This window comes from Paramormyrops kingsleyae, chromosome 1, assembly GCF_048594095.1.
Source record: "Paramormyrops kingsleyae isolate MSU_618 chromosome 1, PKINGS_0.4, whole genome shotgun sequence".
NCBI classification, from domain to species: Eukaryota; Metazoa; Chordata; class Actinopteri; order Osteoglossiformes; family Mormyridae; genus Paramormyrops; species Paramormyrops kingsleyae.
In genome coordinates, this window is record NC_132797.1 from 21,243,992 (window position 1) to 21,316,080 (window position 72,089).

Below are 72,089 nucleotides of genomic sequence, written 5' to 3' on the forward strand. Positions count from 1 at the left end.
AGATGCAGCTGAATTCTCAGATCTGATTGGTCAAAATGGTGTTGATTAATCTTCCATAACAACACGTCAGGCAGGTGAATCACAGTAGTAAATCAACAAACGACTATAATAATAATGACTGATACTTTATTGATGTCCATGGGGAAATTCTCTTTGCATCTTCCCCATCTTGTTCTCTGTAGGTGAGAGCAAGCTGGCCACAAAGGGCAGCCACCCATTGCAGGGACCAGGGAGCTGGTGGTTAAGGGCCTTGCTCGAGGAGCCACAGACATGCCGAGGCTGGACTTAAACCAGCGGCCTTCTGATCACAGGCACAGAGGCTTAGCCCACTGAGCTACACACTGCCCCCTAGCTAACGTTACGTAGAATTCCAATTATTATCTGCACCAGCCTTTCCTGAAAATATACACATCCACGATAGATTAACTTTATTCTCCCTCTCTCTCTCTCATACACACACACATTTTATTTCTCTCATCTGCCAAGCATCCAAGTCCAACAAAATACACAGCTAACTGAGAATTTCCCAGTAATTTCTTTAGCAGTAGCTTAGTACTCCACCGGGATGTGGTAATGTCTAGGTATAAAATCTGATTGGTGTATCAGGGCCAACAAAAATGCAATACAATGACAAGTGAACAGCTGACCTTGAGATTTTAGGTTACTTTAATTAAACCTTTTCCCATGAGTGTCCCACTGTCAGACAGTGCCTGGAGCAACTGGTGGTTAAGGGCCTTGCTCAAGGGCCTAACGGTGACCTCACTCAGCTGACCCTGTGATTCCTTGGCACAGATAGGCCACACATCGCCTCCAGTTGTCCATGTGTCTATATTCAATTTACACACAGGACATTTACACTCAGGTGCATCTATGCATTTATCTCTCAGGAAACCATCTTATTGGAATGGACACTTTGTGACATCTGGTGGATTTAAAATTAGAGTTTTGCTTACAGTGGTGGATCCCAGCAACTGAAATATGGGCAATGGGCCAGGGTGGCATCTTCTGATGGGGGGGGGGGGGGTTGATTTGGCCAAACTGCCACAAAGTCAAATTAAAGCAGAATGAACCTATTCATCCGTTCGTACTGTTTTATTTTAGCATTCCAGGTGTCTGTGAGCTGCCTGGTTTTCCAGTCATTCATCTTCCAACCACTTATCCAGTACAGGGTCATAAGCCTATTTCGGGGGAGTATAGGGAACAGGAGACCCTGGATAGGATGCCAGTCACTGCATGATGCTCATCCTAACTACAGGCAATCTGTGGCTGCCAGGTAGTGACAGGAGACTTGCTGAAACACAGAACATGCAGACTCCTCACGCATAGAGCCAGGGGTGGGATGTGAAAGGAAGTGTGAGGTTACTGTGTAGCCAGGGGTGGGATGTGAAAGGAAGTGTGAGGTTACTGTGTAGCCAGGGGTGGGATGTGAAAGGAAGTGTGAGGTTACTGTGTAGCCAGGGGTGGGATGTGAAGGGAAGTGTGAGGTTACTGTGTAGCCAGGGGTGGGATGTGAAAGGAAGTGTGAGGTTACTGTGTAGCCAGGGGTGGGATGTGAAAGGAAGTGTGAGGTTACTGTGTAGCCAGGGGTGGGATGTGAAAGGAAGTGTGAGGTTACTGTGTAGCCAGGGGTGGGATGTGAAAGGAAGTGTGAGGTTACTGTGTAGCCAGGGGTGGGATGTGAAAGGAAGTGTGAGGTTACTGTGTCACCTGCTACTTGATTTTGTTTTATGCAAATCAGCTACGTGAAGTACGCTGAAGTTCAGCTGGGGCTGGAATTTATCCTGTTTATCACATTCAAGTATTTATTCTTTGCTTTTTAAAATGAAAATTTTCCTTTCCACAAATACGGTTCAGGGTTCTCTCAGAAACCTATGCACTCGTCACCGCAACAGCTATATAAAATTTAATCGCTGTGTTTTTTTTCCCTCGATGCAAGTCCGTCTACTGTTGTAATTGACATGGGAAAAACTAAAAAAAAAAGTTGAGGAAAATTCATTGAAAGCACAAATAAGTTTTAATCCTGACACGTGTTTAACAATCAGCAATGAATCTTTCGCAATTATGCTTTATTTAATAACTGTCACTAAGCATAGTCCTGCTCTGCTTATAAACTTATTCCGACAGAGCTACAGACACACCTTGAGGAGATCTACTGAACTATAGCTTGACAGACCATGCAATGTCGAGGTCAGGGAGAGGTTAGAAACCGAAGGAAAAAATCCAGGCTCTGAATAGGATACAGACTGAAATGCTGAAGACATTTTAACAGATAATGCCAGTAAATACAGTAGTTAAAATTGTATTTTTAATAGTTTCACAGAGACCTGTATTTGGTGTTTATTATTTACTGTAAAAAGACCCCAACTTCCAAACTGATAAACCTGCACAAAAATATTTTGAAGCCTTTTTAGCCTTGGAAAAAAAAAGGATGTGATCAATCAAGTTATTTCCATGGTAACCTTTCCCGCATCCAATTAGTTTATCCCAGTAGTCATGTATTGCCTCCCAGTGATATATGTCCTACTTTTTTCCAGGTTTCAGGCACCTGAGTAGAAAGCTTAATCGGATTTCTCAATAGTGGACTGTAACCAGCAAATGGACACCTTGATGTTCTGAATTTCTCTCTGTGGTTTATATTATGCCTTTTAGCCAAATTAATCTTAGCTTTGGAACATAAATTGGTGTACTGATTCTTTTGCATTATAGTAGATGTGGTCTTAAATCAGGGGAGACCACAAAGGGCCGGTGTGTATGCAGGTTTTTGGGATAACCTGTAGGTCAGCGGTTCAAACCCAGGTGTGAGGACTCTTCATCCAATCAGTCCTCTAATTAGTAATCTAATTAGGGAGTTGCAGCGAAAACCCGCATACACACCGGCCCTTTGCAGATAAGATTGGCCACCCCTGCCTTAAATGGTCAAGTTTTCAGCCCAGAAGCACTAAATATGAGATTACAGAGCTGTAAACATAGGGAGTTAGTTTCACTGGTCCATTGCAATTTACAGCAAATATTAATGAAGGAAATTCCAAATGAATTATAAACCAAACTATTAAAACCATTAGAGCTGATGGAACGAGTAAAATCCTTTTCAGTACTCTGGAATGTAATATTTATAATACTTAATGCCACAGTGAGAAGATGATGACCTTTAGCCCAGTTACACAATAAGCAGCCTTTAACTGGGATTTCAGGGAGTAGTTATACAGACGCAGGCGTAGGCTGGCCCTCCGGGACTCCAGCAGGAAGACCTTACACGGACCCCTGGGTACCTTATCGGATTCTGGTCTGAATATTTCATCCTCTATAATTTGGCCATCCAAAGATGTAGTGATGTACATTGTAACTCTGCATTTACACTCTTCGACCTCTTCATGTTGCAGTCCCAAAGGGAAACTTGACTTCCCTTTGTCCTTTGTTTATACAAATATAAAATAATCATACTGTTCAGTAGTAATACACGACAAATATATAAATGTGCATGCACATACAGTAAACAACATTTTCAAATGACGTTTGAATAATCCTGTCTGCTAAACTCTGCTTACAAATAATTCTCATTTAATTTCTTAAAATATTGATTTAAAATAAAATGTATCCAGATTAAATCATAACAAAACTGAAGTGGCACTGGATCTGGGGCGAAAGGTCAATACGTGGACACTTCTTTCAGCGACACACACCAGCCTGGTCACAGAGTCCGACTTCAAATGAAATTGGTATTGTGATTCTTTTATTTCAAAATTCTTAAATGGTAATCTACTGTTTATCTACAGTTTTACGTGAACTGACACATAAAACAAATCAGCAATTACAGTCAAAAAGCAGGGACACATACTGGAAAGTAAAAACATGAGGACACTGATAGACTTTTCTGGCATACAGTCACTGTCATTTGCACTGCTCTACCGGAGCAACGTTTGTTGAATTTTCAATCAAGAGTTTTAAAGACACCAATCTTAATGCAAAGCATGGCCCACAAAGTAATACTGCCATCTTGTTTTGAAATGATTCACTGTATCCATTCGCTCTCACAGAGTGCAAGTCTTATTTTTCGTTGTACACCACCGCAAGTCTGAAATGAAGGTAGCAGAATGTGTATCCAGTCTAAACTTCAGTGGTTTGGTTCAGCGCCCCGGGTTTCACTACCACAAGCGATGTGCTTTCGGGTTTTGTCCGCCTGCTGACAGCTACGTCTCCTGCTTATTTCCTTTGGGGGAGAAGGTTGCATTGTATGGTCGTCTCCTTCTCATTCGCTGCTCCGGCTCATTGTCTTCTCTGATATACCCTGAAGAATAAAAAGGGATCCATCATTCTAGAGTGTCAAACACGTAATGTATAAGGGGGCGTGTGGCTCTGTGTGTCAGGACTCTGTGCTCATTAACGGAAGGTTGTCGGTTCAAATCCTGTAGGTCAGGGGTGTCAAACTGCAGTCCTGGAGGGCCGGAGCCCTGTGTAGCTTAGTTCTTTCCCTGTTCCACCACAAATGATTCAGCTCAAGAGCTGTGTGGTAATCAGCACAAGGAGTTGAATCAGGTGTGTTAAATGAGAGGAAACCCAAAAATGTGCAGGGCTCCGGCCCCCCAGGACTGCAGTCTGACACCCCTGCTGTAGGCGGTGAAGTGATGTCACTGAGGAAGGCTTTAAACGGACTTGCTTCAGGGGTCCTGCATGCTGGCTGAGCCTGCACTGTGATCCCAAAACTTGCTCTCACCAGTTATATACAGTACTGGGCAAAAGTCAGCAAAGACTACGACTTTATGTTTGTTAGCTTAGCAATTTGAAAACCATCCAATACACCCAGCAGCACACCCACTCCAGCATTAGCATACGTTGTTTGGCTAATCAATACCTCATGTTATTTAGCTATTTAAATTAATTAGGGGTAAAATTGAACAAATGCATGGAATGACTGAGGTGTCTCTGAGGAGAGGTTCAGGAACTGAAGCAGTGTTCCATCAAGCCATCCAACTGGATATCAGTAACTTTTTTGGAGAAAAGAAGAAATTCTTGTTAGTTTTTATTATGTTACTGGTAATTTGCATATTTTCTAATGTTGAAGTGTTTTTTTTCCCTGAGAAATTATACACTTACTTCCCAGATTATTCTGGTGAAGCATTCCTTAACTGCCTAAGACTTTTGCACAGTACTGCGTCTCATGGAGAGCCAGATGAGATGTGAAAACTACCCGGTTTCCCCATAGCGGTGAATACAGTATCATACAGTGAATACAGTATCACTACTCTAAAAACCTGGCTCCTAACTAATGAAGATGTTCTTTCTGTGACACACATTTAGCTATTTCTCCTTTTACTGATGTATCACACAGGGTTTATTGCTTTTCAAACTCAGTCTTTAAACTCATTGTCATTGTTCTTACCATTTGGAATTCACTCAGTGGATAAGACGGTAGTTCCTCTCAGAAAACAACCAAATATCCATTGAGCATTTCTAGTTTACTTAGAGATGGGTTACAAATTTGTCCTACCCATGTATTTTAAAAATTGCAATTAAAATGGACTCCGACAGAGAAAGATGCTGAATGAGTATGTTGGTCAAATACCTCGCTCAACGCAGGTTTGTGTCGAAGGGAAGCCCACCTCCCAGAAATTCTCTGGTGTAGAGGGGGGGATGTACCGGAAACGGTGCCGGGAGCAGGCCGACAGCTTCTTCTGCCTCTCCTCCTCCGGCAGGTCTGCATAATACTGTGGCAATGGTAACGCGTTACTGCACTTTCTGAGCACGTCCATTCATGAATTCAAGATGGAGATCACGACTCATCTGACAGGTAACCCCATCACTGCATTCCAGGAGGGAACCTGAAGTTCTCAGCATCATTCAGGATTTGTTATGGACAGATAAAAGGATTTAGGTAACTGACTGGGGAACGGCTTCTTTATGCAATGAACGCTGGGATTGTTAAGGTTTTAAGATAAAACTGCAAAAACTACAGTTTTATTCAAGTCGTTCTTTTTGCCAACAAGAATAAATACTGATGCACTGTAAAATGTACCAGTGTGGCAGTTTGCTAAAGTGGTGTTCTCACACTGTGTTTAGTGGTTCACTACTCCCCGTCCACATTTAAACGCACAGGGCAATCAACAATCGATTCACCATTTGGCACTCTTTGCACACATCTTGACTTCCTCCTCTCTTCCTTCTTTCTCATATTCACCATTTCATACTCTTTGCACGTGTCACAGTTGTTTGCGCCTCTCTTCCTTGTCACGCTCGTCACTTTTTTTTTTTTACACTTTTTGTATGTATGCTGCATTTTGGCTTCCTCCTCTCTTCCATCTTTTTCCTTACTCACTATTTCACTCTTTGCACATGTGCCCCTTCTGCCGCTCATCCTTCTTTCTCATACTCACTCATGCCCCTTTTCCTTACAGTCCTTCTTTCTCACACTGTCACACTCTTTTTGCACGTGTGCCTCTTCTGCTTTCTCCTCTCATACTCACTATTTCACATTCTTTGCATGTGTCCTCTCGTCCTTTTTCATACTATTTCACATTCTTTGCATGTGTCCTCTTGTCCTTTTTCATACTATGTATTTCACATTCTTTGCATGTGTCCTCTTGTCCTTTTTCATAGTATTTCACATTCTTTGCATGTGTCCTCTTGTCCTTTTTCATAGTATTTCACATTCTTTGCATGTGTCCTCTTGTCCTTTTTCATACTATTTCACATTCTTTGCATGTGTCCTCTTGTCCTTTTTCATACTATTTCACATTCTTTGCATGTGTCCTCTTGTCCTTTTTCATACTATTTCACATTCTTTGCATGTGTCCTCTTGTCCTTTTTCATACTATTTCACATTCTTTGCATGTGTCCTCTCGTCCTTTTTCATACTATTTCACATTCTTTGCACATGTGCTCCTGCTTTCTCCTCTCGTTCCTCGTTCTCATACTATTTCACATTCTTTGCATGTGTCCTCTCGTCCTTTTTCATACTATTTCACATTCTTTGCACATGTGCTCCTGCTTTCTCCTCTCGTCCTTTTTCATACTATTTCACATTCTTTGCATGTGTCCTCTTGTCCTTTTTCAAACTATTTCACATTCTTTGCACATGTGCTCCTGCTTTCTCCTCTCGTTCCTCGTTCTCATACTCACTATTTCACATTCTTTGCATGTGTCCTCTCGTCCTTTTTCATACTATTTCACATTCTTTGCACATGTGCTCCTGCTTTCTCCTCTCGTTCCTCGTTCTCATACTATTTCACATTCTTTGCATGTGTCCTCTCGTTCCTCGTTCTCATACTATTTCACATTCTTTGCATGTGTCCTCTCGTCCTTTTTCATACTATTTCACATTCTTTGCACATGTGCTCCTGCTTTCTCCTCTCGTTCCTCGTTCTCATACTATTTCACATTCTTTGCATGTGTCCTCTTGTCCTTTTTCATACTATTTCACATTCTTTGCACATGTGCTCCTGCTTTCTCCTCTCGTTCCTCGTTCTCATACTCACTATTTCACATTCTTTGCATGTGTCCTCTCGTCCTTTTTCATACTATTTCACATTCTTTGCACATGTGCTCCTGCTTTCTCCTCTCGTTCCTCGTTCTCATACTATTTCACATTCTTTGCACGTGTCCTCTTGTCCTTTTTCATACTATTTCACATTCTTTGCACATGTGCTCCTGCTTTCTCCTCTCGTTCCTCGTTCTCATACTATTTCACATTCTTTGCATGTGTCCTCTTGTCCTTTTTCATACTATTTCACATTCTTTGCACATGTGCTCCTGCTTTCTCCTCTCGTTCCTCGTTCTCATACTATTTCACATTCTTTGCATGTGTCCTCTTGTCCTTTTTCATACTATTTCACATTCTTTGCACATGTGCTCCTGCTTTCTCCTCTCGTTCCTCGTTCTCATACTCACTATTTCACATTCTTTGCATGTGTCCTCTCGTCCTTTTTCATACTATTTCACATTCTTTGCACATGTGCTCCTGCTTTCTCCTCTCGTTCCTCGTTCTCATACTATTTCACATTCTTTGCACGTGTCCTCTTGTCCTTTTTCATACTATTTCACATTCTTTGCACATGTGCTCCTGCTTTCTCCTCTCGTTCCTCGTTCTCATACTATTTCACATTCTTTGCATGTGTCCTCTCGTTCCTCGTTCTCATACTATTTCACATTCTTTGCATGTGTCCTCTCGTTCCTCGTTCTCATACTATTTCACATTCTTTGCACGTGTCCTCTTGTCCTTTTTCATACTATTTCACATTCTTTGCACATGTGCTCCTGCTTTCTCCTCTCGTTCCTCGTTCTCATACTATTTCACATTCTTTGCATGTGTCCTCTTGTCCTTTTTCATACTATTTCACATTCTTTGCACATGTGCTCCTGCTTTCTCCTCTCGTTCCTCGTTCTCATACTATTTCACATTCTTTGCATGTGTCCTCTTGTCCTTTTTCATACTATTTCACATTCTTTGCACATGTGCTCCTGCTTTCTCCTCTCGTTCCTCGTTCTCATACTCACTATTTCACATTCTTTGCATGTGTCCTCTCGTCCTTTTTCATACTATTTCACATTCTTTGCACATGTGCTCCTGCTTTCTCCTCTCGTTCCTCGTTCTCATACTATTTCACATTCTTTGCATGTGTCCTCTTGTCCTTTTTCATACTATTTCACATTCTTTGCACATGTGCTCCTGCTTTCTCCTCTCGTTCCTCGTTCTCATACTATTTCACATTCTTTGCATGTGTCCTCTTGTCCTTTTTCATACTATTTCACATTCTTTGCACATGTGCTCCTGCTTTCTCCTCTCGTTCCTCGTTCTCATACTCACTATTTCACATTCTTTGCATGTGTCCTCTCGTCCTTTTTCATACTATTTCACATTCTTTGCACATGTGCTCCTGCTTTCTCCTCTCGTTCCTCGTTCTCATACTATTTCACATTCTTTGCACGTGTCCTCTTGTCCTTTTTCATACTATTTCACATTCTTTGCACATGTGCTCCTGCTTTCTCCTCTCGTTCCTCGTTCTCATACTATTTCACATTCTTTGCATGTGTCCTCTCGTTCCTCGTTCTCATACTATTTCACATCCTTGCACATGTCCTCTTGTCCTTTTTCATACTATTTCACATTCTTTGCACATGTGCTCCTGCTTTCTCCTCTCGTTCCTCGTTCTCATACTCACTATTTCACATTATTTGCATGTGTCCTCTCGTCCTTTTTCATACTATTTCACATTCTTTGCACATGTGCTCCTGCTTTCTCCTCTCGTTCCTCGTTCTCATACTATTTCACATTCTTTGCATGTGTCCTCTTGTCCTTTTTCATACTATTTCACATTCTTTGCATGTGTCCTCTTGTCCTTTTTCATACTATTTCACATTCTTTGCACATGTGCTCCTGCTTTCTCCTCTCGTTCCTCGTTCTCATACTCACTATTTCACATTCTTTGCATGTGTCCTCTCGTTCCTCGTTCTCATACTATTTCACATTCTTTGCACGTGTCCTCTTGTCCTTTTTCATACTATTTCACATTCTTTGCACATGTGCTCCTGCTTTCTCCTCTCGTCCTTTTTCATACTATTTCACATTATTTGCATGTGTCCTCTTGTCCTTTTTCATACTATTTCACATTCTTTGCACATGTGCTCCTGCTTTCTCCTCTCGTTCCTCGTTCTCATACTCACTATTTCACATTCTTTGCATGTGTCCTCTCGTCCTTTTTCATACTATTTCACATTCTTTGCACATGTGCTCCTGCTTTCTCCTCTCGTCCTTTTTCATACTATTTCACATTCTTTGCACATGTGCTCCTGCTTTCTCCTCTCGTTCCTCGTTCTCATACTCACTATTTCACATTCTTTGCATGTGTGCCTTTTGGCTTCCTCCACTTCCTATTTTCTCATACTCACTATTTCAAATGATTTGCATGTGTGCGTCTTTCGCTTGCTCCTCTCCTCCTTCATTCTCATACTCACAATTTCACATGCTTTGCATGTGTGACATCTGCTTCCTCTCGTTCCTCGTTCTCATGTCATTCTTTACGTGTGTGTGATTCTGCTTTCTTGTCTCATCCTTCCTTCTCATACTCACTGTTTCACGTGATTTGCATGTGTCTTCTGGCTTCTCCTCTCGTTCCTCTTTCACACTCATTATGCCACATTCTTTGCACCTGTGCGACTTCTGCTTTTTCGTCTCATGCTCACTATTTCACCCTCTTTGTATGTGTGCCTTTTGGCTTCTCTTGTTCCTCGTTCTCATACTCACTATTTCACATTCTTTGCATGTGTAACACTTCTGCTTCCTCCTCATCCTTCATTCTCATACTCACCTTTTTGCACTATTTGCACATGTTCCCCTTCTGCTTTCTCCTTTTGTCCTTCTTTCTCATACTCACTATTTCACACCACTTACATGTGTGCATCTTCTGCTTTCTCCTTACTTCCTCCATTCTCATACTTAATATTTCACACTTATTGCACATGTACCTCTTCTTTCTCCTCTTGTCCTTCTTTCTCACACACTATTTCACACTCTTTGCATGTCTGCCTTTTCGCTTCCTCCTCTATTCCTTCATCATACTATTTCACACTACTTGCACATGTGCCCCTTCTGTTTCCCACTCTTGTCCTTTTCTCATACTCACTATTTCACATTCGTTGCACGTGTGCCATTTGGCCTCCCCCCTTGCCCTCAATTTTGTTTACACGTGTTCCCCTTCAGTCCTCCTCGTCTTTCCTTCTCACAGTCCCCGTTTCACACTCTTTGCATCTCTACTTCCTCCTCTTGTTCCTCATTCTCATACTCACTATTTCACATTCTTTGCATGTGTGCGTTTTCTGCTTTCTTGTCTCATCCTTCTCTCACTCACTATTTAACACTCTTTGCCTGTGTATCTTTTGGCTTCCACCTCTTTCTATTTTCTCATACTCACTACGTCAGACTTTTTGCATGTGTGCCCCTCCAGCTTCATTCTCTTGTTCCTCTTTCTCATACTCACGATTTCGCACTCTTTGCACGTGTGCCCTTTTAATTTCCTCCTCTCATCCTTCTTCCGTACCACCTCCACGTGAGCAAAAGATGCATTGGTCCTGTGGGAAGAGAGGATGGTAGATCGTGCTGAGATGGCTATGACTCACTGGAACGCCCTGAGCCAGCAGGTCACAAGTCTCTGCCTTACCTGGTGCCGTGATTTCCAGCGGTTTTCACTTTTTCCTCCTCCTCTGTAGTGCAAGCAGGCAGATCTGAAAAGGTTCACCTGGTCACTTTAAAGTGTTTCTGTGGATGGCTTCTCACAGCAGTGCTGGAGGAAAATGCTCACCGTCCACAGGCCCTTCCTCGGCCTCCTCCTCTTCCTCTGGCTGTGGCCGCTCCCCATCCTCCTGATGGCATGACTCGTATTCCCCATACGCCGTCTTGTCAAATAGCTGCTCCAAGCTGTCATTGGCTTTCTGGCCAATTCCTTGCCGGGGAAAATCAGATAGGCACAGTAAGGTTTACTCTCTTCGGTCACTCGGATTACCATGGGCCTGTTCGTGCTAAAGAGTAGATGATTATTCCATAGGGTTTATGTTGCTTTATAGCGAGAATTATCACATGCATTAGCAATAAGCCTTGTACCCTGCTGCTATTTCTGGTCTAAAACAAACTATAAAGCAAAGTTGCAATGGTAAATGTTCCTTAGGTTATTTATCTTACCAGCCGATGTTCAAATTAAAGAAAAAAAGAAAAAAAAAAACCTTTAAACGGAGTGACACTCTTAAAACACACAGACTTCTAACTAGACAAATTGAACCAAAACCTGTTTTTCAGTCCAGTTCTGATTGTCAGAATGTCAGGCTCGCCTGAGGCTCCCCTGACATTCACCCATCTAAGTGCAGCCAATCAGCTTAAAGGCACGTCTTTGGGCAGCCAATCAGCTTAAAGGCACGTCTTTGGGCAGCAGGAGGAAACTGAAGGACTCGGCCGATTAGTCACGTGTCCGTTGACCCTTGAGTAGAACCCTTAACTTCCAGGGTTGTGTGTGCTGCACACTAGTTGACTCTATGCAGTGACCCCCAAGCCTACTCTCCCCTGTGTATGTGTCTGTGTGTCTCATCAAAAGCAAGCTGGAGTAGACGAAAATAGAATTTCCCCTCAAGAAACAACAAAGTCTCTCTATTCTATTCTATCATATATTTTTCTTTAAACGGGAAGACCAATCCAGATCCAGAGGGGGAAGGCAAATTGTTAAACGCTGAACATATTTTAGTAAACATTCAGCATCAAAGCAAATAACAGTCAATTATCCTATTAGCTAAGCAGGGCTCTTCCTGGGTTTGCCAAAGCACGGACTTGGCGAATGTTGAGAGCATACGCACCGGTGCAGGGGTGGTCCTCATCCGGATTCAGGCCCTTCAGGAGCATACTGTGGCTTACAAAGGTGCAGTCTGTGTCGACCGTCTCACCCTCCAATCTTGGAGGATCCACCTGAGAGAGGACAGGTAGAGGCACCCCATCACTTATCACAACAGTGAAACACCTGTGGATGGGTCCCCAAGAAATGCAATACTATACCAAACAGCAGAGGGCGCCAAACCTCTCTGAGTTACTAAACTGCTGGCCTAAAAATCGTACAGAAAATCCTGTCGGTAATTTAATCACTCTGTAGAGAAAGTGTATAGAGCTTCCTATGTCAGATCAATTACCTAAGTAGTTGATTTAAATTACTGTCAGCTGTTAAAATTATGTTGCTCTAGGATTCTTTAAAATAACTGTAGTTTATATTTAACATTTATAATCCTTCATCATACATTGTACATGTCTTGTTCATTACAGTTCTAACTGATGTTTATGATTCATGATTCATTTTGTCACAGATATATGGTGTGTTCCGGCCTGGCTAAATTTAAGCACCGTGGCGTGAGTGGGGGTGTCCATGGCGTACTGAGACAGGGCTGCCCCCGGGTCCAGGCTCCACGTCTGGTCAACCGCCTTGGATGACTTTTCTGAGGAAAGGTGTACACAGAGGAACCTCACATAAACCAAATCATTTAACACACTGTGCATAACTGATGACATCATGTTGAAGTGTCAGGTGTCTTGTGCAGAGCATGTATGCTTTATTACATCATTATCATAACAATAATTATAATCATAATAAACATCCATATTCCAAGTATTTTATCCAGTGCAACTTCATGGGAGGTGGGGAGAGGGGGGCATTCCAGATAGAATAGGGCAGGTGTGTACATCCAGAACACACACACACACAGTACACTTATGTTTTCCACTTTTATAAATGCGTGTGTGTGTGTTCTAAAAATGTTCATTGAGCTGAACTGAAAGACAGGGAATTTGCAGGTCAGCTCTGTGTGTTTGCATGTGAAAACTGTGGCCCCAGTGCGCAGTCTGTCACCCGTCGCCATGACCCCAAGCCACCAGCATCCGCTGAAAGGCCATGTGTTAACATAACCCTTCCTGGCAAGCGATTCATCAGAGCTACCCAAGAAATCAGTGATTAGGCCGAGAGGAATCCCAGGGTGCCATGTTAAACACGGACTGGCCGAAGGGCCACATGCTGATTTCGGATTGTACAGATGATCTTCAACAGCCTTAGTCGTTTACTGTCAAATTTAAAAGCTTTTTCTGCAATAATATTACAGCCTAAGTCACGCATGTCTACGAAACAGAAGCGCGAAGCTACGCCACCCCAGAAAATGTCACAGCTCCCCCGAGGTACACAGGACCAGCTGAGAGGACAAGAGGGATACCAGGATGGCAGAAGTCCACCTTTCCTGAGTGATACACTACATTCACAGTTATGAGTACAGCTCTCATTTTCCAGAACATTTCATCAACAAAGCCTGCTTCCTCTAGCAGACATGGAGATGAATCCATGATCGCATTATTCCAAATTGCATTCTTTCACATTGTCTTGCGAGCTTTAGAATTCTCATGTGAAGCATGAACTGTGGTTCTTAGCCAATCCACTGTTCAGAAACAAGATGAAACGTAAAGGGCTAAAACCAAGGGCAGAACTTTGGTTTGAACTAAATAGTCTCCACCCATTTAGGGGGACACATGATTATTGGTGGGTTGTATTAGCTGGTTTTGATTATGGGGGGGGGGGGGGGGGGGGGGCGGTTACAACCCCACATCCCCCCCATCGTAATTTACACCCATGGCTAAAGCACAAAACGTATTTTTTGTGTCCTTCTACTGCTCCACGCTTGCAAGAACTGCTACAGTGACAATAAAGCAGATGTTCCGGAGAAGACTGTAAGCACAGAGGGCATAACCTGCAGAACCTCATACTGCCCCTTATGGAGGTTCATCTATCAGTAACTAGAAGTATCCACAACATCTATTAGGGCAATTTGGGGGGGCAGTGTGTCACTGAGGGAGTTAAGCCTCTGTGTCTGTGATTGCAAGGTCGCTGGGTTGAGCCTTGCCAGAATAGTCATGGGCCCTTGAACAAGGCCTTTAAGCCCCAGGTCCAGGGAGCTGCATGCTGGGTGACCCTGTGGCTGACACCCCCACACCTGCTCCCGCCTGCATGGAGAGCAAGATGTGGTAGGTGAGAAGAAAGCTTCCCACAAGGATGAATAAATATCACTATTCAAAATTCGGCAACTAAAAACGAACAGTTTCACTAACACACAGGCCACGCGTCAGCACTAGAGCACTTGCGTGCGTATAAAGCAGGGCAGAGGCCTGCCATGTGAAATATGACGCGAGGAGAGCTAGCTGAGCTTCATGGGAAACGTGTCCTTTGAAGCACTGCTTAGAAACAAGAGCGGTCCATGAGGCAGGCGTGCCATAAGAGCGTCTGTGACCGGCATGTTCACCGTGGACAAATTATTTAAAAAATAAATAAAAAATCTTTAAAACACACCCAAAAATACATAGGCAACTGCTTTTTGGTGCTGACAATTACATTCATAGATGTATGAGTATAAATGGATGAGAGATAAACATTCCCAGTCGCAGTAAACAAAAAGAGCACACTAACTCCATTTTAATTGAAGTTTATGGCAAAAGTCAGTGTGATTTCCTTAAGGCTGATCTGCAGCCTCCGCTAGCGCCGCCCTGCCATGGGCTGCGGAGGAGTGTCCCACAAGTACCGGCAGCTCCAACAGGTCCGTAAATTCCCAGCCGCCGCCGCCGCACGCCGCCTCGCTGGCTGACAGGACCGGCAGCTGCGTCGGGGCGAGCCGTACGCGTCCCGCGCTCAGGTCCAGACATGCTGAGCATAAACCATCAGGGGCACAATGGGCTGGATTCACGAGCCTGAAAACTCACTGTCAGCACCAGCTTTCATGAGTAAACCGGAGAACAGCCAGGTCATGGATGTCAAACAGACCTGTGACACGAATGGGCTACATCCTAAGCCTGGACAAACAGCCACAGTAAAAGCAAAATCGTAAATAAATACATAGAAATTAGAAATGCAACACTGTGCTGGTAAACTATACTGGTTCCCCATAATTCCATTAAACAAAGTTTAGTGATGCAGAAAATGGCCATGATAAAGGAATGTCTCCAGAATTAATAAGAAAAAAATCATACAAATGAGTTAATAGCTGAAAATTAACTTAGTGTTTGGCCTCCAAGTGAAAGCCCATAAAAGTGATTCAGAAACGATGGTACGTATCAAAGCTACTTTAAGCCATCTGTTACCCTACAGCCTTTCATTTTTTCCAGTTTCATCAGGATGCATTAAAAATACACTTGCATAGTAAAACGTGTCGTAAAGTTCACGGTGTATTCTGTTGGACTAGCTGTCTTGTGATGTATTTAGCTAGATAGCTATTTAGCACCCAAGAGTGAATGATGTACGAACAACGCAGATTGTGGAGAAGTCCCATGCCAGAAACATGCAGCACCCAGAAGTCTTTCAATCCTAAAGCTGTACCTACACACCAATAATGCTTTCTTAATAGTTACAAATACATATTGTATTTATATACTCATGTTTTAATCCCATTGCTTCATAGTACTACAAATAGCTTGTCAAATTACATTCATCTTCCGGTGTCGATTATGCTCAAACCATAGCCTTTATGGAAAGGTTAATAAAAATATAAAATATGTTTTTAAATGCACGGCTGCGGAGGTGAAGAACCGCCAGATACACAGTTAATAAAGGCGGATTTGCATACCATCTCGTTCAGATAGGTTACCTAGGACTGTACAATATGACTGGACTACAAGTGGACTTTCATTTTGGTGTTTAATCATCAGGTATTGGTCCTCAGGCTTACAAATGGTAGTCTAAATTACCACAATTTCCTTCTTATAATTTTTAATTGTGTTCTGTTTGAAATTTTAAGTAACACTTGTCAAACTTAAAGATAATAGCACATGTGTCACGTGGTGTGGTCATGAGCCCAACTCCCGCCCCGCACCGCCAGGCTCCCGTGAAGGCCAGTACCGCACCGCCAGGCTCCCGTGAAGGCCAGTACCGCACCGCCAGGCTCCCGTGAAGGCCAGTACCGCACCGCCAGGCTCCCGTGAAGGCCAGTACCGCACCGCCAGGCTCCCGTGAAGGCCAGTACCGCACCGCCAGGCTTCCGTGAAGGCCAGTACCCTACCGCCAGGCTCCCGTGAAGTCCAGTACCCTACCGCCAGGCTCCCGTGAAGGCCAGTACCCTACCGCCAGGCTCCCGTGAAGGCCAGTACCCTACCGCCAGGCTCCCGTGAAGGCCAGTACCCTACCGCCAGGCTCCCGTGAAGGCCTGTACCCTACCACCAGGCTCCCATGAAGGCCTGTACCCTACCGCCAGGCTCCCGTGAAGGCCTGTACCCTACCGCCAGGCTCCCGTGAAGGCCAGTAACGTCAGGCTCCCGTGAAGGCCAGTACCGTACCGTCAGGTTCCCGTGAAGGGCTCTTCCTCCGCGCACATGGGTTGGGCTGCAGCACAGACATTTTCTCAGAATCCACGCTGACGCAAGTCTTCTTTCTGATTGGCTCCTCGGGGGTCTGCCCATTACATAGACAAACAGTTAAAAGCTAACCACAAACTACAGAATTATTCCGTACTGATTGCTATCCTTGTCATGTTGTATACGTTATAAATATTAGTAAGATGCATTTAGATTTGTATAGAAATTACACCCTGCCACTGTATTATAAAATCCTGGTTTGTCACTGATACAGGAAAGGAGGTAGAAACAAATATAGAGAAAAGGTAATACGAATAATTGTGAGTACATTTCAACATTAGTATTCTGAACATATTTCAGAGAATGCATTAAACAGAAAACATATTCCCAATGGTTTTTAAAATAATCAACTTCCCACAAAATTTATTAACCATATATCTTATGTAATCAATGTTCTGTAAACAACTTGGAGCATTCAACTGATTCTTACTCCTGCAAGAAATAAAACCATCTCTACCAGTACAGAGACTAGCTTGTGTCCAATATCTGTCCATTACATTCCATTGCCTATTTGTACAATGTTTCCCACCTAATCAGGTGTTTTTTTTTAGTGGTTTTTATATCTTAGCGTATGACCCAATTGCACAGAGCTGAGATGACAAAGTTACTTTAACTTTGACTTTTACTACTCCTGTTACCAAAGACTAACAGTCTACGTTCCACTAGGAATAGTGGGAATAACCTGGGCACATTTTCATGCTGCGTGGAACAGGGCAACCAAATACTGCAGTTAATGGCTGTTCATTAGGAACTCAGCACCAGAACCAAAATTCAAGATCTTGTCACCTTCACAGCCAAACCTGAATCTGCCTACAAATCCTACCTTGACATCTAATAAGTGCTGGATAATAGTTCTGATGAAGGGGGGGGCGGAGGGCACTTTGAAGGGCCCGGAGTGTAGATTCTGGTCTGGGGACCTGTTGATGGTGTTCTCCTGGTCCTCTGGATGCTCAGGCCCCCGGATGGCATTAAGGCCCTTTGGCTGGGTCACAGAAGGCTTCTCTTGGCCTGCCATGAGAACATCCTTGGCCTCAGTCTCCTTTCCCAGCTGGCAGCTGCTGGAAGGCCGGTCTGACAGATCGAGGGGCTTGTCAGGAACACCATCAGCCCTGTTCTTATGGGCTATCTTTCTTCTCTTGGAGTCGAACCCTAACAGCCTGGCCACAACCTGGTTCTGACCCGAGGTCAGTCCGGACTCCTTGTTTGGTGAAGAGACCCTGCTGGGGGTCCCGATTCTGAAGGGCGCGTTGCGTGAGTTGACCTGCGAGTTTCGCTCCATAGGGCACAGCTTATAGGTTCTCAGAATTGACGGAGAGCTGTCATCTTTGGTCTTCAGGAACTTCATTGACCTCTCAAGCACTGGAGAATTGTTCTGGGCCCGTTCCAGACCGCTGGAAGAGTCCGGAGATGTCGAAGCCTGCCTGCAACACCATCAACAAAAGATATATACTTCAAGCCTTTCAATTCAAGCTACCACACCCGCCATGAGTGTAGTCCCCTGGGGCGCTGCGAACGCTACTCCACGATTCAGCTACATGCTAATTTGACATGAACGCTTGTCAATATGAGCTGTGGGCCGAACCCATTATGGTATTGAATTTCCGCAGAGATGTATCTGGGTGTGTCCCTCCAGCTAAGAAAGTTTATTCTCCCTTGGCCCTTAAAACAGCAATACTACTATTGTCCTCTCTAATTACAATGATCATTTGACTCCTTAATTAATGTGTGCTGGACCGCTATAAAACAAACAAGTTAAATTAGCCGTGGATGCATAAATCGCAGAAATACCTGGAGCCGTTCTCGTTTTTCTTCACGAAGTACTCTTTGGTGCTGATGTTCTCCAGTGATTCCTACATCAACAGACCATAATGCACATGGTACCAGCTGCTATTATATCGACGACCCACCTAAATCACTTCTAGCTTCACTTACATGATCTGAAAGGCTATTCTTCTTAAACACATTCGTAAGACAGGTATTCGGTGACTCTTACAATGAGCTGCCCTAAAACTGATACCATCTCAAACTACAAGAACCTGTTCCACAGGAGTAACTTATATCAAATACCGGCAACAGAGAGATACAATCAGAATTTGACACAGTATCATTTTATATAACAATAACATCACTAAGTTTCTTCTTTTTTCTAAGTGAAAAATGTTCCATGAAGTGTAGCACAACGGTGTCGTTTTGAGCGTGATAAAACAGAAGAAATTAACCTAAAAGGAAATGGATGATCTGAATGCCTGACAGGTGGTGGCAGAAGGGCATGTTTTAGCCATCCTCGAGAATGAGATCAAGAGACAGGGGACGCAGATGTTCGAAACAGCACAATGAGACACGGCTGCAAGGTACGGCTGGCTTACTGCATCGTCAGGGACGTCCAGGCGGCATGTCTCAGCCACCATGGTGACGCCTGGCCCGTCGCCGTGGGATACACACCTGTCTGTGACACAAAGTGCAGACAGGGCCATGACCCTAAGAGGTGAACAGGAACAGACTCGCGGGAAAGACAAGGAACAGGAGGTCAAGGGTCAAATCATATACGCCTTCATATTTCCTATTGTAACAACACCCATTACTATCATCTGGTCGAACAACGGGGTTTAGTTTTCATGCGATTCTGTCCCATGAACTCACAACCACCCGAACATTATTCAGAGCACAGCAGACATGCAGTTCAGTTACCAGCACTGGGCACCAGAGGCTGAACATGTAAAGGGTGATGTTTACTCTGTCAGCAGAAGAAAGGTGGCACAGGGAAACTGTGCTGACCTGACCTGCCCCGCCCAGCCGATCTACTCTGCCCCTGTCATGGTAATATGCCACACCCCCACCGTAATGACCCACCCCACCCCACCCCCACCTTCAAAGTGAATGAGTGGCCTCAGGACATGGCCTGTACAGCAAGATAGGTGCAGTGGCTCCTATTGCAGCACTCAGAGGCAGTGAGGTGTGCAGAGATCCTGCACTGGTGCCTACAGGGGCTGCTGTAGCTGCGCTTTCACTGCAGCCTTCCTCATCACTGCTGCCCTGGTCACCCCAGCCGTTACCACACCAGCGCAGAAAATAATAATGACATACAAGCGAAGGTTTTAAAAGTAGCATATTTTAATTTTTTAGGCATCTTAATTATGGGTTTTCTATTGACAGTCCCTTGGAATCAAGTTGAATCAGCTTTAATTTAATTAACACATGAGTACCACTGTCCAAATTCAAACCTTACAACAAAACATGTACGGTAACTGTAACGTAACTTAAGAGGCTTTGAGTTGTGAAGTAGCTGAGGCTGCAGGAAGCACCGCAGACTGCACTAAAGCTCTCCACAAAGCCCATAATCCGCCAAGTCGTGTTTGGAGTCATGACGAAATGAGGGCCGTTCTTACTCTTAAGCGGGGAATCATCCATGGCGCAGGTTTCCGGCACCAGCACACCGTCGGCAAGGCCGCAGGAGGAGGGCATCTGGGAGGAGAAGCCCCTGCCAAGCTCTGAAGAGAACCAAGCATAAACACGACTGAACACAGGCATGGAACACGCGAGAACATGGGACACAAGATCTGTAATGCTGTCCACCAAAAACCCTGATTTACTGAATACCACACTTAGTCATTATAAAAACACGCCACCTCTGCTTTTTGCCAAAATGTTTTAATCACAAATTGTTGGTAAGACTAGTTAGCTGCAATTAGCTTTGTAAATTTTATTTCTTATTTCATGACCATGTTCCACCTGCCTATTCTGCTCCCTCCCTAACCCCGAGGAGAACATACCCGGGTTCTCAGCGTAGCGCACGTGCCGATTTTCCTTCCTGCGCCGCATCCTGTTCATGGTGGGCACGACGGGCTGATGGTGAGGGGAGTCCGGGATCACGCCCTCCTCCGGCTCTGCCTGGGCTCTCTCGCACCTTTGGGGCCGTTTGGGAAACACTGGCATGAGGAAGCATTGGAGCGAAGGTGCTGGGGAAGGAGGCGGACGGCGGCTGGGCCTCGCTGCTCACCCCGTGCTCCGCAGGCGTTCCAGCTGCTGGACCAGCTTGCGGTTCTCATCCTGGAGCTTGTTTCTCTCGTTCACTGAGATGGGAGAATGAGGAGGGCAGATAACTCTGCTAGGTGATACAAATTTTTCTGCTCCGTTATAATTTTATGGGACCACTGTTGTAAACGCGGTCCGTCGTTGACCAAAATGTTATGTGGCTCATGACTGTAAAAAATTTCTTAACATGAAATTCAGCATCACAGATGTAAAGGCAAACTATTCTTTTGCCACATCAATGTAGCTTTTTGATTCCTTTCTCAAAAAAAGTGGCCTTTCCGAGGCCAAAAGGGCGACGTTGGGTCTCTACATTCCTCCAGACAGCAGGGTTTACCGGCTCAGTGCGACAGAGCGGCAGGATCAGTCTGCCACCTTGCGGACACCAGTTTTTCTGGACGTGGAAGAAGTCATTCCTTGTATAAAACTGGAAGATGGCAGTGCTCTGCCAAGAGCAGGATGTGTGGCTGGCTGACCTGAACTTTCGTGAGGGTGTGTCTACAGAGAAGGCTTGACTGTATAGGCAGTGTAAACCACTCAAACGGCAATGAGGTGATATCTGCTGGTAAACCAACTGATATTTGCCAGGTCTGGTATCAATAAAGGAATGATGATCATACTTTATTCACCATATGAGACCAGGCAGGGATTCTATAGTTTTCCTATATCCCATCTTGCTCTCCTTCGCAGCATATACAAGTGAGCGCAGTGCTTTAGATCCAGAGGCAAGATCAGGCATTTATCCGGCACTCCTGGGCATCTCTAGAGGTTAAGCCCAAGGGCCCAACAGTGACGTGACTATTCCGCCGACCGCGGGATTTGAACCAGCGACTTTCCAATCACAGGCACAGCGCCCTAAGCTGCAGAGTGTCACGCCGCACCGCTATTATGAATAATCACAGAGTTTAATGATAATAACGTGTCTGCAAAAGTTAAGAAGTCCGGCCACCACATTTTGCTGGGCAGCTCTTAGCTCATGGATGATAACCACGCGGATGGTGTGATGGCATCAGAGGGGATCACGGCAGGCGCCACTGGGCTAGCTTAGAGCCAGTCAGCGGTGACAGTACGGTTAACCCTCCCTGGGATCGGGACGTCTGGCGGAACACCGGCGCATAAGATGGGTGTATTAAAGTGACGTTCTCATGTCACTCACTGAGTTCGGTGATGAGCCGCAGGTTCTGCTGCCTGACCTTCTCGAACTCCACCTGCTTCTTTCTCATGTGCTCCTCAGTCACGGCACAGCGGTCGCAGAGCCCCGCTCTCAGTCTGCATTGCCAGAAGGGGGAGGGGGTCACATCCCTGACACACAAACTCACACCCACAGCTCAGTTACATATATCCTGCTGAGATCCAGTGGTTCATTTCTGTCCTCTACAGATGTTTTGATTCATCCCTCTTACTGTACATGCCATCATGTGTTGTTCCTCTTTAAAGAGGGCACTTAGGGCTTTAAGATGCACCACGTTTGGGGGTATGACCATGCCAACTTAGTCTTCCCGTCAAATCAACATTTTATTCAATATTAAATAAATGTTTTTCCCTGGATCTCAGCAAGATAAACATTTTCCAGTGCCACTATTACCAAACAGCACTAAATATTCACTGAATACCAGATGGTGAGGTATTACAGTAACTATATTACTGTCTTTGTAAATCATTGGCTACATTCATTGTTGCAGGGCACAATCCGCAATTAACAATTATATATAGTTAGCTATATTTCCACTCCAGCCTTTGCAATGGGTCTCAGCTATAGAATAAAATTAAATGTTATAGTCTAGGATTCAGAGACCGGCAGACGCGTACGGACAGACCACCAGGTGGCACGGTGACGCCGGGGCAGGCACCTGTCCTCCAGCACTTTTACGTTCTCCTGCAGGGCTTTCTGATGCTCCCGCAGCTGGTGGTTCTTGCTGTAGAACTCCTCCAGACGCTGGGCATCTCTGAGGAGGAGGTTAACAGACAGACACCAAGTAGGACGACCAGAAACTGGGGGGGGGGGGGGGGGGGGGGGGCATTGGAATTTCTGACGTCTCCCAGTCACAAAATGAATGAGCCACAAACGTAGCTACGTCCTGTGACCCGCTGCGGTCCCGCTCATTAAGCACCTCCTTGTGCGAAAGCTGCATCCTGAAAGAGGTCTTTGTGAGACGCAGTATCAGGTTTGACACACAAAACCAGCCGCAGCGGAAGGTCAATAAGGAAACCCACTTTTTTTTTTTTTGGTTTAATCTTATTATATCTGCAATGACATACTTGTATAATGAGCAGAGAAGAAATAATTGAGCTCAGCGGAAAGGGTGCACTAAAAGTCACAGAGGCAGCGAGGCAATCATTTAAATCACCACCCCAATTTAAACATTAAATAAAGCACTGTGAGGGATCTTAGTGTATTTTTAAACTCAGTTCCTGAACAAAGTTCAGGTGAAATGGGGAAAACAATTAAAAAAAAAAAAAAAAAAACAAATAACTATAAGAAAGACTGAAAAAAGTAATGACTTTGACACTGAAGGATGATAAAAGTGTCCTCCTAGCCCTGCAGTACTGCATATTTATAAAGACAGAGACTACAGCAGCAATGAAATACTATGGGAAACCTGGTGCATTCCAGAAATGATTCCTTAAGCCCTACAAATTATCATCAGGCAAAAGATGGGGAAAAGGTTTGGAAAAAAGGAGTGCTGTGCTCAGCCCAGTTTCAGTTAGATGCTCGGAGAAGTGAAATCAAAGTGAATCAGTCCTGACCTCACAATACAATCTGATTTCAGTTCACAAGTGTCCAATTTCATTCAATTTCAAATCCACTCAATTCGATTTATGATATATGATTTCTTTTTGCTAAAACATTTAGAACAATTCTTTGAGAATCAATTCGACGTCAAAGATGAACGAAGGTCAATGTCAAACAATGGAGTTTTTATTTAACCAACAAACAAAAGTGTACTGTAGTTATAACAATGTCCTTTACCATGTAATAACAACCTTTTCTGGTTAATTGTAAGTAAAATTCGGCGAAAATATGCTCAAGGTCACAGAGAAAAGGCATAAATAAAGAAGATGGCATTTTGTGAAACAATATTGAATTGTCAAAACCAGTATCATGATTAATCATATTTGTTTGTTTTCCCCACCCCTATTCAAAATGTGTTACATGATATATATCAAAAAGCATAGTGAATATTCTGAATATGTTGAACAGCAGAAATGTCAGACTTACAAACATCGGTCCTTTTTCAGCTTGTTTATTTTTGCTTGAAGTCCTGAGCATAAAAACAGAAAAACAGTAATTAGTTATTCCACTGTAAAAAATCTGTATCATGACAAACCACATGGCCATTACTGGATGCCACAACACACACCCTGAAATACAAACGTGGAAGAATTAATTTACTTATGTGCTATAAAACGAGCCACAGTGTTTAAAACTCTTCCAATATACAGAGAATCTCCATGTCATCTGTTTAAGCAAGGAAATCTTAAATGGTCCGCCAAAATGGTTACTTTCTATTTATCTATAATCCGAATTGAGTCAAACGATTGTGTGCTTAATGAAAACCTCCAAGATGTTAACTAAATGGCCCAGTCACTAATGAGGTAACCATACACCCTGCACAGAAGGGCTCTGAATGAGGATGTGATATGGGCAGACAGGTGGAATCATGGGAAAAGATGGACTCCAGTCTGAGCTGAAACACTCTTTTCATGGAAAGGAACTACTTTTCATCTCGGGGGGCCCATTACAGCAGCTGTGAGAGCCCAGCAGATCGGAATCATGACTGAATGAGAAAAGGAAGGGGAGAGGGTTGGGGGGAGAAAAAAAAAAAAAAACTGTTCCCTTTTCACCAAATCAATTATGCAGGTGCAATTAAGCCCCCTGAAATGTGCACTTTAATCTACGCCCACGCCCATGCAAGAGAGCAGAGGGGGCGGGGGGGCATGTACACAAAGCCAAGCCTGTGCTCGCAGGCGGTTCGAGTCGGACCCGAGGCAACCTGAGCCCGGGGGGGAGCGGGCAGCGGGGCGACTGGGCTGTGCCATGTAACCCTATCTGCCCCCAGCCGGGGGGGAAACACAGTGCGTCCCATTGAAGGGGGCAGAAAAGCTACGGCCGGGCATGAGGATGCAGACATGTCACAGTATCGTTACCCCTGCTTTGGACATTAATGTGTGTGTGTATGTATACAGGTATATTCATATGTATATATCGTACATACAGTATATACGCACATGTACATTAACGAGGAGCTGCCGACAGCGTCTACGCTCGCACCTTGCACCTCGCCATCATGGCTCTCCTTTAAGCGCATCCACAGCTCCCTGAAGAGGTCACACGGCACGTCGCTATGCCTGCTGGGGCTGCCACCGCCACCGGCGCCGGAGCTGCTCATCTCTCTGCTCATGCTTTCACTTCTGGGCCAGCGGGAGCTCACATACCTGGGTGACTCGGGTGCGAAAGGCGGGAACGGGGGGCGGGGGGATGGCCGGGGGCGGGGCACTGTGACAGGGGGACAAAAAAAAAAAAAAAACATATGCATTTATAAGGGAGGCGAGAGTTAGACAGGAACACGGGGACAACTGAAGCCTGATGCATATACACATGCATGTGATATGATGGCCGTGTGTGTAGAGACGGAAAAACACCATATAAGACAGGAACATGGGATAAACTGGAGCCTGATAGATGCATACATGCACTCTTTACATGCAGTTTTGGTCACATGATGAGCATGTGTGTAGACACAAACATACGCTCGCGCGCGCACACACACACGGTTTGCATGAACTTCTTAGCAGAAACAAAGGCAGCACCTTCCACAGCTCCCATTGAGAATGCCCAGTGAGCGTCAAACTGGTTCACCCTCAAGGTCTCCAGCCTCCAGCAGGGTAGCCACTTATTTCTGTGTTTCTCCAAACTAAACACAGATTACAGTTCAGCACCTGCACTGTGCAGAAACACACACGCAACACGGAAGAGCAGATTTGCTGTGGGTGGCCCCAGCACACCTGACTTTGATTAGAGATAGCTATTGCTCGGGTTACAGCCAGACTCTAAGCCTCATTTCCAAAGGGGGGGGGGGGGGGGTCATCAAGCATTCTCAATAATCTTCCCCCTACTCCAAGCCCCCTCCTCTCTGTGACGGGGCGAACATAATCCCACCTCATTAGCGTTCCATGCAAAAATGCTTGAAGCACTTTCATAGAGTGAGACACCCTGTGCCAGGCTCTGAACAAGACCGGGAGCCAGCAAAATAAACTCTGGCCCAGATCCGGACTCTCGGCACATCAAAGCAGACCGGCGTCTCCTGCCTGCCTCCGGGGGCATTAATGAGACACCCCACGGGGCCGGACACTCACTGCCACAGCCTCTGCGGCGAGACAGACCCCAGAGCCTGCCTCCGTTCCTGGTTTTCTCCACTGCTTCCATCACGCGGATCACTCTGGACAATCATTTACCAACAGAGTACATGCATGTAACTTTTCCAGTATAAGGAAAACTGGCTCTAAACTCTAAACCAGCCCTACTCCTGCTGCGAGTTAGTTTAATTAACATTTCAGATTTTTCCTCTCTCATACAAATGAGAGACATGGACAAGCTTAAAAATGAAAAAGCTAAAAATACAATATAATCATTCATGCTTACAAAAAGTATAAATAAATGAATGGAAAAAAAAAAAAAATATATGAGTTACCTCTACTCACCCTTCTAGAAGAGGCTCTCAATTTAACTCAGTGTGGAAAAATTCCGTTTCCAAGAACGACAAATTCAGAGTTTAAGTGACAGGGACATCCCATGGAGAGGCAGCGAGAGAGAGACAGATGTCTGGAAGAGGACAGCTGCCTGACTCTGTAGATCGGCTCTCCCCTGCACGCTATATAATGTGCAACAGAAAACCTAATATGCCTTTCATCTAACTGGCCGGGCAGGTTTTTACATTCCCTGGGACCTGGGATCATACCAGAATTTGTTGGCATAAGAGGCTGGAAAAACCGGTTTGCCAATCAAACAGGAACCGGTCCTGCCGGGTGTGCTTCAAAGACGGGGTGGGGGGTGGAGGACGAGGAGGACGTGTAGAGGCCCGATGTACGGAGGACGGGCTGGCTGTAGCAGCTCTGTCTCACACACGCCCTTCTGGCAGCGGGGTGCGGGACGACGGAGGAATGATGTAGCCTGCAGCTAGCAAAGACACGCAAGGCTCCCCAGCAGACACAGCCCAGCCCAGCTCGGTGCAGGTCAGAGGGGGATTAAGGGCGCTGTGTCATCCGCACGGCCTCCCTCCAGTTCAGACAGCACACAGAGAAGAATTAACCAGCACAGAGCAGAGCAGAGGGAGAGCCCCATTTCCCCAAAACCATGATGAAGCCCTAACCATTTACAGCACATTTAACTTACCGTTTGCCATTAAGATCCGCATCCGACTGAACTTGGCCTGCATGCTTGTGCACGCAGATTTAGTCCTTATAAAGCACCCTGACTGAGACCGTCTCATTACACCTTTCTGTACTGGGGCGCTGCTGTGGATTTGATACTGTCAACGCAATATGGCCTCTGGTACTTAAGCAGCAAGTCCTGAACAAAGTATGGTTGGCGGAAGAGTGGATTCATTATAGCCACATAAAGTGGAGAAAATGAGAGAAGCTAAGTGACATCAATAAGGTGCCAAGAAAGCACATTTACGCTGCGCAGTAAATACCAATCAGTCATTTACTCAATATGGAGATTAAGCCAGCAGAGTATCAACGTGTAGAAAGAGGCATTTCTGAAGGGGGAAACCTTCAGTAACCATCAGGACATATTAGCACAGAAGGTACCTAAACACACACCAAGAAGGAAGCAGCTCCTCCAACTCCTCCATCTCTAAACGAAGCACCACTTCACTGTCCTCTCCTTTACTATTAAATTAACCTACAGGAATCATAGCTACTGATCACTGTGCCAGGTAAAATCAGAAGACCCTATAGATTACAGAATATTATACAGTCAACATGGGGTTAATAACCTACGAAGCATATACAGCTATAGAACATATGGTGAAAAATTTGTTGTGAACATCATGGAGATATATTCATCATGACATCTACACATTTAAGTTAAAAAGTGAAACATTTATATGGAAATTTCAGCACAGTGCAGCTGCAAAAATACTTATCACAGGCAAAACATCTTAAGGCTTAAACAGATTTGCTAAAAGAGCCAGAGACTTCACTCTCATTTAAGGTCAAGAAAACAGAAGTCTCTTTGGGGAGGCTTTTCAGTCCGTAATCAATAGTTTACAGTCAAGCTTTGCAGTTCTATGATCCTAATAAATATTCAGCGCTTACATAGAATTGATCCATGAACAGATGTGTTAACAGGAAACAAAAACCTCAACTACAGCCCTTTGTCACCAACCCACAAGCAAACTGAGGCGTGCCTAATCTAGTCTGTGTACATCTAGACTAGGGTTAATGAAAAATTCTAGATGGGTAGGGAAGGGGAAATCCGAATGTCAGTGTGTGGCTCCTTAGCCATAATAGTGAGAGAAAATCTCACTGCCATCAAAGACAATTCACTGCATTTACATCAGCGCATGACAAACCCCTGAAGAAAGAGTGCACTGTCATAACTGTGCTAGGTTACAGGTCTGAAAGAACCGACTCTGATGAGGTGCAGAAAACCAGCAGCCCGGCTCTCCGAAATATTTATGCCGCCAACAAGTGGGCTGATTGTTGGCGCTGGTCTTGTAAATCGCCTGAAGAAAGTGCAGCAAAGGAAAGGAGAGAATGGCTGCCATTGACGCTGCCCCAAACTGGACACTATTCTGCTGAGAGGTTCAGCGAAACGCCGGCACGTCCCGTCTCTGTGACGACAGATCATACGGAATCCCTTATATACCAGTAGGCCAAAGTTTCCAGTAGAACCAAATACCTAAAAACAATCCAAAAACACATGCAAATGCAATGAAATCTCTACATCTCTACAATGATAGCCTGTGAAAATCCTGGACTAATACTACAGTTTTACACGCATTCATATCACACTTTAGTTTCAGCTAAAGAACAACAGATTACAAGGACCTGAGAAGCGACCCCCCACCCCACCCCATGTTTTGTACAGAAGTGGATAGCCGCAGTATTTAAAGCATGACTCCCAATGTCTCTGCCTAGCTTGTCTCAACTTGCAGAATAGGGTTTGGGAAGCAGGCAGCTTCTCTGTCTGTTTCCAAGAACAGCCCCACATTCTTAATAAAAAGAAAAAAGAAAAAATGGATCACTGAGTTCTTGAGCATAATCCATCAATCTGCCCTATATGACTACAGCTGAAAAAGGCTACACAAGCTTCAATTTACATTTATGTAGCAGCTGCTTTTATTCAAAGTGAGCAGCATTTTTTGAGAAAGCAGGAAAGCAATTGGGGGTTACAATGAAAGCACCCTGCTGACCCTGGCATTCGAACACACAACCTTCCGTTCACAGGCACGGTGTCCTAATCCGCTAAGCCGCACACCAGCCTGCAGCTACAGGGCCTCAAAGCTACACCAGAAGAGTCCCATGTGCCAGATACCCCACATACCCGCATCATGGAGCCTCCATCCAGCATTCACCTCTCTGTGGGTCCCCGTCTCTGGGGATAGTGAGGTTACTACAGAATCTGCTATCAGTTAAAGTACTGCTGCTCTGCCACAGTCAAAGACACATCATAATAAAAGAAATGAATGCTGTGATAGCGATTAGGACTGCAAAATTTTTTTTTTTTTTTTTTTAATAATTGGTCACGTGATCCAGAAATCAACTAATCAAATAGTTCAGCCAAAACACAGGGCATAAAGAAAAGTGCAAATGCTTTAATTAAAAAACATCAAGAGCTATTTAAGTTACAGCTGTAATACATTTTTTCAGTGTAGAGAATCTCAGTTTAAAGTGACAGTGTGTCATAGAAACAAACATTCACTTTAAACTTGCTAATGATTGTACTTCATGCCGCCACTATAACATGAAACATCGTCTAGTCACTCCATAAATGTATGTGAAGTATATTGTCTAGTCAATGAGTAAATGTTAATATGTTGCAATATATCGTTTAGTAAATGTGTAAATGGAGCACCATAGGGCTCAGGGAGACGACATTTCTTCCTGTATGTATACATGTATTTTCATGGGTTAAATAACTCCAGGATCCTGTGACCCAGGAGAGTTAGGATGCCGCACATGAGATCAGAAAGCTGCTGGTTCAAATCCCGTAGTTGGCAGAGTGATTTCTTCATTGGACCTTTAAGCAATACCCTTAACCCCATCTGTTCCAGGGATGGACTCTGCTTTCTCAAGTGTAAGGCGAGCAATAGATAAATGTAAACACTACCCTCACTCATTATGTCTGTAAGGTGAACTGCAAATCCCAGTCTGAAATGAACCAACACCACGCTGAGGTTTTTAGTTAAGGGTTAAGACCAGACTGATGAAGCATGTAGCATGAAGCATGAAGACGTCAAGCAGGAAGAGGACATCAACAGTGAAGGTATAACGTTGACTGACAGAAGAATGATCCCCCTAAGGTAGCATTTATCCAAAACTGACAGAAATATGCTCTTGGCAGTCAGTTTAACAATTATGAAAGACTTTGGACTTCATAGAGAAATACAGCTTGGGATGCAAGTAAAAAACTGCTTAAGGTTTCACTGCCATCACGTAAAAATGTAATATGTGGGACGCAATGTGTGATGGCATATAAAATGCTTGGAATAACATTTCTGCAGCAGCTAGGGCAGACTGTATACGGGGCATGCCAAATTTCTGATTAATCTGTAAAGCTGGTATGGTCTCTGCATGAGTGTGGATGTCCTTAGGGGTAGCTCGGGGAATGCGTGCCCTGCGATAGTAACGCACTTCCAAGGTTAGGCTTCAGGCTCTCCATGATAATGGATGGATAACTTGCCACCAAGAATTAGCAGCTTAGACTGATACCTTCTCCCAGAAAATAATGCATAATGAAGTGGGAAAAGGGCCTACATAAAAAGGTCAAAAGGAAGCACAAGCCTCACTGTGCAGGCATGGCAAAGCAGCAGCTGCTAACTTCCGGAGACATAGTTGCTTTAGTAATATATTCAGCAGATTGCCAAAGATACAAGCATGAAAATCCATATACGGTACAAATCAAAGTAAACAGTCACTATCTTTTATTCTAGCAACTGACCCACTTCAGTGCTAACAGAGCAAAACAAAAACAAAAAACAGCCTTGGTTTATAGCGGTAGGCAATAAGGCAATAAGGCAATAAGGCAATGAGCGACAGCCGGGGCAGGGAGAAGGCCTGGCTGGGGCACAAGGAGAATTTCATGCCCACCGGCTATGGATGACACGGCTCCCTGCTCCTCGCGTTACAGCGTGCGGCCCACGCAGCGGCTCCAGGCAGCCCGCAGTCACCCTCACGCCAAGACCGGTTCCACACCCTGCCTTCCCGGCACCAGCGATGCCTCAGCCCTGCTCCGAGCAAGTGGAGACACGATGCTCGTTAGCTCCCAGCTTTTAATGCGTGTCCGCTGATAGGGGTGAGAGATCTCATTAAAAACTTCATATTTTCTGAAGAGTGATGTGCTAAAACTCAGCATTAAACATCTGCCGTTCGGTACGACTCGACTTAAACAAGGGAATCTAAAAGCTCCTGTTTCTTCTCCCCAAAAGAGGTTCGGAATTATCGTTATAAGTTTAAGCTGCACAAAAAAAAAAACCTAATAATTAAAAATAACTTCAATGTATAACATTAGGCAAACTCCACAACTCAAGAGTAAGAAACTAGAGCAAGAAGTGGGTTATTTGTCCTAAATTAGTGAAATTTACTATGTAAATGATGTAAACCTCCAAGTTTGAATAATCATTCTGAAGAATAATGCGGAATTTGCAGGTCTTCAGTACACACCTATTTGGGATATAGTTCTATAAAAACTGGTTCCCAATGAAGCACAAACATAATATTTCATACTTCAAAAAATATTTTATATTTTTGGTGTTCTCAGACTGGCACTGTGCTTCGATAGTCTGAAAACATTCAGAACAATCTGAATATTTTTTAGAGCTTCATGCTTAATAAAAACAGAACAGCATGAGGAAAATACAATGTTTTTTATTTGACAAGTGCAAACAGGAAGGGGGTGAGGTGATATGTGATCTAAGGTATCAGGTGAGACAAGCCTCCACCAGCCTGCATGCTAACCTGCCACATTCCAGAGCTCCAGCCATCAGAAGCACATCCTCTTACTCAGAGGTAGCCAGCCTGGGTTAGGATCTACAGAACATTACAGGGCAAAAGGAGTCTTTCAGACAAACACTTTCTCCTTCCAATGCTAATTATGAAGTGCTTAAAATATGCAATATGAATGTGGGGGCAGTGTGTGGCTCAGTGGATTAGGACTCAGAGCGGAAGGTCACCAGTTCAAATCCCATGATGGCAGAGTGATTTCACTCTTGAAAAAGGCCCATGTGATTTTCCCCATGTGATTTTTCTCAATTGTACATCACTCTGGATAAAAGTCAAATCAAGTCAAGTGGACTTTGTCATGCCAGCCACACATCATTTGCCCAGGACCACGGTGCAACATAAGACACATGGGGAGTTCAATTGTATGTACATGATTACAGGGGTAAAGTACACGAGTGCAAACATGAGGGTTGGACAGAGACCACACAGTAAAGGAGATCTGCCAAATAAACAAATTAATGCAAATGAATGTAAAATAGAGCTGGTGTGATTAATTGATTAATTACGATTAAACAATTAAAATTTGACTTTTCTGTTACTGGCGTATATGGCGGAAGGAACAGGATCCAAACAGGAAGAGAATGAGTCAGCTGTGTCGGAGCACTTGAAATTAAAAGTGAATAAACATGCAGCCATCACAGAATTTAAACATCCTAACAGCATGACTGCAAACGGCAACATCTTGAAAGACAACATCCATGGACCCAATAATGTAAGGTTAACCACAGATAAGTTACATGCCATTTAGCCTCTTGGGGTAGCCAAGCCTCCCTTTGTAATCACCTTGACAAATTATTTAGCTTAATTTATTTTTCTGTATCTCAACATTTGATTTTAAGCAATAAGTATTGTGATAGTTATACAACAAAAAACAACTTAAAAATGAACTCAAAATAAACTACAGCCAAACTAGCTTGCAGTCTTGTTGCTGGTTGAACCGACACAAAGCATTGTCAACTATTCATTTTTTCTCACTTTCCTCAATCTCTCCATGGAATACAAAAGATTTACATAAAGTAGAAGATAAAATGTCTTTTGGATACCAGTTCTTGTTCACTCTTCTCCTCCTCACTCATTTTATTAAATTTCTCACAATCACACCACACTGTCCATGCAGGCCTAGTGCTGAGGGCAACACTGTGGGTGGTTAAGGTTACCACCTAATCCATGCCAGGAAGGACACTTTCAACTACTTCAGATTTTACAAACTACTTTAAAACTGAAAGGCTCAGCTAAATTGTTTGGTTCATCTTATACTTTTGCTGGTTTGTTTCCTTGATTGAAAGATTCATCCAGCTGTGTCACATTAAGATTAGTGACACGTCCATAATTAAAGTAGACTGACCAATCAGCCCCCAGCAAAAACTCGTTACTTAAGTGAAATCCAGGTCCTTTTAATTGAAAAAGCAGCTTACAAATCCAGCCCTAATTCAAAGGGTTAAAGGAATCAAGGCTATTGAAATCACTGTCCTCGAGGTCTGAGCACTGCTAATTTTGCAGCCTTTCTTTACCTGTGAGCCAGGTGTGAAGCCTCTGGCCAATCAGAATCTGTATTTGTTAAACTAAGTACCTGGGAGAACTGTAAACAAGGCCTGGGTTTGGAAGCAAGGGCCAGATCCGAAGAGCCCTGAATTAGGGGGTAGGTAGCACTGTCACCACGCACCAGCTGTTTGTGCGTGTGGGTTTGCATGTTCTCCCTGTGGGTACATGGGTTTAAGCTGGATCCTCAGGTTTCCTCTCACAGTCCAAAACCATGCAATTTAAGTAGGGATGCACCAATAGATCAGCGACTGACCGGATTTTGCGATACAGCACTTCATTTACATTTATCTAGCAGACATATTTTTCCATAGCAACACAAATGTAAGGCAAATACCGAATTATTAAACATGCGTGCTGTCAAGGAGTCGACAAATGCGGCTAAGCAGAGCTTCCAATGAAGGCCTAGTTACTAGTGCACTACTTCACACGATTATTATAACGACAGAGCAAACCGGCAAACGCATATCATACAATAAAAAAACCTTTCAGCAAGCAAAAAGGTAAGTTGAATAGTAAGTATCACAAAAGGTTTAGACTACTAATTATTAAACCATGGAAATCAGGGTGGGTAAGGGTCAGGATCAGTATCTTACATGATTATTAATACTGACAGTGTGTCACAATAACATTGACAGCCCTAATGTAAAATAAGGAAATTACACATGCCTTGAACAGGACCTCGTCGGTCAGTCTGTCTGATCGCGACATCCTCAAGAGCAGCAATTCAGTTAATCGTACTGTCTAGTGTTGGAATACAACGCTTAGGCCTATATGGAATGGCTTATTTCTCAGAGAAATCAGCTGATCTATTACAAACAACAAATTTCAGTACAAACACAAGAACCTTATTTTTATGTTGGACTACATGTTCCTTGTGAATTATTGATAAGCAGTATGCACTTTATAGAAAGAATTGTACTAGGCTACAACTGCATTATATTACTTTCCAACAGCTGTATGGAAATGTTTACCAAGTTAGCACGTCAACGTTGCAAATGTTACACTATTTCCCCCGAAGTTCATTGTTAAGACAAGCACCAATGTCCTTCCATGTCCAAATTTCCTGCAATTTGAAAACATACTATATATCCCACAAATGAGGTCATTTTCAAGAAACTATAGGCCAACAGAAAAAGTTAGCATTTACACAGCACTTTAGACCAAATTCAGCTAAAAGAACACAGAAGCATTTGTTTTGTGATTTTAAAAGGAGATGTATAAATTAAATTCTATATTCTACTGATATTCTATATTTTCACTATAACTGCAACTTTACCGTGCCAACATTAGTTTAATGATCAACGGGTTGCGTTTGAAGTTAGAAATATTAAATCGTTAATTCTGTATAATTTGTAAATACTTAGCATGAATAAATATGAGTGTTTAATATACGATTCTGGAGAAGAGTCTATAGTTAGGGCGAAGGTTTGGTTTCGACACAGGGACCAAATCAGCCCCGAACCCCCCAAACACACACGCTGCTCCAACTGTACTGGTAGGCAGATATCCCTACAGTCCATACCCAAATCTACGCCCTTTGTCTATTTTCTATTTTTTTAACTGATTCAGAAAAGTCGTTGGAAACAAGCAGAAAATCGGGAATATTAAGAAATACAAACTTTTCCCTCGTCGTTTTCGTGGTAATGACGCAAAACGCAGCAGATTTTAACAGCGAGGCCAATGCAAACTGCGCACCGGAGCGCGGCCCCCCACCGCCACCTGCCGGGAAGGACATAAACTACACCCTATAGCCGCATATAACGACCAAACAGCCACCCCACAATGATCATTTAACATCTACTGACAAACTGGTTAAAGGACAAAAGCCGCGTAGCATTCAGAAAGAATGAGATCGGAAGCCATTAGAGTATTTTTCTAATTTTATACTATTTAATAAACACTGAGACACTGCCTTCAGCTGTCTCACGCATCTCACATAGGGGAAGGCACCTCCAGATATGCTAGTTTTCGGATAGATTATCAGGAGTTTTTAAATAAGATTTAAATAATCTTTCACAAATTTCAGCTTTCATTCCTACATCACCGTCACTCGTGATTAATTCAGTATGTTCTGTCATACAATACACATCACTATTCTCACCCAAACCACGTAACTACTGAAACTAACCAAGGCCTAAAACTGGTTTCAATATATTTGCCCACAGATATAACATAAATAGTGCATGACAAGGAAAATGGAAAATATAATATGAGTGGGAGTGTATGGTCAGACGTAATACATCAAACCGTATCTCATCCTTTTTTCCACTTGCTGGCTGGCTATAGTTCAGCATTGGTTCACACAAGTACTTAAGATGTTAACATTATGTTAAAACATGCTGCCACATTGAACAAGCTCGCAATTTTAGTTTACCGACAAAGCAAAGCGTAGAAAACGCCATTGTTATTTCGCAAAGTACTTAAGTTACAACTAATGAGCGGACAACCCTTAACATGCAGAAGAATAATGTTAATTGTTCCACTTTTAGCTGTCAAACCAGTACATTCACTGCTGTAGCTCACATATTACAGTGAGACATATTAAAGAGTTCCTAAGAACCCTGCACATATGCAAAGACACGACAGATACGCGCCGAAAACTTTAAACTATTACGTGTGGCTTACTAATTTATCTAAAAAATAGAGTTTTATAAATAAAATAACCATTACCATTGGCTTTTTTTAAGTTACTCTGCTGAACATACCCGCAACTGCAGTGCGCCTCGTCCCTTTACATTTCGCGCTTTGCGGTGTATTATGGGAATTCAACACCGGCTTCCGCCTTGTCTTAAAGCCACAGTTCCCCAATTTAATCTTCGATCCTTTTTGCGGAACTGTGTGTGCTTTTTGTATGGGGTGGTACAGTGGCTGCGGCTTCTGCTACACATGCTGTGGTTATCCAGATGCTGTTGCAACAAATAGTACCAAACAAACAGAATCAGAAAAGGCCACAAAATTGTCAACTGAACAATGCAAGACCTCTGCTAATTTATTTACAATCCATTCATTTAAATAAACTAATGTTTCCCAAACCAGTCCTCGGGGCACACTGGACAGATCCACATTTTTCAAGCTTGTAGAAACTGGGGTGTACCGCCCACTGCAGTATTTAATCTGGCTTCACCTCCTGCCCAAAAAGATAGATCATTATCCTTATATTTAAATTAAGCTGGGTCTGCCTAATATCAAATTCTCTCCAATCCCATTGACTGCATTGCATATTTCCCAGGACTGAAAAAGCAGATACTGAAAGTAGCTGTCTGGATACATCAATATGGTGCAGTAGTGCACTGGGGACCAAACTCACTACAGGCAGTGCTAGTCACCCAATTAGGTGGCACATCGGTCGCACCATCTGAGGCAAAGTGAAATTGGGCAGTGAATTTTGCCAGGGGGCGCCAGTGGTTTCCTATATCAGGGCCCCCTCAGCATTTAACTCCTCAGGCTTCACTCCACATCAGCTTCAACTGGTACCGACTTCAGGAGTGGTGGTTCGATTTCCACCCACACTTTGAGTGTCTTTACATGTGCTACATGTCCTGTGTTGCGTGGGTTTCCTCACACAGTCCAAAGAAACATTGTTAATTATCAAATTAGCATCTTTAAATTGCCCATTGGGCATACAACTGGTGATAGACTGGCATCCCAACCAGGATGTACTCTTGGCGCCCTCTCCTGGCTGGGATAAGCATGTGGATGGATACACACACATGTGCAGCATATTCTGTTTTTACAAATAGTGTTGAGTAATATTTCTTTGAATATTTATCATAACATTACAGTATTTACAGTAATATGTTGAGCAGTTTGTGTTCTGACATCTCCTTAAAGTTGCTTGGCAGAAATCAGTCTCCTCGCTGAAATCAAACTGCACTGCCAAAGAGCATCTTTGTTTCTCAATATTTGAAATCAACATGAAATGTATGAATTTGGCTGGTTTTCCCAATGAGGGGAAAAAAAACAAGTGGAATTTTGCAACACTGCAAAACATACATCAGGCCCCAAAACAGTCACTCTTGTATTACCAACCTGGATGTTTTCTCTCTCCAGATCTGTCATAGGTACATGACTTTTAAATGTTGCTGATTTGTTGTCCAGCCTGTTTTTTTATGACTTGTCTTGGGAATTGTCTTGGGGTAGTTTGTAGCTCAGTTGAATCAATCTGTGTCTGTAGTCAAAATGTCATGGATTCAAATCACACGGCTGAGTAATCCATCACGGTTGAGCTCTTGAGCCAGAGTCTTGACCTTAAATGCTTCATGGATGCTGGCTTTTCCTGCTCTTCACCTCTGTCTTGCTTTGGCCAAAGGTGTGTACTAAACCAGCGCTTGCCAAACCAGTCCTCAGGGTAAGCTAGATGGATCCACATTGTATCCTAGTTCTCAGCACACCTGTAAGATATTTAGAGCTCCTGTTTGCTTGAGTCAGGTGTTCTGGGAACTGGGATAAAACAAAAATGTGGATCTGTCCAGTGTGCTGGAGGCCTGGTTTGGGAAACATTGGTTTAAATAAATGGATTGTAAATAAAATTACCAGAGGTCATGCATTGTTCAGCTGACAATTTTGTGGCCTTTTCTAATTCTGTTGAGATGTACTATTTGTTGCCACAGCATCTGGAAATCCACAGCATGTGTAGAAGAAGCATTTGGACTTGGACTGCACCTGAAATACCCTATGATTCCCATAAGGAACATATTCCGCTATGTTTGCTGGATCAGTCTTATGCTCTTACAAAAATGGTGATTCCTTTAGAAAAATAATAGCTTCTTCCTTTTTAACTTCCCAAATGCAGAGATTTTGCTGTGACTGGATGGCTTACATTTCCTCCACCATCAGGCACTGGGCTCTTTGAAAGCGAGTGCTGTCCTGTCATTAGCTTCACACATCTTCTTCCTGTTCATCCTTTGTTATTGACACTGATTACTGAGACAACGGTGCCAACAGAGGTACTCTAACACTTCCTCATTTTCTGTCCTCTTTCCCTTTTACGACATACTTTTAAGATTTCATCTGTAACTCCCCGAATATGCTGCTCCTCTCCCTTAGAATTACTGCTTCACCAACAGGGGTGGATTAACCTCTCTGGGGGCCTTAGGCTGACATGCACCCCCCCCCAAGCAGGCCACTTGGGATATTTATTGGAGCTGAAAGACAAACATGAGAGAATTAAAAATGATGTAATGTCAATAATCCACTAATTAGCATGCCCAGTGCCGGCAATAAAACTTACCGATTGGGGAGCATATTGCCCCAGCAGCTTAATCAGTGAGCATAAGAGATTTTACCACCCCCCTTCCCATTGTCAGATGAAAATGCCATTTGAACATATTAAGTTCAAACATCCATCCATCCATTTTATGTACCCACTTGCCCAATGCTGGGTAGCAATAAAAGTGAATTATATTGTAACGTTCTGTCTATCCATCCATTTTCTACACCGGCTATTTCAAACTGTGCTTTGTCTTAGTCATATCAATATGTAATAATTTATCATCAATGTATTTTGCCATGGCAGGGCATGATGGAGGTATGATCCACAGTGCGGCTTACTAACAAACAGGGAACTTAATTAGAACAGAACACAAACATAAAACAAAAGGGACCGTGAGGAGTAAAAACCTTTAAGGCAGGTAGGCTACACAAGGAAAAACATAGGTTGAAAATACAACTGAGGACATGCAGGAACCAAACACAATGAACAGAAAACAAGTGTATGCACATTAATACTCACAAAGGTAACAAGGACTAAACAAGGAACAGGTGTGAGCTATTACAATCAACCAAGCACTAAAGACTAGGGGCAACAAGAAGCAGGTTTGGGTCATTAACAGTAAAGCTATGAAGAATCAGATGTAGGTCAATTAACAATCACAAAATACTCCAACACTAGGAAATGGGCGACCAGCGACACATGCTGGCCATTCAGCGAAACGACAGAGCAGGGACTGATCCTGACATATTTATTGTTTTTTATGTTTAGTGTAGGATAATCTAGGCATTAATCCACATCTCACCAATGTTATCTACAGATATTGTAGAAATGTTTTAACTGTCTCTGAAAAAGTGCTCACCAGGGTATACTTATAACAATTTTTACTTTCTAGTAAGTGTTATAAATGAAAGCTCAATTGCAGCGCATGACAGCACTGTATAACAATTAAAAATACATTATAAAGATATATTTGAAAAGGTAGATTTTTACATTATCCTTTATTAAATTCTTTTAAATTAAAAACACATGTGTCTTTTTACTAAGTAATCAAAACATTCTTCCTTCTTTTTATCTCCCTTTGTTCCTCGCTACAATGTCCACAGTGAGGCGCTAGCATGCTTGTTCAGTGAATCACACTTACAGTACACTCTGTCTCATTGGTCATTCGATGCTTGCCTGTTATCAGTTTATGCCTTTCACAAGTCTTATTAGCTGTTCTTAATAAATGTCAGATATTTAGCTGGAATTTAATTGCATAGATATAACTGTATTATATACATTTACTAAATAAATATATAATATAAAACATTACTTATACATATTTATGTATTTCGTGAAGCCTGACTTATTCCATTTTTTTGTTACATGGTAAAGGTTGCACAACCATTTTGTCAGGGTCAGCACCTGTCTGAACCCACCTTTCACATCTCCTCCCTGTTTGGTCATCAGGTGTTGCTGGCCATCTTGTCTTCCTCCATGTCACTCACCCTTCAGCCCCTCTCTGCTATGCTGCATAGCTCAACGGGCTGAGTGTGTGCTTCAGATTATGAACCTGCAAGTTGTGGATTCAAAGCTAGGAACAACCCTCACTTTTTCCCTGTTGTTATTGATTATCAGCGATTTCCTGTTTATGGAGTTTTTCATATTTCAATTGGTTCCTTGTTCCTTGTTCCTTGTCCCCTGTTTACTCAGTTTTCCTCGCTGTAGTTAACCCCTAGTGTTTGTTAATTTTCCCTGCTTTCCAGTGCTGTTTAATTGTAATATGCTACACCTGTTCCTTGTTTGCCCCGAGTCCTTGTGATTGCTTAATTGGTTATGGTTCTCACCTGTCCTCAGGGGCGGATTAACGCACAGGCTAGATATGGCTTAAGCCTAGGGGCCCCACGTGTGCCAGCCTGCAAGGGGGCCCCCATTGGCGCGGGGTTGGGGGGCCCACAGACTACTGTAGCCTAGGGGCCTCTGTGCACCTTAATCCGCCCCTGCCTGTCCTGCATTGTGTTTTTCGTTAGCTGTGTATATATGTGCCTGGTTGGTTTCTTTGATGGTTTATTGTAGTTCTACTGTGTTTTGTATTTGTGCTCAATTTCCTGGTTCTTCGTCCTCTGTTGCTTGGTTTATTTCCCCAATTTGTGTTCTGTTCTATTCTATTTTGTTCTGTTCAATAAACCCCTTTGTCTTAGAGCCATAAGTGGATTGTCACCTTTTTCCTGCCTACACCATGCCCGGCTGCCATAACATATTTGGGGATGTTACTATCATAAGTACTGTCACACTTTGGTTATATCTAGTTTGTATAGACATTTAGACTACATATATATTTGCAATTTGCAGCATTGCAGTAGGGTTTTTACCTTATACTGTACCTGTATTTCTTTATGTTTACTATCTAAGTGTTTAACGTTTATTGTCTTGTTTGTATTGGAGCAAAATGTCAAGTCAATTTCCTTGCAAGTATCACCTTATTCGGCCAATAAATCTGACAGATTCTAATTCCGATATGCAAATATATAAAACCCAAACAAAGTGACTTACACAACCTGTCACAGGAAACTCACACACATCCAAAGTACCATAGGTAATCTCACCTTTTGCACAACAGATATACCTTAAAAACAACATAATGCAGTATGACACGCTTACTAACAATTATTCTAGCTCTCGTATTTGACAAAGAAATACACACAAATCTTTGTATGCTTGATTACAGCAGTGAGGCTGTGCAAGGTGCCTGAGATTGTAGTAAAGGAGGTGTATGGGTAATATTGATTAAAGAGTTTTTACATCTCGCATTTAAGTGATGTATACTAAAGCATATTGCGATTTTTACATGTAACTGATATGTACTGACGTAGAATTTCAGATGGACAGTGTTCTTGCACATTGTAACTTTACAGCTTGTGATCTCCTGGTTGATGTAATAGTCCCATGTTTTTTTTTATTTATTATGATGGGTAATTACAAGAACCACCATTATATACTGTATGGACCTCCAAAGGTACTTTCCGTAACTTGATCATTAGTACATATAGCTTTTGATGAGCTGTTTTGGATTGCTTTGTTTGTAATGTGGGTCCAAAACAAGGTCACTTTAAATTAATTATGTTATTAGAAGAATGGTATTCTAAAGTTTTTAGAATATGGCTGTCATGCCCAGGCTGCCTGCCCCTGTTGTTCTCTCCCTAGTGTGACTTGTTTTGTCTTACCTCTCATTTCAGCCCTCGTGTGGATCACTCCAGCTGCCTCTCGTTTGCTCCCTCATCAGTGGTGTATATAGTGCCTCCCAGTCATGTGCTTCCCCAGTCCAGTCATTGATGTTGCTCCCTGCATGTGTCCCTAGACTTTGTCCTGTGCTTCAGCACTGCCCATTCCACATCTTCTTGTTTTGATCCCTTGTGGTCCTTTGAGTTTGCCCTTTTTGTTTCTCCTTATGCTCGTCCTCACTTCTTTCCTTACGTGGGTGTGACAATGGTTGTAGTTCAACTGGAGGTTTAATTTGAGGTGAAGTAAAAGTGCAGAAGAATGAAAATGCATTTTAAAATATTTTCTAACATAAATGTATTTATTTATTTTTTTTTTAATTCCTTAAGGATATTTAACTGATATTAATCCTCTTCAACAAGAGCATTGTGTATTTAGTTTTGTATACTTATATAATATGTGCATAAAACTACAAACCTTCCCTATCCCAACCAATATTTTTGTTTAGTCAACATTTTTTGAATCCAATTATTCATTCAGCATTTTAACAAGTGAGCAAAGCAATATACTGCACATCTCAAAAACCTCTCAGGAAACAGATTTCCACTGTACTCCTCATGGAATCAAAGCATAATATCATAACAGATTCCATGAAAAATGTATTCTCCCAGCCTAACCTGAATTGCAATCACACTAAAAAAAAAACATCTGCAAGTGAGGAAATTTTCATGAGCTACAATTGCTGATGTATCACAATTCTTTGTACTTATTTGCTGGCATTTTCAATTCAAGTTTATTTCTCCATAACATAAAATGAAATACATGCTGTGCTTCTCTGTGGTTTTCATTGTGGTGTATCAGAATCTTTTCAAGGATTTTGTTTTCTCAATTGTATTCCTCTTCGTATATCGCATATAATATTTTTGAATACACACACACACACACACACACACACACATACATGCATTATATGTGGTGTGTGCTTGTTGGGTGTCTGTTATAGTCCTTGTAGGGACTGACATAAAAAAGCGGCTTCTTTCCAGCAAGCAAGTTTCTTCTTTCGGTTGGTCTTTCTTCAAAAAAAAAAAGAAGCTGACTGTGTAGAGAACATTATTTAAGAAGGAGAGTCTATAACTGCACTTCCCTTCATCTCTATCACTGTAGAAGAAGAATCACACAAGGCAGCAAATGATCAGATCTCTGAGGATTAACTGTAGCATGAAATGGTACATGGTCAAGTTTGACCACCTGGATGCGGCTCCTGGATGGTAGATGGTGTCTCAGGAATTAGGTCATAAGACTTGTTAGATAGTTCACATAGACCTATAGCCAAGGAAAAAAGACCCAAGGAAAAAAGTGTCCTTCAATTTTAGGTTATTTGTCTTTGGAGCAAATAAGACATCTTACAATTTAGATTTTTTCAAATTTATTTTTATTTTTAATTTCACAGCATGTCCTCTTTAGTGTATGACAGGAATAAATATGTTTCCTAACATCAGTGAAAAGATAGATGCTAAAATAAAGTGAGGACTGCATGACAGAAACTGACTGCCAGTGCTTAGATAAGCCATCCCGGTAGGTGCATGGGGCATGTAACCCAGCATATGTCCATATACTCGAGCTTGCCCCTCTGGAATCAAAGTCACATATGGACCGGTGACCTCATACCTTCCACATCCATCTTCAAATTGTTAATTTTGCTCAGAATATTCAGGGGGTGGGATGCCAGTCCATCCCAGGGCATATGCACACTATGGCCAACTGAGGGATGCTAACTAGCCTTCACACAGAGGTGGGATTCGAACCCATAACCCTGCAGGCTGTGTCACACAAAAAGAATGCATGCATTTTGCTAAAGAAGTCTGCGTCCAAAATGTGTCCATTGGGAGAACTGTGTCATTGTCTTTGTAGTATGTCTGCTGCAGTTAATACACGGAATAGATATAATCGTCCTATCTTTATGTATTCAGTATTCTCACAATCCTTATACCTATCATTTTGCAAAGCAGTGTGAGCTGTTTCTTTAAAAAAATAAAAAGATGTGCGCAGCATTGGACATTTTGCCACAGGGTAGCATTTCTAATCATAGCTGTGAAAACTGGCATTCACAAGAGTCGGAGACATTTAATTGAAGTGTCAATAAAACAAAAATGTTAGCCCAAGATTATTGTGGTGTTCAGTAAATGTAGTTGAAAATAAATTGAAGTTATAAAATTCATTTGAAAAAAGGACTATGTTTAGGTAATAATTGAGAAAATCTGAATTTCATTCATTAATAACCAAAAATTGCTCATCAATTTCAGGGTCAGAGTGTTGGTGGGGTCTGGCCCAGAATGCACTGGGCTTGAGGCACAGTACAGCTTGTATGGGACACTGGTCCATTGGTGAGAGGGTGTGCAAACACCCAGCCAGGGTGAGGCTAAATTAGCACCCACTGAGCCCCCCCTGCCACCCCAGACCTTTCCTGTTTAATTACCAGAGGGCAATGCACAGGAAAATCAGAATGCATGTGCCCTTTTCCCCATGGTTGTCAAAGACACTGATTTGTTGAAAAGAAAGTATTTGTAAGGGGACAACAGAGGAGAAGAGGATTGTGCTGCAGCCCTTTTAGTTTAGGTCACCAGTAGGGGGAGCTGTGGTGCATAGCATGGAGTGAGCAACCAATGAGCTCACTAACTAGGTCCTCTGCTATGAGACCTACTGTACCTGGAAGTGGCACTGCAACCCCCCCATAGCTGCCTGGTTTGTTAAGCTCCTGGTTGAAATGTGAAATTTGTCTGTATTCCTAATGTACTTTTTGTAAAACAATAAATCACAGGGCCCTGATGGCATCTTACCTATAGTTTTAAAAATCCTATTTCACTCTCCCTGCCGGCCCCTGGAGGATGGGCTCCCCCTTTGAGTCTGGTCCCTCCCAAGGTTTCTTCCTTCTGGGGAGTTTTCCCTTGCCACTGTCGCCTATGGCTTACTCACTGGGGGCTTTGGGTGGGGATGCTGTAAAGCGCTTTGAGACGATGTAATGTTGTGATAATGTGCTATACAAAAATTATTTTGTTTGTTAAAAGAGATGAGGGATATTATTTGCCAACCTTTAACTTTATTATTTCAGAAATCCTTATCTGCTGGTGTGGTACCATCTGATTGGAATCATGCTAATGTAATGCCCATATTCAAAAAGGGGATAGAAGTAATCCAGCAAACTATAGGCTAATCAGTTTAACTTGCATAACTGGAAAAGTAATGGAAGCTATAATCCAAATGAAAATGGTAGATTACCTGGATTCAAATAACATTCTGAGGGATAGCCAACATGGATTTAGGAGAGGTAGATCCTGTTTAATCTACTCGAGTTTTTTGAGGAAGCTACATGAGAAATTGATCACAAAAAGGCCTATGATGTGATCTACTTAGATTTCCAGAAGGCCTTTGATGTTGTCCCCCGCAGGCGGCTCCTGCTTAAGCTCAAAGCAGCAGGGATTTTAGGAACTGTAGTGGCTTGGATCAAAAACTGGTTAACAGACAGGAAGCAGCATGTAGTTATTAGAGGCACAATGTCACAATGGGCCTGTGTTCATACTGGGGTACTGCAGGGTTCAATTTTAGGACCACTATTGTTTCTAATTTACATTAATGATATTGACACCAATACATACAGTAAACTGGTTAAATTTGCAGACGACACCAAGGTGGATGGTGTTACAAATACTAAACTAGCAGCACAAAGGCTACAACGGGATCTTGATTTAATCAGCAACTGGGCTGATACCTGGCAGATGAAATTTAATGTAGATGAATGGAGACTAGGAGACTATGATCCAGGTATATAAGATTCAAACAAGTCTGGATGTTGTTCAGCCAAATAGTTTCTTCAATATTAGTTCAAATACTAGAACTTGTGGCCATAAGTCAAAATTAGCCGGATAACATTTTAAAATGGATTTGAGGAAGCACTTCTTTACACAGCATGTAGTTACAGTATGGAATAGTCTTCCTGTTAGTGTAGTGCAAGCTAAAACCCTGGGTTCCTTTAAATCAGAGCCAGATAAGATTTTAACAGCTCTGAGCTATTAGTTGAGTTCTTCCCAAACGAGCTTGAAGGGCCGAATGGCCTCCTCTTGTTTGTAAATTTCTTATGTTCGTAGTAGACACTGTGTTAAACCTTTGAATTACAAGCACACAGGCTTAGCCCAGTGAGCCACACACTGTCCCCATTTTAGTCATTCACTGCATGGTTAGAGAAGTTGTGGGAAAATGAAGACTTCATGTTAGGTATTGTGATGTACAGAACCAAATCAGAAATGCATTTATTTTGAAATCTTTACATATTTGTGTCATAACTGTAACAAATTCATTTGCCAAAACGGACTCCAAATTAGCAGAAATAAGTAAAAATGATTAAAAGCTGGAATGACTAAAATTCTCAAGATAATATAATGATTTTTATGGAGAAATTATTCAAATACATTGGTCAGCCCATGCGAAAGACAGCTTTTTCCTGAAGAGTTTATCACCACTCATTTGCATGGTGCCTCACAGGTTTGCCCCCCCTGCTGGCCACAAACAGTCACTACAATAGATATGAAATAAAAGTGTGCTTGACTTGGGAGTTGATGCAGGAAATGCTGCTAAAGAGCTAGCCAGGTATGATCTGTTGACTGTACTATAGAGCTGTTTCTTTCACTTTTGAATCGCTTGGGTGGGGGGAGGGGGAGAGAGAGGTCAGTAACATTAAAGCTGCCTCAGAGAAGGATTCCTGAGTTCCTGAGTCACAGAGTAGCTGCAGAATTCCCTGCTCCTCAGACTCTTACCTTTTGACCCAATATTGCAAAGCCCCTAAAGGGGCTTTTTATTTTAGTAGACCAGGTGATTAACAATGTTAAAATCACAATAAAAAAAAGGCTCCAACGGTCAGCAGACTGTGTACATCCGTCTCCTGTGATATTTTATGAGTGGGATTTCCAAAGGAACTGATGTCATCAGGAAATTCCAATTTGGTAGGTAAGATTCTTAGGAAAGGTGTGTCATATCAGCGAACGTAAACAACACAAAATGTCGGTTAGCATGACGGGAGCGTAGGCACGGCGGACAAGTTTCCTGCATGCTACTGGAAACTCCTTATAACTTTCCAATTATAGTTAGTGACAGTGTATTTCTAATATTTTTTTACTTAAAAAATGCTTTCTCTAAAAGAAAATTGGCATAAAAGTCATTATTCACTGTTACTATTTTATGCTATCAAATTTCAAACAAAATTTGAGAAACAACTCCAACAGTGTACTTACCTTTGCACTTTGTCTTTTGCACTAAATGTTTTTTCATCGGTGATCTATATGCTTGCTACCATATGCACAAGGATTTCCCCCTATGATCAATAAAGTTACATTAATTCTATTTCAGATTCTAACCGTCACGGCTTACAGGGAACGGAGCGAAGACAGAGGAGCAGGACAAAGGGAGTTGGTGAAATGCACGGTTTAATAGAGGGGTAGACAGGCACAACAACCACGAGGACTGGGGAAGCATACTTAAATGCGGACTTAAATACACGAGACTAATGAAGACAATGTGAAACAGCAGGTAAACACAGGGAATCCACACGGGGTTAACGAGGGGGGCGTGGCAGATGGAAGGAGCGGACAATAGGGGCAGGACACTAACTCTAAGTGCAGTCAGCTGTATAATTTATGCACAGTGACCTGTGACTTTGCTGGGTGGCTCCATCAAACAAGAATAATCTTTCCTCTAAGAAGTAAAAAAATGTGAGAACTGCAATACGTGCTTTATTAAAACCTGTGTAAATTTGCACACTGTGCTCTGCAGTGCCAGCAGAAACTGTATTCACCTCCTAAATCCAAGGTGGGTGCTTCCATCAGCCATGGGTTTGTTGTTTCTTGGACCCCACCCAAAAGGTGACTTTTGGGCCCCTGATTCCCTACGATGTTTCAAAAATGAAATAAATAAATAGCTAGAGAGTCATAGGACCATACCTAGCTAACTTGTTAGCAGATCATGCTCCTTCAGCATCTCCTAAATAAGGAAGGCATTGACTTAATATTTAGTATAGTGATTATTTGTGGCCAACAGCGGGCCCCAATATTCCTGTATATGGAAGAAGTTCAGCTGATGGAAGGGAAAACTATGCTGCTCGATGCAATAGAAGCAATTCCATGACATATGGTTTTGGGAATGGAAATTTAGAATTGAAAACTCTCCTTGCAATTGGATTGGAAAGAGCCAATGTCTAAAGATTCTCCAAGAGAGCCCCCCCTGGTGGTAGTTGGCAGTATGTTCCACAATGTCCTCCGATTTTCCACCATCCTCTTCTCTGTCGCTGCCTCCAAAAGGAGGAGCAGGGCTGCCCTGATCTATAGGCGACATATCCGATTGCATAGGGAAGCGCTTCATTGGGGCGTGCAAAGGAGCAAGCGAAAAATAACAGAAGAAATTGCTGTGGTTACGTTTTATGACGTTACGGTTACTTCATATGGTACTAATGAAGTATCAAATATATTGATGGGAAAATCAACCACAGCTCCCACTAAACATCAAAATAATGTGTCATTCCTCAATCAGTGAATTAGCAAGATTGGCAAGAAAATGAAACGGTCAAAAGATTCTGTCATCGGGGAAGAAAATGCTGAAATACAAAGAGAAATAAGTAAACAAGGTTTTTTTTAAATTACTGAAGCTGGTTAGTTGAATTCTTTTAAATTAAAATAATCTCATTAACTATTTTTAATATTGTACTGCTTTTCTTGTAAAGCAGACACTAGCTAGCTAGCAGCCAGTTACCCTGTGCTACTGAAATGTTTTAATATAAATGAACTGAGAAAATATGAAGTTTATCATTTCGCCATATAAGGCATAAATACACGTCGATGCACAGGATATCAAAGAATGTTAGCTTTTCAACCTCCCTTTTTGGACGCAGCTACGGTGAATAGGATGGTGGCAAAATATGAGGACATCATGGGCAATACTGCCAACTTCCCTCCAGGGGGTGCTCTCTTGGAGAATCTTTAGCTAATGGCCCTTTCCAGTCATCAGGGGAGTTGGCAGTTCTAAATTCCAATTTTTTTCCCAAAACCATATGTCATGGAATTGCTTCCATTGCATCAGGCAGCATAGTTTTCCCTTCCGTCAGCTGAACTTCTTCCATATACAGGAATATTGGAATCTGCATTGGGAAAATAGTATTACCAACTGGACAGCAAGGCTTTCTGTGCATTCAGCGGTCTTGCTTTTTAAATTGCCCAGCCTTTAATAGAAATGTACCCAAATGTATTGGTTTTGGCACCTGCAAATGCTCCCAAAGACAAGCATGTACAAGTTACTTCAGAACTCCTTGAATGTGACTGAATGTTTGAACTTGGAGCCCAGGCGAGATTACAATGGCCCGGATCTGAACCTACTAAACAATTCTGGGATAAAGTGTTGCATTGGAATTCCGTCGAGATTCATGATCCTCTGCAATGTGGAATGTCCATTACAAGGAGCTTTTTTTTTATTTTCCAAAGAAATATCATTGTCTAATAGCTTTTCACTGATCAAATTTATTTTTTATTATCATTATTTTTACTTATTTGTGAAAAAGACTTCAGGGCAAAAAACAACATTCAAGCAAAGATTGTATTGGCTATGCTTATTGGAAAAAAAAACTTCAGTGATTATGCAGATTAGTTAAACTGTAAGGCAACGGTCATTTCCTTATTTTTTCAACAATCAACGCACTGTCTCTTTCACAGAATTAACATGACAAGCACAGGCCGTCCATCCATCCAACTCAGGATCGTAGGGGGTCCATAGCCTATGGGCACAATGCAGGGAACAACTTAGGATAAGGTGCCAAACCATCACTGGGCACACTCACACACCAGTCACACCTATGTCCAATTTGGTACCTCCAACTGACCTCAGCATGTTAGTGGACTTTGGGGGGAAACCAGAGTACCCGGGGGAGGAACCATGATGACATCATGCAAAATCCACACACATGGAGTCATGACAGAGACTCAAACCCTGAGCCCATAGGTGCAAGATGACTGTGCTCACCACTGCACCACCATGCCACTCAACAGGTGCTCTCCTTTGCTTTATTTGCTTAGATTGCAGACCTAGTTCAAAGATCAGTATATCTTTCTGAAGACATTTCCTGGACTCCTTTAACCTTGTCTTGCTCAAACAGGACCATTTTTTCTTCAAGTAACCATCTCCTTGTAAATTTGGGTGATTGTTTACCTGTTGGAATTCCCTATTTGATTTAACTTCAGGAGAATCTACTTCAGTTTTGGGCAGTTTTGCAGTCTTGATTTCACTTCCACAGCCCATGATGACGGAAAACAACCCCAACGCAAAAGAGATCCGACCTTTTCAGAGATCCTAATGATGCCAAAAATGATCTTAAAGTTTTAACTTTAAATTTGTGGTTTCATCACAAGCCGCATTTCTCATAGCACCTGCTGGCAGTACTTTCCTTCATGATCTTCCTGGAACAGTTTCCTCTGTCCCTCTGAACTTTTATTTTATTTTTTACAATGACTCCTATTGTGGAAAGTTGCTGTGAATCATTTTACAGACGTCACCCCACTCACATTAATCATCTGCTTGTGTCAAGACACTGAAAGCTTCTTGGCTTTCATGAAGATGGTGGACACCATGCAATGACTTAAGAAAAGCTTTCAGAAAACTCTAGTAGCCTTTTTTTCTAACATGCAACCCAATGTTTACATAGCACTACAAGTTCCTGATGCCAATACCAGCATTTTATAACATTCACTCCCCTTAGCAAAAACAATAACATTCTTTTTCATACTATTCATCTAACCTAACAAGGGTGTAAATAAATGTAAAGAACCTTACTTTGTATTAAGCTAAATAGAAGAACGACAGTTTATTAACCCCCAGGGGGAAACTCAGTTGGACCCAACTTGCTCTCCATGAGACACACGTGCAGATGAGAGCCAGTTTGGGGTAACAGTGATGGATCAGCTACCTTACAGCACCCAGGGTGCTGTAAGGTAGGACTGAACCAGCAACCATCCAATCCGATCTCAGGCTTAGCATACTGAGCCACACATCAGAGGATTCCACTAATGTATCCCATGGGGTAATTCATGCTTAAATAATTAAATGATTGCTTATGGGATCCCTGTATCCCCTGTTCTGAGTGGCAGGTGTGGAGGGTGGATCTCTGTTAGAGAGGTTAGTTGAAGGCTAAGTACTGCAGCCAACTGGTGTGGATTCTGGGGCAAGAAGGTCCAAAAAGCAGAGACAGCGGCGAGGAGATGAATATCACCAGGTAGAGGATGCTGTTTCTATCAGGGTGGTGTGAGGAGACCCCCCCCCATTCACAAATTCACTCCCTTCTGTGATCTATTTCTTGGTTTTTGACCATGAATTGTAATGAAAGTTTTGGTGAAAGTTAGGACCTCTTAGAATAGTGGTAGGGTGCGGTTATCAACAAATATATAAAGCAAGCACTTCAACATGATACCTAATTCCATCCAGAGAGGCATGACAAATGAATAATTCAGGCAGCAGGGATACGGCAGTTCTAGTGACAGTCCCAGTGACTGGCTTACAATCACTTCCTGCTATACGTGGTTACATAAAGGTCATTCTGACACCATTGTACATTCCATCCACTGACGTGAACCTGGATCTTCTGCTTAGAGTGTTGTAGGTGTTTCTGAGGCTCCTGATCCCAATAAGGTCCATGCCTGGGCTTCAGCCTGACCACCTGCTTATTCTGTATAAGCGATGCTGAAAGCCTCTCTGGGCAGCATGTGGGCTTGGTGGGAGATCTTGCACGTCCACGGCTCAGGGTTCGACTCCTGTCTGGGCTCCATCAGTGGGGGGTGTGCATGTTCCTCGCCATGGTAACTAACTGCTGAGCTAAGCCATTTCTGATTCCTGGGATTTTTTTTTACGATTTAATATAACCAAGAATGCCCTCGCTGGGTATTAGGATTCCTCTGTAGTCATTTGTTGTAACTGCTAATGTGTCCTTGGACTGCACTGGTATTTGTAAGTGATGAAATCTTTGCAATTCAAAGCAAACCAAACGCCCACTCGACGGTGTCTGACGACATTTCTTTTACATGGAAGGCATATAGTCACCCGCAGGCCGGGGAACTTCAGGAATTTCCCCGATAGGCCGATCTTTCTTTCCAAATGGCGGCATTGTATGGCCTATATGACTGCGATCGTCAAAATATGCCTGTGGTTCCCCCTGTCAGCGTTCCACCCCTCTTCCCCTGGTTGACGGAAAAATATTAAATTCCCAGGCTGCTTTGTCCTGCCTGTCTGTCCCCAGTGACCTGTTCAGTTTCCCAGTGAAAAAACTAATGAAGACCCACTAATCTGAACACGGTGTTTGTTCACGCTCTGATGTCTTACTTACTGACATGCATTTCCAATCATGAGACATCAACACTCACTGAGACACATTAACTACTCAGTGTGAAACAAACTGATAATGTTAAAGCTAATGGTACCTATAGTGTTAGCTAAGAAATAAATTGGCCAATATCTAACAGAAACCCTTTTTAACTTTAGAAGCACTCTTAATAATGATAAAGAAACTTGACCTCCCTCAGAATGATTCTGAACATAGCTTGCAGTAACTATGTTCAATTAATAAATGGTAGATGCCATTCATGGGTATAATGTCCTATCAATACCTGCAAAGAGTTTATTAAACATACTTTAATGTTCATTAAATAGTCGATCAAAAAGCACAGCTGATAGATACAATGTTCGATAGAATATTCAGAAAAGCTTGATCTTGATCCCACTACTGAGGAATACCCTCTCTTCCTGCCTGCGGGTAAGGATGCAGGTCTTCATCATCTTCCTTTTCCTTTTATAATGCCTCCATGTTTTCCTGAAAGCAACCTACCTCTCTTGTTTATTCTGGGTAAAACTGACTTACCAGCAAAGGAAAATATAAATATGTAAAACAGGTGATTTTGAAAAAGGTAGCTAAATAGAGATAGAAACATGTAGACTGGTTATACGAGATATTTTAATGCCTTGCAAACAATGCTCATGTACCACTGGAAGGATGGATCTTTGGTGGTATACTCAGCTGGAAAAGTGCACCATGAGAATTGAATTCTTTTATCAGCTGTTAACATTGCACAGTTGAATGTTTCCTTACTTATATCTAGCTAAAATGGAAGCTTAAAGTGTTTTTGATGCATGTTAGAAACATGATAACAAAACATAATAATAATAAGAGAAGGTATTGGCAAGCCTTTTAAGCCACCATCTGTGTTTGCCTTTACTGTTTTTCAGTTTACACAGAACTTCGGGCACCTTAGGCTGTTCACCATTGACATAAGACTGACATAAGTATTGAATGTTACTGGAATAGTGAGCAGGAACATCTCCCCCAGCTGTTTTTATTCGTTGTTGAACTGGATCAGTAATCTCAAAGTATGTATAGAAAGTAAGACCTAAACCACTTTCCAGAGTTTTTATTGAGATCTTCTTTAAATTGTGGTTTCATTTTTGGTCTTCTGTCTACATTTCCAAAAACAAATTATTGTATCATTTGGTGTCTCTAAATTGGCCATAGTGGCCACTGTGACTGTTAGATACACAGTTAAGCGAGATGGATGGATGGATGGATGGATGGATGAGCATGACCTCTGATATGACATGGGAAGTCAGATGTGACTTTGGGAAATGGCCGTAAGTATGACATTGTGGACACAAGTGGCCATCATAAAATGAATAAAATAGGCCATCAGCAGAGGTGGAAAGTTCAGGTTCAGAAAGTATGAATACAGACCAAGATTTTGTATCAACCAACCAGTTGAGTACTCTGCGAATGTGACTTTTTAAGCTTAACTGGTTGGTTGAAACAAAACCTTGGTCTGGATTTGTACTTTCTGAACCTGAACTTTCCACCTCTGTTAATAATCTATGTTATTCAGGTGCATCAGTTAGTTTTGAAGAGAATGAGACCCATGAGAACAATGGAGAAGTATTACGGTAAAATTGCAGCAGCCAAACAGGGGGAGCATACCCCTGCCTTGTGTCCTGTCTAGGATTTGCAGTTGAGTGCATAATAATAACTGATTTAGGTATGAGGATGGGTGACCTTAATCATCTCCTGCTAGTTATGATTTCAGATTTTTTATTCATGGTTCCTGTCTCCTGGTTGAATTGCTGGTTCCCGTCTCCAGGCCGATCATCATCACTTATCTCCTGTGCTCACCAGTCTTCTGCACTTGAGTGTCGCACTGAAGACTACGTTACGTCTTGCCTTGCTTGTCTTGTTCGTAGTGTCGTCTTCGAGCTCTGCATAAAGCACCTTTACTTTACAGCTCAGTGCAGTGCGGTTCTCACTGCTATAGGAGGAGTCAGGACAGGTCTTCCCCTGACAAATAATGGCTCCTCACTTTGATCTGATTGTCTGTCTACATGACAGCTGTCATACACTCACCTAAAGGATTATTAGGAACACCATTCTAACATGGTGTTTGACCCCCTTTCGCCTTCAGAACTGCCTTAATTCTACATGGCATTGATTCAACAAGGTGCTGAAAGCATTCTTTAGAAATGTTGGCCCATATTGATAGGATAGCATCTTGCAGTTGATGGAGATTTGTGGGATGCACATCCAGGGCACGAAGCTCCCGTTCCACCACATCCCAAAGATGCTCTATTGGGGTGAGATCTGGTGACTGTGGGGGCCATTTTAGTACAGTGAACTCATTGTCATGTTCAAGAAACCAATTTGAAATGATTCGAGCTTTGTGACATGGTGCATTATCCTGCTGGAAGTAGCCATCAGAGGATGGGTACATGGTGGTCATAACGGGATGGACATGGTCAGAAACAATGCTCAGGTAGGCCGTGGCATTTAAACGATGCCCAATTGGCACTAAGGGGCCTAAAGTGTGCCAAGAAAACATCCCCCACACCATTACACCACTACCACCAGCCTGCACAGTGGTAACAAGGCATGATGGATCCATGTTCTCATTCTGTTTACGCCAAATTCTGACTCTACCATTTGAATGTGTCAACAGAAATCGAGACTCATCAGACCAGGCAACATTTTTCCAGTCTTCAACTGTCCAATTTTGGTGAGCTCGTGCAAATTGTAGCCTCTTTTTCCTATTTGTAGTGGAAATGAGTGGTACCCGGTGGGGTCTTCTGCTGTTGTAGCCCATCCGCCTCAAGGTTATGCGTGTTGTGATTTCACAAATGCTTTGCTGCATACCTCGGTTGTAACGAGTGGTTATTTCAGTCAAAGTTGCTCTTCTATCAGCTTGAATCAGTTGGCCCATTCTCCTCTGACCTCTAGCATCAAAAAGGCATTTTCGCCCATACAGAGCATACTGGATGTTTTTCCCTTTGCACACCATTCTTTGTAAACCCTAGAAATGGTTGTGCGTGAAAATCCCAGTAACTGAGCAGATTGTGAAATACTCAGACTGGCTCGTCTGGCACCAACAACCATGCCACGCTCAAAATTGCTTAAATCACCTTTCTTTCCCATTCTGACATTCAGTTTGGAGTTCAGGAGATTGTCTTGACCAGGACCACACCCCTAAATGCATTGAAGCAACTGCCATGTGATTGGTTGATTAGATAATTGCATTAATGAGAAATTGAACAGGTGTTCCTAATAATCCTTTAGGTGAGTGTATATAACAGTGAACAAAGCACAGCCTGAAGCAGCCTCCTATAAACAAACTGGCACACACTAAAAGTGCTTATAAAGATGGACGGATGACGTACCATTCTATAATACACTATCAAATGCCATTTAGGGACATTAAGGAAAGTTAATTAAGCACAGTTTGCAGGTTTCACTGCTCAAACACATCTTAATCAACTAACTACCAGGTTTAGTAGGTGTGTCTGAACAGTGAAATCTCTAAAATGTGTTTCAAACTGGCCCTTCAGCATCAGAATTGGGGAACCCTGTTCTATATCCACTTCTCCCATGCAGGGTCACAGGGTCCCAGAGCCTGGAAGCCATGGAATGACTGAGGACAGGACAGGAAGCCATGGAATGACTGAGGACGGGACAGGAAGCCATGGAATGACTGAGGATGGGACAGGAAGCCATGGAATGACTGAGGACGGGACAGGAAGCCATGGAATGACTGAGGACTGGACAGGAAGCCATGGAATTACTGAGGACTGGACAGGAAGCCATGGAATGACTGAGGACGGGACAGGAAGCCATGGAATGACTGAGGACTGGACAGGAAGCCATGGAATGACTGAGGACGGGACAGGAAGCCATGGAATGACTGAGGACGGGACAGAAAGCCATGGAATTACTGAGGACTGAACAGCAAATATTGGCAAGGCAGACATTTCCAATTTACCTTAGCATGTTTTTGGACTGTGGGTGGTGGGAACTGGAGCAAACCCACACAAATGGCACACATAGAGCCACGTGAGACACTGGAACCCTGGTCCCAGAGGTGCGAGGTAAAAGTACCAACCACGGCACCACCCCAATAATAATACCAGCTGACTAAAAGCTATTTAAATGCTAATTGTTGACTATAAGCTTTGATATAATTGTTATAAAGGATGAAAATACTTATAGCAATATCTCTAAAAAATTGTTAAAAAAAACTATTCCTTCCTAAATGCAGGTGAACAATAAGGGCTTTGGGAAAGTACAGTCTGTTTACCGGTTTCAACATAGCCAGACAAGCCAAAAGCTGGGTTATTAATAAGAATTTTTTACTCATAGTAAAGATATTTCTTTTTGACAAGCATGATCTCATATTTGCCTCTGATGTAACTGATGGGCCGTACTGACCTCTCTGACGTTGTTCTGCACTTATCCAAATAATCCCGACATAAATATAAAAATAAATTGTATCGTATGACCAGGGCTGTTGGTAAATCACTAAAATGCATTGGATGAATTACCAAAGTGACTCACAACACACAACATTAGCTGGTAAAATCAATCTATCATACTTTGAAATAAATATACAGTATTTCCTTTTATTATGCCATGCTGCCCTGTGTTTATGTTTCTAATATTACATTTTTATGTGGCATAGGTTCCCAATCTGGCATTGCAGGGTACAGTGAACAACTAAAAAATAGCAATAGCATTAAGACTATTGCCAGGCAAGTCCATGCACTGTTCTAAATGTCTTGGTTTTTTGCAGCATTCTAGCAGCACTGAATCCAGGCATCTCTGTAACTTTGGCGTTTCCATGAATGTTTAAAGGAAAGATGTGAATCATTACCTGAGGCTGTGTTTGCCGAACAATAGCACTGTCGTGAATCATACTGAAGGCTGGACATCCATCCATCCATCCATCCATCCATCCATTTTCTGTCAGATAACTGATAATCTGGGACAGGGTGCAGGTGAGCCTGGAGTCTATCCCAGGGACCATAGCCCTCACTGATCAATCACAGAGCTGGAAAAACATTTTTAAAAGTCAATAAATTAAAATAACTAACCGCATTATTTCCTGAAGCGCAGGAGGAATCTGTCTGCGTGACAATATTATTTCACATAGATTCTTCTGTTATGACATTTATTAACTGTACTCCATGCATAATGCAAATCTAAACCACAGTATGTGTAAATTTAAGAAGCAAGAATGTATTTCGTAATGCAAATTGCAGCCCTTAAGTTAAGGTAATTTGTTCATGGAAAGTGATCGTAACCACATTTACAGTACAGCATGCAAATTCAGTCTGTATATGTCTGATTTTATGTCTGAGAGAGAAGTTATTCATCCATCTATCAACCCATGCATAAATCTTCAAATGACTAATCCAGTATAGGATAGCACTTGCAGCCCATTCCTAGCAACATGAGGCACAAGGCAAGAGAACACTCTGGATGATGCCAGTCCATTGCAGGATATAAATGCAGTAATTGAATAGCCAAATATATCATCAGCTTCTGCAATTCAGTAATTCCTTGAAAAATACCCACATATCTTTTCTTGAGTTAGTCATTTCTATGGTGGGAACTTTTATAGATGATATCAACCTATAAACCCAAACTACCAGTAGCCCGAAGCTTCTCATGCTGTAATCTGAGTGTCTCATTCCTTGATATACCAAGTCTGTCTGGCATGCACATATCATTAGATGCAACCACTAAACTATCACTAAAAGTGACAGTGGTTTCCTGAGACATTTGACATTAAAATTGCAGTCACATAAGAGCTATACTGCCTCCATATAAAATCACAGATATACAGTCTTACAGCTTACTGTTTTGTAAAAAACACACAGACACACACACACACACACACACACACACACACACATCGGGTATACCTATCCTTATGCGGACCGCTCATTCACTTCTATGGGAAAAATGCTAATGCTAACTAAGAGAACCTGAACTCCTACCCAGCCCTAACCCTAACCCTAACCATAGCCATAAGTAACCAAGCAAAATACAAGAGTTTTTGCATTTTTATTTTTTCATAGCAGTCACTGATAAGGTCCCCATAAGGAGGGAAAAACAGATATTTATGATGTTGTGGGGACATTGTGTCTCTCAAGCAGTCAGGATGGTAACATCTGAGGTAATTTGGTCACAATTCAGTCCAGCTTGACTGTCAGTAAAACTGGGGTAAAGTTTTAGAAAGTAATCTCTTTCTAGCACTATTCCCCCTTTTCCACAGTCTTAATAATTCTTTTCTCTTCCTCATTTTCGTCTTGAACTTGCACAATCATCTTCCATGTCTAGAGAGTAGGGGACCAATTAACGGAAAACCTCTGAGGACAGGGGACCAATGACAGAGCAGCACTGCAATGAACCACTCCTAGATGGAGGAATATATGGATGTTACTGTAGCCTCGTTCAGATGACAGGGGACCAATCACAGAGCAGAACTGCAATCAGACAGTCCCAGAGGGATGAATGTATGGATGTCAGCCACGTCTGCGGATAGGGCCGAGTTACAGAGCGTCCTGGGTATGTGGTAAAAACAGCACATCGATCAGTATAACATTTTGCCAAAAAGAATACATATTGGAACATTGCTATACAGACATTCGTATCATGCCAGGCAATCATATGAAATGCAGACATTTGGAGACTACAATACGGAGAATTCTGCTTTCTATTGTCATGCTCTCCATTGTCCTGCATTTGGTGTCTTTAGAACTTACTCAGTGTCTCAATAATATAGGATCATACTTACCAGAATGCAGAATCCATCCATCTTCCCACTGCATATCCTGACCAGGAGTCATGGGAGCCAGGAGCCTATCGCAGGCAGCACAGGGTACAGGGACACACCCTAGATGGCATGCCGTTTAAATTATGCGAAATACAATTTAGCAATATATGAATAGTGTTAAAGTGGTTAATTGTGGATTAATGTTATATGGTAGATATTACACACACACACACACACACACATATATATATATAATATATAGTTTCATTTTATTTTGAATACTATTTTTTGTGGAGTCTGGGGCTATCATACTCTGAGCTATGACCTGTTTTTGAAGGGAGCTCTGACTCATTTTCTGCATAACTGTGATAGCTACACAAAAGAATGTTAGGATTTTTAAGGAAAGCACCAAAATCTCTTCTATTCCTGTGAAAGAAATCAACGTATTTCTTCCTTTTACGTTTCTGTGAACTCAGAGTTCATACTGTACTGCGGAGTAACATAACAGGCTATTGTTTCAGCTAAAAAGGAAGTCTGAAGGTTATGCTTGTTATATTGGGCACACGACCAAAGAGAGGCTGTACTGAGAACTAGCAAGTGTAGATAAACAGTTGGAGGAAAGGTATGGGGTGAGTCTGGTTTGTAGGGAACTGCAGTCAAGCTGAATGACAGTGAATATCAACCTGTGTGAGGCTCTCTGAGCCATGTGACACGGGAACGAGAGGACAGGATGCGAGCTGATATTTCAGCCTGGGTGAATTAGCTACAACAGTGCGGTGTAGCCAAAAAACAAGAAAAACCACAGGCAGGAGTGAGCTGAATGGGTGCACACCTTACCTGTGTGGTTACCCCACTGTGTCGTAACATAGCCTTAACTCTAAAGCAACTGTCCAGTTTCAATTTACATGTAACCAGTAATGGATAGTTCAGATCCAGAATGTAGAAATTCAGATCATGGATTTGCTTCAACCAACCAGTTCACTATAGAGTACCCAACTGGTTGGTTGAAGCAAATTCTCACGTCTTATCAGCAATGTGCCATGTCTAAAACGCATGGCCTTATGTTAGCCCTTTAAACATTCATGGAAACACCAAAGCTACAGTATATATTCCTCTGTGGAAAGACAATGTTAAATAAAACACATTAAACTTGTCGTTGCGACCAGGTGAAACAGGCAGAATAAATATGAACAATGAATTGAATTTCTTGATGGGTGTCAAGTTCAAAGTAATGTGCGATGTTTTAAACATACCCCTGTCACTCATTCCTGTATGACCTGCAAAAATGTTTTGCATATGATTCTTATGTGTGACACCTGCTGGACGGTCAAAGTTCATGTTTATTAGCAAGGTGGGTTGGTAAACACATTGAAATGCCTGCCCTTTGCTCACTGTTAATGGTAGTACTTATTTGCACAAGGATGAGAATCAATTCAGTTTATGGCAGAAACTGTGCAAGACGCTGTCAACAAGTACAAAATTCTAGTGGTTATCGGGTGTACAGGAAATTATGGCCAGTGTGATATCAACAAACCATTGTGGAAGCCCAGGACTGAAAATCTAAAAAATGAAAGGTAACATAAAATTTACTTCCCAAATAACTTTTGCATTAATATCAAAAACACATACTTTGTGGAGGTTTTTACACAGATTAAGGGGGCAAAAAAATAGCCTGAAGCTTAATGCAGTTTGGGTTTGGCTACTAAAAACCCACAAATATAAGTTCCCGAATACAGCATTGTAGAATATTTGAAATCTTGAATAAAATCTAGAAAAACAAAGTTGCAAAACAAATATTCAGTATTCACCTTTTTCTTTTCTACAGAACTACAGGCCTTCAACTAATTTCATAAATGTCATGTTCTAATGATTCAAGAGCTGGTGTGAGGGCAAAACAATAAGGTGTTTGAGGACATGGGAACAGTGCAAACAAAAGGTACAGCTAGCAAACAGGGAAATCAGTGGGACAACATCAAGGACCAGACTGTGGAGCACAGGACTGGGAGGCACTCTTATATCGGACTAACGAGGGAGCAGACGAGAGGCAGCTGGAGTAACCCACACATGGGCTAAAGCGAGAGGTAAGACAAACAATCAACAGGACTGGCTCGTTAGAGCCACACTAGGGAGAGAGCAAGGGGGCAGGAATGCAGGGCGTGACAGTCAATTAAAGATTCAGGTAGTTTGGTGTAAGATTGGTTATGCCTGAGGGTTTTGGTGCTGCAGTTAAGCAGGTAATTTATGAACTGCATATTTTTCTATTATATTTATAATCATTCAAGGTTCTCTTTGTCTAGTACAAAGCCATAGTTTGTGTTACTGACTTTAAAAATATGGCTGATGCTGGAATATGCAAAAGGGCTGTAATCTGAGCCTTGTTTATAATTGGATGGCCGTCTTTCACTTCCACGGACTTCTGATGTGTTTGGAGGCATAAACATTTTAGAAAGCGTGCTAGATGGTGAATTGAAATGTTATACTCTAGTGCAGATTGCTTTTGTTAGGTGGTGGGAAGTTTGTGGGCCTGTGAGTCACCTGCAGCCGGAAGGTCATCAGCTCAAATCAAGCCTTTAACCCCAATCACTGCTGTATTACTAGAAAAACGGCTGATTCAGCTCTCTGACCCCAAGCTTCACTTTTATCTGTGTGTGTATTACGTTACTAGACAGCAAGATTGAATTTCATGGTCATCTTAATGGGGAGTGGATTAATGTATGGGGTATCCTAAGCTATAGCCTAGGGCCCTATCAACCATCAGAGTCCCTTCCCACCCCGCCTTGGGAAAAAATGGAATGGTTAGTTAAATCAGCAACACCAGAATGTCCCTGATGATGTCAGCCTAGGGGCTCCAGATAAGTTTATCTGCCCCATTTGTAATTCAAATCCATGGAAATGGATGATCTCCCTCATTCAGCAGCTAAACCACAGGTGTCAGACTCCAGTCCTGGGGGGCCGGAGCCCTGCACATTTTTGGGTTTCCCCTCGTTTAACACACCTGATTCAACTTCTTGTGCTAATTACCACATAGCTGTTGAGCTGAATCATTTGTGGTGGAACAGGGAAAGAACTAAGCTACACAGGGCTCCGGCCCCCCAGGACTGGACTTTGACACCCCTGAGCTAAACCATAAGTGACATAAAAGCTTCTTGGTGAGGGGGCACTGGAAGCTTAGACAGACAGGCCAGCAGAATGACAGACATATATAGACAAGCAAGTATGCTGGTAGGCAGAGAGACAGATGAACAGACAGGCAGGCAGACAGATGGATAGGCAGACAAACAAAACACCAGACAGAATGTTTAAATGAGCACTTATGTGCAGAGCTTCTTGCAATACCATAGATTTACAAACAAAACATTACATTTTCAATGGGAAACAATATAGTAAATGTGGAAATTCTTTTGGAAAACCTTGCATGAGGGCTGTATGAAATTAGGATAACCGAGACCTAATCCACACACACACAGATTATTGCCATACCCACATGTCCATCTGATTAACATGGGTTAAACACTATATCAGATCCATTTTTGCTGTTCTGAATTTGCTTTGAGCTCCAAATCCACACCCAACCTCTCTAGCACATTGATTCGAGGCATGGATTTGAAGCCTTTTTTTAAACTATTGCTTACTCTACACAGATCCAGACTCAATCGCCTTTCAACCTGACAGAATGGCCTTGAATTGGAACAGACTCCCTTGACTGACTAACTGTATGTTTCTAGGAGATTTTGAGATCCATGTATCCAATAATAAGGGTTTCTGTTCCGTAATAATGGAAACTAGACAGCTGTGTCTTGTTTGGACAGATCCCGGTCCTGACCACCTAGGTCCAATGGTAGAAAATATGCTGATCACCATTGAATTTTACTAGCAATTACAAGAAGATAATAGCAAAAGAAAGAAAAGAAAAGCTCTCTGCTGGTTTGATTAAGTCAGGGTTTATGTGTCAAAAGGAGGAACGGTCCTTACAGATCACTTGGTTGGATACATTGTAAAAAAATGATTATTTATAAATGCTGACTGCTTAACTATTGCACATAAATGTGTGAATAAGAAGACAAACCATAGCTCCACATAAATCAGTTTTATACAGTGTACATTGAGAAAATGGCACACTTTCCTGTACATACATGTCCGGTGGTTTCCATCAGCTCAGGCAGACTGCTTCAACCCAGTGCAACACATTTCCATTGGTGCAGTGTATTAGACTCACTGTTTTTATTTTAATTATTGTTGCGATTTTGTGCCCCTTGAAAGCATATCATATTGGACCCCCCACCCAGACCAATCCAGTTATGTTCCATAGTTTCAGAGCACCTGTCACTTAGGGAATCATCCTAATTTTCTGCCCCTGTATGGTCCCCCTGACTAGCAATACTTTATTAAATAAGACTACCATTAACATTGTGCACTATTAAATTAGTTGTAGTATTTATTGACATCTTAAACAAGGAATAGCAAAACCAGCAGCTAATTGCATTATAATTGCAGTCGTTCTGTTCCAGAGGAGACTGGGGATCTGGACCCAGTAGGGCCCCTGGACAGGATGCCAGTCCGTTGCAGGGCCCACACTGTACAGCCCGTACTGTAACTGCACGTTAAGAAAACACTTTGCCTGCAAACCATGCCCTGCATATGACCATTATAATTTCACTCAACGACCATGGAGGGAATGTAAACTTCTTGTGCTGCTGTAGTGTAAAATGCTGTTGAATTCAAGATGGAATTCATTAAAATTCATTGTAATATATTGTACAATCTCAATTAATTTAATCCTAAAAAAAGGGTATTACATTGTTTTCTTGAAAAATAATAAAAATAACTCAAATACATATTTGAGACAATAATTTTCAATAGCTGAAATTCTTTAGTCAAAATAGGAGGTGCACTACAAAAAAAATCTTGATAATTATAAAAGTAGGAAACTGTATAAAATATATAATGTATCAATGAAATAGTAAGGCATTCAGTGTTCAATTTGCATCCCATTTGCATGTATGTGTTTACACATTTGAGAAAATGCACTTTTTCCACATACATGATATATCTTAAACAATACATTTCAAGGCAGTTGATTTCAATCTAAACCTGGTTTTTGTTCTTGTCCAGATACAGGGGTGCATGCCAGGGCGGGGCCACAAAGGCACCGGCCTCAACTGACAGCTGATTGGCCCTTGTAGTGTCCCCTTGCCTGTCACTCACCTATCATTGGTGAATGATACGGTTGGCTCCTCTATGAATTATGGCCTCTCTTATGCTGCTCACCTTAAAAACATCCCACAATCACCCTTGTCCTGAATACAAACGTCCATCCACTGTGTCTCCCGATTCCTTCAGCCTATTCCCAGCAGGAGTATGGATGTGAGCTCCGGTAAGGCACTAGCATTTGCTGTCAGTATCTGAGGATTTAGGTGAGAGCCAGGGGGCCCCATGACTCCCCCCGTGTGTCTACTGGTAGCTCCGGTGTGGAAGTGTGGCTGATCCCAGGGTATAAGCTGTCTTGCTCTGGGTACTTCACAGAGGGGTTCTCTGAGCTGAGGGTCTCAGTGCTGCCCCCCATGGCCGAGGAGTTCACCTGCAGCACCAAACAGTTGCACATTACGAGATTATGGACGGTCAGAAGATACCACAGGATCATTCACAAACCATTTTTCCCCCTTATAAAATTTTATGGAGTGAAGGAAATCTCTTTGTTTTTTCAGCAAGTCAAACCATAGTGTAATGTTTTATAAAAACGTGGTCGTCTATATAATAATGAGTGAGACTTGCTATGGTTAGCTCTGTGAAGATGCATGAAGATGAAGATGCAGATGCATGCAGCACAAGGACGGGAAGATGGAACCAAGACTTTAGGATAGTTTGGTGGTTTAAAAAACCAATGGAGAGTAATAAGCACCAAAGACAACAGTTGGGTAACAGAAAACAACAAGCAACGAAAATAAAACAAGTGCAGAGACTACAAACGATGACAGGAAGCTGGACATGGGGTCTGCTTTGTCTGTTTCTCTTGGAAGATCTGTGAACGATGCTTCATTCACCATTTGTGCAAGTACCCAGGAATCCTTTGATTTTAACACATACTGCTTTGCTCTCTTTTCAGACACAAACTTACCCCCAGTGGCCTACCCTGCAACTGCAGCATAGGAATTCCATTGTGATGCTTAGAACACATGTAACAATAACCTTGAAACAGTTTATCTGTCACCCCTGGGACATTTTTAAGAGCTAAAGGCCTCGGGTCCATGGTGCAGAGGATTTAAACCAGCAACCTTCTGATTACTGAAGGTTACTGGTCTTTTGCTGTTTTTGCACTACCAGCTTTTACATATTGTACAGATGGTATTTATCTTATATGTTTATACTTTTATAAACTACGAAGAGGAGAGAGAAACAGCATTTCGATTCCATTGTATGTTATGGACATATAGTGAATTGACAATAAAAGGCTATTTGATTTGATCTGATTACATGTACAGATTGTTCATTTACTGAGCCACATCCAACGCCCCATCCAGCACCCTTTAGGGGAATTTTGGGGAATTAGTCCAAAATCAAGCAGATCTTAAATCTTTGGGGTCTGAGGCTTCTCAGACACTTCTCAGGTAGTCTGACATGCCTTGACATTTTTAAATATATCACTAAAGTGCTACAAATGATTTTATTCAGCATAAACTCAGAACAAATAATCTGAGACCATTTAGAATGTCATTATTGTATTTTTTTTGTTAAAATGAACTTTAAGCATACATTTTTCAAAAACCTACTTTCAGAGGTGCTGAGAAATTGTTAAAAATTACATTATAAACATTTCTAGCTTAAAAAGACTTTGAGCTCCGGGGCTTACATATACAGACGCTCCTCTATTTGCGAACGTTCAACTTACAAACCTTCAGACATACGAACGAAGCGGACTTTAAGTCCAAATTGTGTTCATTGGGCTCCCGTTTCCTGTCCACAACTTAAATTTTGTTTTTCTGCGTGCCAATTCCGCCTAGTATGACTTCTGGCCGCTACTCCCGCCGCGCAGCAGCGTAGTGTGCGTACTCCCAGCATCCTAGTTCTTTGTACTTGCGTATACCCTTAAAATTATGTTTAATAAGACTTACGAACATTTCAAGTTACGAACGTCCGTTCGGAACGTAACTCGTTCATAAGTAGAGGAGCGTCTGTATACATAGGGGTTGGTTATACACAGGCAAGCGAGATATTCCGAGATTTCATGTGGTTTGATTACTAAAGCATGAAGTGAACTTTGGAGTGACACTATTTTCTTTTAAGTCAGTGGCCTTCACAATGAATGTTGATGAGACAGGTGTCATCACACCTGTAATAGTTTGCATACTGTCAATGGTCCGTCAGTCTGCAAAGTTACTGTTACTGCCCCCCACGGCCATCAGTTTGGAAAGTCAGTGTGAATTGCAAGAAAAGAAGAGACAATAATAGCCTTTTTACAGTTTATAACATGCAACGAATTAAACGCTGATGAATAAAAAGTGCAATCACATTATATTACTGGAAGAATACAAAACAATAAATGAATATTAGAACAATAAATTGTCAGTCTTGATCAGGATGCCAAGTTTCATTCGGAAACTGTCTTTAAGGGTCCAAGCACGTAGTGCTATGGAACCTTATTGTTATTGTTCAGTTTTGTTTTTGCCGCTGCGATGTTTTGGTTTGCTAAACGCCACAATGGAATATATATTCATATTTTACTGCTTAACTGGGGCACATTTTCCAAAAGCAACTTAGATTCAGTTGCTTGGTTCTAAATGTGTAAGTTGTTAATGTAATTAGCAACTCTGCTTTAAATTATAGAATTATAGAAGTGATTTACTGCAAAAGTTAATATTTTAAGAAAAATCTTATTTCCAGCAAATACTCTCCATGCTTGTGGGAGTTTTACTTACACAACATTGTTCTGGGGGCAGAACAAAAAATGACATTAGACATAACTAATCAGATTGTAGAGGAGGTTATCTCTCTGAACCAATCATTTTTCATTCTGCCCTCAGAACATTTTTGCGAAAGTAAAACTCCCATGAACGCTCCGTACCTCAGTGAGTGACGCCTCTGTTTGTGGAGATCGTGTCTTCGAGAAGTCCTCAGGATTGGTGGACACGTTTGGGATTATTATGGCAGCTGTGTTAATGGTCCCTATGGAAAGATGCCCACACTGAAGCTGAATACACTTCATGAAAACTAACTTTGGACAGCGTTTTATATGCTATAGCCATGTCACAATACGTGCTGGAAAGTTACCGTTTGTACTCTTGTTCTTGTTCAAAGCCTTTGGTTTTCTTTTTCTAGTCTGAATTCCTTCTTTCTTCATGGCAAGAGGCCTCGGAACCTATAGAAGATCATGGTGTAATTAGAGTCTATTTATGTACATTTTATTTACCACATTACATTTATTTACATTTGCTTTTCCAGAACAACATAAAAAGTAACACACAGGGTCAGACAGTCCCTGAATGAACTGGTCTTTGCTCAAGGGCCCAGCAGTGAAGTCACCCTGCATATTATGGAATTTGAACCAGCAGCCTTCTGATCACAGGCACAGATACTTAAACCACAGAGCCACACAGGTTTATATAACCCCAACAATAAAATGGCCATAACACCATGTGGGATTGGTTCCAAAAAGTACTTTAACACTAAAATAATCTCAAAGCAAGCTAAAAATGCAAAGTAAAGAAAAAGGCACTATAAAGCCTCAAGCAGCCGACTTGAGAATGAGCTCAACCACTTGGCTTCACTGCACATAGGACACTAAACTTAAGTGCTTTTGTGTTGCTAAGATGGGCTTTTTTGCCTGGAATTTCCCTCATTTTAAGCCCGTTTCAGTGATATTCTGACTAAACACCTGATCTCGACATGTAAAGTATCCATAAGCCCAAACTTGTGGCAGGCAGCACAATCGCCCAGCACAGGGATCTAGCCAGGGAACATTCTTTGGACAGCAGGAGGAGCTCTGTGCAGCGCAGGGTTAAGATGCATGCAGGGCAGCTTCAAAGTCCAACAGTGCAGATATGAGGTAAGAGCACTGCCCACTGAACGACCATGCCAGCTATGCGTATGGCCATCCCTACAACACTGCCCACTGAACAACCATGCCAGCTATGCGTATGGCCATCCCTACAACACTGCCCACTGAACGACCATGCCAGCTATGCGTATGGCCATCCCTACAACACTGCCCACTGAACAACCATGCCAGCTATGCTTATGGCCATCCCTACAAATGCATGCCAGAAAGTAAAAAAAAAGCTTCTTTAATCATTGATTTTATAGATGGTATCTTAACTGGAATGTTTACTCATGTTTTTCTCATTTTATAAAGGATGCATTAAGAAAATGTATCAGATCATTGTGCAAATGAACAATACATTTTGTTTTAGTTGACAGTGTAAATCACGAAAAGGATATTACTGGAGAATAGTGAGGCTTTCCAGGAAATCGTTTGACCTGGATATGAACTCTCAAGCAGTGTCCCGCTGTATTACTGCCTCTGTCATGTCACGTTATTGTCGTTTATCCCATAAGTATGAGCTTTACTGAACTTGCCCCGTGCAGTTTGGTGTACAGACCACACGCGTTGCACACCGGCTCCCCCTCTGCGTTCCTGCGCCATAACGTGGTCGTGCTCGTTTGACAGTTCGCACAGGCCAGACCGAGGCGTCGCGTGGACACCTGAGGAGAGACAGAGGACACACAATGTTAAAGGCAACTGACTGATCAACAACACTAGCACCAATTTCTCAGTGCAAAGGCTGTTTTTTCACCTTTTTGCTGAGAAGGCATTTTGAAAACTTGAAGCTTCAAGAATTATTGTAACTAATTTTCAAGGACTGTATATGACCTGTCCCTTATTCTGAAGTGTTCTTCAAATTACTGCATTATCGTTATAATAATAATAATAATAATCATAATAATAATAATGAGAAGTAGAATGCTGTTTGCATGACATAACTGGTTATTTTAAAATGGCAACCTGCTTAGCATTATAATTGATCAAATAATTGATCAAATTTAAAATAAGAGCTAACACTGATCAGACTTCGGGAAGCCAGGTTACCATGCGTTTTTGTGGCTTTATAAGCGGCCGGCAGAATCCGTTCACTTTGCTATACAGTCCGCAGGCATTGCACAGGTAGTGTCCTGCACTGTCACGCCTCCACAGTGACGTCGACACGGAGCCGCAGTTCACACACTCCCGGCCGTCTCCCACGTCGTCCAGCACGTCTGATTTCAGGATGGAAAATCGCACACTGTGATCGTACAAAAGCAGCAGTTCATACTTACAGATATAACAGCAACACCATCCTTTAATTAAGTCAAGATAACAGGTTCTGATTTTTTAAGAAGGCATTTATACGCATGGGACACTAGCAGGAAGGGGGTTGGGGGGGGCAATATTTAATATAGGTTTATTTACCACCACCCCCCCAAAGAAAAAAAAATAGACCTCATTGCACCCCCCCCACCCCCCAATATCAAACTTCCTTCTACACCCTTGACTCAACAGACTCTGATTTTAAATGGTGTTTTATAACATAACAGAAATGTTGTAAAAATCAATTCAAAGGGGCTTTTTTTGTTCAGCTCAGCTATCAAATAGTATATAGGATAAAGAAAACAGAGGTACAATGTACTATTTAGACATTTATTTTTCATTGAGTATAGGTCGGCCTACATGGGAAAACACGACATTTCCACACATACTGTAGGGCTGCCAGTGTTTAAAATTCATCTTAAATACTGTTTATGTTTATATGAAGAATCTTCCTATTTTGCTTGTTATATGTAGTTCTGAGCTTAATAAGCTTTATTTGTGCTTTCATTTCCCAGCTTTCATTAGATTCTATTTTTATTACTTGGTGTACAACAGTTTGAATGCATAAAATTCATTTGTATGTTCTTAACAGGTATATTCTGAATCTCCAAGTCTTAAGGATAAACAACGAAAGCACATATTGTTTAAACATTTTGAAACAAATGTACATGCTATACATTTATACATTTTATAACACTGGATATGAACACTAAGAGATACATTAAACTGTGAGGGAAAATGCAAATATTATTTACATGGCAAAGTGGATGGGTGGATTTATTTCTATTTGATTGTACCGATTATATGTTTTATGATAATTAATCTTGCTTTGATAGTAAATAGAAAAATGCAGAGATTTAATACTGGCAATACTGGCAAAAATGATAACAATAAAACGTTATTTTGTGTCTGACTATGATCTGATTGTGGTAGGCCTATTTAGGCCTCTATAGTGAGGAATATATGAGAATCACGCACGTAGGTATAGGCCTACACGCTGCACAGGTATACAGTAAGCATTGACCTATTTGGCATGTATATGGTTAGAATATCCATGAGTCTGTTTAGTAATTTACGATTACAAATCTGAGTTAAATAACATGAAGCGAATAAAACATTTCAGATTCCCCTTGAGAAAAAAAGAACTATGGAAGCAATCAAATGATGAAGATTCGTAGGAGGCCAAGCTTGTTATACGGGATAAGCAAACTTGTTGCACTGATAAAAAAAAAATCTATATACTTTTTTTAAGAAATACAATGTTTACCTCCACAGGGTCTGACTGGTAGCGGTCCTGCTCTTGTCTGCAACGCATGCAGCACGGTGCTGTCATAGGATCCGCCCGTCCAGGCTGTGGGTAGCTGCGGTCCGACGTAAGCCGAGTACGGACCGCTGAAGGAGCCGCCAGGTGGCCGACTGAGGGCGTACTGATCACGGCCGAAGCTGCCGTCCCTGGAGGCTCCGCCGTTCACCGGGGGACTCGGTGAATAGTGAAAGCGGCCGGATGCGTGAGGGCTCCCGGCGGCGTACGGGGAGCTCTCTACTGCGGGCTGTGACCACACCGAGGGGCCGCTGACCGCAAGGCTCGCTTCAGTGGATACGCCGCCCGGCAGGTACGGGAGGCTGGAGATCACAGGTCCCACCCGGGTGGGCGGCACGTACACCGGAGAGGTGGGAGACGAGTGCATGTAGGCGGCTGCGGCGGCATGACAGTCGTACCCCGCCTGACCCGGGCCGGCCGCGATGGCAAGGGTTTGATACATATCGACAATCCGGCTCCCTTTCGGTGCTGCGCTGGAAGCTATATATTAATTAGCTTTATCTAAATTTGCTAATAGTGCGAAGTCCTCGAAACTGGGGTACACGGCGTTGCATCGGAGGAGAATTGAAAGACGCACGCAGACTATTGGGCTGCTCCGGCGGGGTGACCTCGGCCCTCTCGGTGCCGGACGGTGGGCTTTGCCGTCCCCGCTATACCGATGTGCTCCACTGTTGACAATACGGACTGGAGACTGTTGGCTTCAGCACGGGCTTAAGTCCATCTCGGTTCCGCCAAGAGATTAAGAAAAAAGTGAATCGTTTCCTGTGTAAGTGGGAAAAAATGAACCGCATTAAAACCATTTTACTTAAGCTGATCAGTTCCGAAAGTCTTACTGATATTTAGTCGATTGAGTAACTGCAATTATACTACAGAAAACGATTTTCGTGTTTTTATTTATTTTATCTAACAGCTTTTTTTTGGTTGTTGGTATAACAATCAAGCTCTTTTAAAATATGTCATTATTCTCTAGGAGCAAAGGGAAAGGGAAAGTTTCCTGTGCTACAAGTGCCCATAATTTTCTGTCCCCTTCCTATCCCGGACAATACTAGAATATTTACATTGTATTTCTTTACTTGTTGTAAGTATATGTAGTTTGTTTTACTAAGCAAAAACCAAACATTTATCAACCGCAGGGCAGTCACGTCGAAGGACAATTCCCGGAATTTTTA

General features: G+C 42.3%; 2 protein-coding genes across 4 annotated transcripts in view; both read right to left on the reverse strand.

The window, feature by feature from the left end:
* Window positions 1-3,713: 3,713 nt before the first annotated feature.
* rbbp8 (retinoblastoma binding protein 8) lies at window positions 3,714-40,370 on the reverse strand. 2 transcript variants are annotated; one of them, XM_023807482.2, is made up of 19 exons: window positions 40,328-40,370; window positions 25,197-25,421; window positions 24,144-24,186; window positions 22,774-22,869; window positions 22,080-22,192; window positions 20,892-20,964; window positions 20,665-20,798; window positions 20,281-20,382; window positions 19,261-19,340; window positions 18,683-18,744; window positions 17,718-18,315; window positions 16,817-16,931; window positions 12,863-12,954; window positions 12,328-12,436; window positions 11,289-11,429; window positions 11,148-11,211; window positions 10,968-11,058; window positions 5,561-5,702; window positions 3,714-4,285 (listed from the first exon to the last, which is right to left on the reverse strand). In XM_023807482.2, the coding sequence occupies exons 1-19, from the start codon at window positions 40,353-40,355 to the stop codon at window positions 4,188-4,190; spliced, it is 2,406 nt and encodes an 801-aa protein (XP_023663250.1). In that variant the 5' UTR covers window positions 40,356-40,370; the 3' UTR covers window positions 3,714-4,187. The 2 variants fall into 2 exon arrangements, with proteins under 2 accessions (XP_023663250.1, XP_023663253.1); XM_023807485.2 differs by lacking the exon at window positions 40,328-40,370 and adding an exon at window positions 36,403-36,422.
* Window positions 40,371-63,332: 22,962 nt separating this feature from the next.
* Window positions 63,333-72,089, reverse strand: part of LOC111841622 (transcription factor GATA-6-like) — a 9,156-nt gene continuing 399 nt past the window's right edge. The window contains exons 2-7 of one of the 2 annotated variants that reach the window (XM_023807510.2): window positions 70,867-71,682; window positions 69,342-69,508; window positions 68,831-68,956; window positions 67,526-67,613; window positions 67,320-67,420; window positions 63,333-64,838 (exon numbers count right to left, since the gene is read on the reverse strand). In XM_023807510.2, coding sequence (XP_023663278.2) covers window positions 64,671-64,838; window positions 67,320-67,420; window positions 67,526-67,613; window positions 68,831-68,956; window positions 69,342-69,508; window positions 70,867-71,362 — 1,146 coding nt within the window. In that variant the 5' untranslated portion in view covers window positions 71,363-71,682 and the 3' untranslated portion in view covers window positions 63,333-64,670. Of the gene's footprint in view, window positions 64,839-67,319; window positions 67,421-67,525; window positions 67,614-68,830; window positions 68,957-69,341; window positions 69,509-70,866 lie in introns of both variants that reach the window. The other variant, XM_023807509.2, reaches the window with a different exon arrangement.

Coding starts and splice junctions, on each gene's coding strand:
- rbbp8 (XM_023807482.2), bottom strand. CDS start 40,355: ATGACCAAACAGGGAGGAGATGTGAAAG. Junction 12,955..16,816: donor CCCTTCACGGGAACCTGACG/GTACGGTACTGG, acceptor ACCTTTCCTCAG/AAAAGTCATCCAAGGCGGTT. Junction 11,212..11,288: donor CGAGGAAGGGCCTGTGGACG/GTGAGCATTTTC, acceptor GAACCTTTTCAG/ATCTGCCTGCTTGCACTACA.